We start from the raw sequence: 66,777 nt of genomic DNA, 5'->3' as shown, positions 1-66,777 counted from the left end.
CCCCGACATTCCCGCTCTCGCTCTCTCCCCCACACTCCCGCTCTCTCTCTCCCCCGACATTCCCGCTCTCTCTCTCTCCCCCACACTCCCGCTCTCTCTCTCCCCCACACTCCCGCTCTCTCTCTCTCCCCCACATTCCCGCTCTCTCTCTCTCCCCCACACTCCCGCTCTCTCTCTCCCCCGACATTCCCGCTCTCGCTCTCTCCCCCGACACTCCCGCTCTCTCTCTCTCCCCGACATTCCCGCTCTCTCTCTCCCCCCCACATTCCCGCTCTCTCTCTCCCCCCCACATTCCCGCTCTCTCTCTCTCCCCCGACATTCCCGCTCTCTCTCTCCCCCACATTCCTCTCTCTCTCTCTCTCCCACACTCCCGCTCTCTCTCCCCCACACTCCCGCTCTCTCTCTCCCCCCAACATTCCCGCTCTCTCTCTCTCCCCCACACTCCCGCTCTCTCTCTCCCCCCCCACACTCCCGCTCTCTCTCTCTCCCCCACACTCCCGCTCTCTCTCTCTCTCCCCCACACTCCCGCTCTCTCTCTCTCCCCACATTCCCGCTCTCTCTCTCCCCCCAACATTCCCGCTCTCTCTCTCTCCCCCACATTCCCGCTCTCTCTCTCCCCCCAACATTCCCGCTCTCTCTCTCTCCCCCCACACTCCCGCTCTCTCTCTCTCTCCCCCACACTCCCGCTCTCTCTCTCCCCCACACTCCCGCTCTCTCTCCCCCCCACATTCCTGCTGTCTCTCCCCCACATTCCCGCTCTCTCACTCTCCCCCACATTCCCGCTCTCTCACTCTCCCCCACATTCCCGCTCTCTCACTCTCCCCCACATTCCCGCTCTCTCACTCTCCCCCACATTCCCGCTCTCTCTCTCCCCCCCCACATTCCCGCTCTCTCTCTTTCCCCCACACTCCCGCTCTCTCTCTTTCCCCCACACTCCCGCTCTCTCTCTCTCCCCCACACTCCCGCTCTCTCTCTCCCCCCCACATTCCCGCTCTCTCTCTTTCCCTCACACTCCCGCTCTCTCTCTCTCCCCCACATTCCCGCTCTCTCTCTCTCCCCCACATTCCCGCTCTCTCTCTCTCCCCACATTCCCGCTCTCTCTCTCTCCCCCACATTCCCGCTCTCTCACTCTCCCCCACATTCCCGCTCTCTCTCTCTCCCCCCCACACTCCCGCTCTCTCACACTCCCCCACACTCCCGCTCTCTCTCTCTCCCCCACATTCCCGCTCTCTCTCTCTCCCCCACATTCCCGCTCTCTCTCTCTCCCCCACATTCCCGCTCTCTCTCTCTCCCCCACACTCCCGCTCTCTCACACTCCCCCACACTCCCGCTCTCTCTCTCTCCCCCACATTCCCGCTCTCTCTCTCTCCCCCACATTCCCGCTCTCTCTCTCTCCCCCACATTCCCGCTCTCTCTCTCTCCCCCACACTCCCGCTCTCTCTCTCCCCCGACATTCCCGCTCTCGCTCTCTCCCCCACACTCCCGCTCTCTCTCTCTCCCCCACATTCCCGCTCTCTCTCTCTCCCCCACACTCCCGCTCTCTCTCTCCCCCGACATTCCCGCTCTCGCTCTCTCCCCCGACACTCCCGCTCTCTCTCTCTCCCCGACATTCCCGCTCTCTCTCTCCCCCCCACACTCCCGCTCTCTCTCTCTCCCCCGACATTCCCGCTCTCTCTCTCTCCCCCACACTCCCGCTCTCTCTCTCCCCCACACTCCCGCTCTCTCTCTCTCCCCCACATTCCCGCTCTCTCTCCCCCCCACATTCCCGCTCTCTCTCTCTCCCCCGACATTCCCGCTCTCTCTCTCCCCCACATTCCCTCTCTCTCTCTCTCTCTCTCCCCCCCACACTCCCGCTCTCTCTCCCCCCCACATTCCCGCTCTCTCTCTCCCCCCCACATTCCCGCTCTCTCTCTCTCCCCCGACATTCCCGCTCTCTCTCTCCTCCACATTCCCTCTCTCTCTCTCTCTCCCACACTCCCGCTCTCTCTCCCCCACACTCCCGCTCTCTCTCTCCCCCCAACATTCCCGCTCTCTCTCTCTCCCCCACACTCCCGCTCTCTCTCTCCCCCCCACACTCCCGCTCTCTCTCTCTCCCCCACACTCCCGCTCTCTCTCTCTCTCCCCCACACTCCCGCTCTCTCTCTCTCCCCCACATTCCCGCTCTCTCTCTCCCCCCAACATTCCCGCTCTCTCTCTCTCCCCCCAACATTCCCGCTCTCTCTCTCCCCCCAACATTCCCGCTCTCTCTCTCTCCCCCACACTCCCGCTCTCTCTCTCTCTCCCCCACACTCCCGCTCTCTCTCTCCCCCACACTCCCGCTCTCTCTCTCTCTCCCCCACACTCCCGCTCTCTCTCCCCCCCACATTCCCGCTCTCTCTCCCCCCCACATTCCCGCTCTCTCACTCTCCCCCACACTCCCGCTCTCTCACTCTCCCCCACACTCCCGCTCTCTCACTCTCCCCCACATTCCCGCTCTCTCACTCCCCCCCACATTCCCGCTCTCTCACTCTCCCCCACATTCCCGCTCTCTCTCTCCCCCCCACATCTATTCCCGCTCTCTCTCTTTCCCCCACATTCCCGCTCTCTCACTCTCCCCCACACTCCCGCTCTCTCACTCTCCCCCACACTCCCGCTCTCTCACTCTCCCCCACATTCCCGCTCTCTCACTCTCCCCCACATTCCCGCTCTCTCACTCTCCCCCACATTCCCGCTCTCTCACTCTCCCCCACATTCCCGCTCTCTCACTCTCCCCCACATTCCCGCTCTCTCACTCTCCCCCACATTCCCGCTCTCTCACTCTCCCCCACATTCCCGCTCTCTCTCTCTCCCCCACATTCCCGCTCTCTCTCTCCCCCCACATTCCCACTCTCTCCCCCGACATTCCCGCTCTCTCTCTCCCCCACACTCCCGCTCTCTCTCTCTCTCCCCCACACTCCCGCTCTCTCTCTCCCCACACTCCCGCTCTCTCTCTCTCCCCCACATTCCCGCTCTCTCTCTCCCCCCAACATTCCCGCTCTCTCTCTCTCCCCAACATTCCCGCTCGCTCTCTCTCCCCCACACTCCCGCTCTCTCTCTCCCCCCCCACACTCCCGCTCTCTCTCTCCCCCCCACATTCCCACTCTCTCTCTCCCCCACATTCCCGCTCTTTCTCCCCCACATTCCCGCTCTCTCTCTCTCCCCCACACTCCCGCTCTCTCTCTCTCCCCCACACTCCCGCTCTCTCTCTCCTCCACACTCCCGCTCTCTCTTTCCCCCCCACACTCCCGCTCTCTCTCTCTCCCCCACATTCCCGCTCTCTCTCTCCCCACACTCCCACTCTCTCCCCCACATTCCTGCTCTCTCCCCCCCACATTCCCGCTCTCTCTCTCTCCCACACTCCCGCTCTCTCTCCCCCCCCCACAGTCCCGCTCTCTCTCCCCCCCCCACAGTCCCGCTCTCTCTCTCTCCCCCACACTCCCGCTCTCTCTCTCCCCCACACTCCCGCTCTCTCTCTCCCCCACACTCCCGCTCTCTCTCTCTCCCCCACATTCCCGCACTCTCTCTCTCCCCCACATTCCCACACTCTCTCTCTCCCCCACATTCCCGCTCTCCCCACACTCCCGCTTTCTCTCTCTCCCCCACATTCCCGCTCTCTCTCTCCCCCACACTCCCGCTCTCTCTCTCTCCCCCACATTCCCGCTCTCTCTCTCTCTCCCCCACACTCCCGCTCTCTCACTCTCCCCCACACTCCCGCTCTCTCACTCTCCCCCACATTCCCGCTCTCTCACTCTCCCCCACATTCCCGCTCTCTCACTCTCCCCCACATTCCCGCTCTCTCACTCTCCCCCACATTCCCGCTCTCTCTCTCCCCCCCACATTCCCGCTCTCTCTCTTTCCCCCACACTCCCGCTCTCTCTCTCTCCCCCACACTCCCGCTCTCTCTCTCTCCCCCACATTCCCGCTCTCTCTCTCTCCCCCACATTCCCGCTCTCTCTCTCTCCCCCCACACTCCCGCTCTCTCTCTCCCCCACACTCCCGCTCTCTCTCTCTCTCCCCCACACTCCCGCTCTCTCTCTCTCCCCCACACTCCCGCTCTCTCTCTCCCCCACACTCCCGCTCTCTCTCTCTCCCCCACACTCCCGCTCTCTCACACTCCCCCACACTCCTGCTCTCTCTCTCTCCCCCACACTCCCGCTCTCTCTCTCCCCGACATTCCCGCTCTCTCTCTCCCCCCCACACTCCCGCCCTCTCTCTCTCCCCCGACATTCCCGCTCTCTCTCTCTCCCCCACACTCCCGCTCTCTCTCTCCCCCACACTCCCGCTCTCTCTCTCCCCCCCACACTCCCGCTCTCTCTCTCCCCCCCACACTCCCGCTCTCTCTCTCTCCCCCACATTCCCGCTCTTTCTCTCTCCCCCCACACTCCCGCTCTCTCTCTCCCCCACATTCCTGCTCTCTCTCTCTCCCCCACACTCCCGCTCTCTCTCTCCCCGACATTCCCGCTCTCTCTCTCCCCCCCACACTCCCGCTCTCTCTCTCCCCCCCACACTCCCGCTCTCTCTCTCTCCCCCACACTCCCGCTCTCTCTCTCCCCCACACTCCCGCTCTCTCTCTCCCCCACACTCCCGCTCTCTCTCTCTCCCCCACACCCCCGCTCTCTCTCTCCCCCACACTCCCGCTCTCTCTCTCTCCCCCACACTCCCGCTCTCTCTCTCTCCCCCACACTCCCGCTCTCACTCCCCCCACATTCCCACTCTCTCACTCTCTCCCCCGACATTCCCGCTCTCTCTCTCCCCCACACTCCCGCTCTCTCTCTGTCCCCCACATTCCCGCTCTCTCTCTCCCCCCAACATTCCCGCTCTCTCTCTCTCCCCCACACTCCCGCTCTCTCTCTCTCCCCCACACTCCCGCTCTCTCTCTCTCTCCCCCACACTCCCGCTCTCTCTCTCTCCCCCACATTCCCGCTCTCTCTCTCCCCCCAACATTCCCGCTCTCTCTCTCTCCCCCACACTCCCGCTCTCTCTCTCTCTCCCCCACACTCCCGCTCTCTCTCTCCCCCACACTCCCGCTCTCTCTCTCTCTCCCCCACACTCCCGCTCTCTCTCCCCCCCACATTCCCGCTCTCTCACTCTCTCCCCCGACATTCCCGCTCTCTCTCTCCCCCACATTCCCTCTCTCTCTCTCTCTCCCCCACACTCCCGCTCTCTCTCTCTCCCCCCCACACTCCCGCTCTCTCTCTCCCCCCCACATTCCCACTCTCTCTCTCCCCCACATTCCCGCTCTTTCTCCCCCACATTCCCGCTCTTTCTCCCCCACATTCCCGCTCTCTCTCTCTCTCCCCCACATTCCCGCTCTCTCTCCCCCACACTCCCACTCTCTCTCTCCCCCCCACATTCCCACTCTCTCTCTCCCACATTCCCACTCTCTCTCCCCCCACATTCCCGCTCTCTCTCTCTCCCCCACACTCCCGCTCTCTCTCTCTCCCCCACACTCCCGCTCTCTCTCTCCTCCACACTCCCGCTCTCTCTTTCCCCCCCACACTCCCGCTCTCTCTCTCTCCCCCACATTCCCGCTCTCTCTCTCCCCCACACTCCCACTCTCTCCCCCACATTCCTGCTCTCTCTCCCCCACATTCCCGCTCTCTCTCTCTCTCTCCCACACTCCCGCTCTCTCTCCCCCCCCCACAGTCCCGCTCTCTCTCTCTCCCCCACACTCCCGCTCTCTCTCCCCCACACTCCCGCTCTCTCTCCCCCACACTCCCGCTCTCTCTCTCTCCCCCACATTCCCGCACTCTCTCTCTCCCCCACATTCCCACACTCTCTCTCTCCCCCACATTCCCGCTCTCCCCACATTCCCGCTCTCTCTCTCTCCCCCACATTCCCGCTCTCTCTCTCTCCCCCACATTCCCGCACTCTCTCTCTCCCCCACATTCCCACACTCTCTCTCTCCCCCACATTCCCGCTCTACCCACATTCCCGCACTCTCTCTCTCCCCCACATTCCCGCTCTCTCTCTCTCCCCGACATTCCCGCTCTCTCTCTCCCCCCCCACACTCCCGCTCTCTCTCTCTCTCCCACATTCCCGCTCTCTCTCTCTCTCCCACATTCCCGCTCTCTCTCTCCCCCACACTCCCGCTCTCTCTCTCCCCCCAACATTCCTGCTCTCTCTCTCTCCCCCACATTCCCGCTTTCTCTCTCTCTCCCACATTCCCGCTTTCTCTCTCTCCCCCACATTCCCGCTTTCTCTCTCTCCCCCACATTCCCGCTTTCTCTCTCTCCCCCACATTCCCGCTCTCTCTCTCCCCCACACTCACACTCTCTCTCTTTCTCCCACACTCCTGCTCTCTCTCCCAAGCTCCCGCTCTCTCTCTCTCTCCCACACTCCCGGGGTGAGATACAGCACGAAGCGGGTTGATGGGTTTTTGATAAGAGAAGGGATTAAGGGTTATGGGGAGAGGGCGGGAAAGTGGAACTGAGCCACGACAGATCAGCCATGATCTTATTGAATGGCGGGGCAGGCTCGAAGGGCCAGATGGCCTACTCCTGCTCCTATTTTTTTCTTAGATACAGAGTAAAGCTCCCTCTACACTGTCCCCCATCAAACACTCCCAGGACAGGTACAGCACGGGGTTAGATACAGAGTAAAGCTCCCTCTACACTGTCCCCATCAAACACTCCCAGGACAGGTACAGCACGGGGTTAGATACAGAGTAAAGCTCCCTCTACACTGTCCCCATCAAACACTCCCAGGACAGGTACAGCATGGGGTGCGATTGCTGTGTATTTTACGGGATAAACGTGTGTTTCTCTCTCTCTCCCTCCAGCTGTGACCGTTGCTTCTCTCCTGCCTCTGACACTGGTCGCTCTGGTTGGCGATGACGTCATTCTGCCGTGCTCCTTCACCCCTCAGCCCAACATGTCCCTGCAGCGGCTGGTCATCACGGCAGTTGCTGGGTTCGGACCGGGTGGTACACAGTTACTACTATCAGAACGACCAGCTGGAACGTCAGGATCCTGCCTACCGGCATCGCACCCACCTCATAGCCGACAGGCTGCTGGAGGGAGATGCCTCGCTGGGGCTGCAGGCCGTGCGTCCAGGCGATGAGGCTCAGTACGTCTGCAACGTCAACAATGAATTCGGCAGCGACGTCCAGACGGTCAGCGTGTTGGTCGCAGGTGAGTGATGCCAGTCTGGACTCTGCCACACCGAGCTCTCACACACACACCCCGTCACCCCCCCCCCCCCCCCCCCCCCAAAGAATTCCACACGTAATCCAGCACCCGGACACATAGAGAGATATCGGGAAGAGGCTCCCAGGAGGTCCATCAGCCAGCTCAGCTGGTCAGGGCTGTCTTCAAGGAGGATGCAGAGAGATGGTGTGGAGTGTCGGACTAGGGTTGGGCACAGTAAGAAGTCTCACAACACCAGGTTTAAGTCCAATTTGGGAATGACCAGCTTTCAGAGCACCGCCCCTTCATCCAAAAGCTGGTGATTCCAAATAAACCTGTTGGACTTTAACCTGGTGCTGTGAGATTTCTCACAGAGGGAGGGAGAGAGGGAGAGAGGGACAAAGCGAGGGGGAGGGACGGGGAGCAATGGAGCGGGGGAGCAGGTGGGACAGAGAGAGAGAGGGGAGGAAAAGAAAAAGAGAGAGGGAGGGGGTGTAGGGGCTGGAGGAGGTTACAGAGATAGGGAGGGGGTGTAGGGGCTGGAGGAGGTTACAGAGATAGGGAGGGGTGTAGGGGCTGGAGGAGGTTACAGAGATAGGGAGGGGTGTAGGGGCTGGAGGAGGTTCCAGAGATAGGGAGGGGGTGTAGGGGCTGGAGGAGGTTACAGAGATAGGGAGGGGTGTAGGGGCTGGAGGAGGTTACAGAGATAGGGAGGGGTGTAGGGGCTGGAGGAGGTTCCAGAGATAGGGAGGGGGTGTAGGGGCTGGAGGAGGTTACAGAGATAGGGAGGGGGTGTAGGGGCTGGAGGAGGTTACAGAGATAGGGAGGTGTGTAGGGGCTGGAGGAGGTTACAGAGATAGGGAGGGTGTGTAGGGGCTGGAGGAGGTTACAGAGATAGGGAGGGTGTGTAGGGGCTGGAGGGGGTTACAGAGATAGGGAGGGGTGTAGGGGCTGGAGGAGGTTACAGAGATAGACACAAACACATCTCCATACTTTGACTAACTTTGCACATTCCCTCTTTGGGTCCAAGCTCACTCCGAATCTCTCTCCCCATCCATGGTGCAGACACTGTCGTCTCCATAAATAAATTTGGAACCTTCAGACATCAATCCAACCTAGCCCTAAACACTAACCATTACCTCACCCCTTAGTGACAATCTCTCATCACCAACTGTGTATGAGAGAGAGGGTGTGTGTGTGAGAGAGTATAGAATCGCAGCGAGACCTGGGGGTGCAAGTGCGCAAGTCTTTGAAGGTAGCAGTGCAAGTGGAGAGTGTGGTGAAGAAAGGCTATGGTATGTTAGCCTTTATAGGAAGGGGTATAGAATATAAGAGCTGGCGTCTAATGCTGCAGTTGTACAGAACGTTGGTTAGGCCGCATTTGGAGTACTGCGTCCAGTTCTGATCGCCTTACTACCAGAAGGACGTGGAGACTCTGGAGAGAGTGCAGAGGAGGTTTACCAGGATGTTGCCTGGTATGGAAGGACTGGGGTATGAGGAAAGATTGAAGAAATCGGGGCTCTTTTCCCTTGAAAGATGCTGACTGAGGGGGGGATCTAATAGAGGTATATAAGATTATGAAGGGTATAGATAGAGTAAACAGAGGTAAGCTATTTCCTATAATAGAGACACGTCCTATAATAGAGACAAGGGGCCATGGACTTAAGGTGAGCGGGGAGAGGTACAACACAGATATTAGAGGGAGGTTTTTCACACAGAGGGTAGTGGGGGTATGGAATGCTCTGCCAAGTAAGGTGGTGGAGGCAAACACGCTAGAGTCATTTAGGAGATCCTTTTAAATAAGGGTCATTAGCATTGGGGCGTCCCTGGTAATGTAAATGGGTATTGTATGATAATGTTTTTTCTCTTTTCATTCACGGGTTTTAAGTCGGTCCACCTCGTGTCCAACGAGGGACATACACGCGATGGGTCGTACTGGGGCTGCTCTTGGTTGTTCGAGATTGGCCTAGTGCTTCATATCGTTAGTGTGTGCCTAAACTGGACAAGATACTGGGCCAGACGACAGCTCAGTGACTATCGCTGATTGCTGTGCAGACACATGGATTTGGGCCGGTGTCTGTGGGAGTTTGCGCATTCTCCCCGTGCTTGCGTGGGTTTTCTCCGGGTGCTCCGGTTTCCTCCCACACCCCAAAGATGTGCTGTTAGGCTGATTGGCAGGAATAAATTGTCCCTAAATCAGTTTCCCTCAATCTGGATGGCCATAAAACATTAGACAGGGGTCATGGGTGGAGAGGGGGACTGGTGGTGTTGAGATGGCGGCGCGGGCTCGTTGGGCCGAAGGGCCTGTTTCCCGGGCTGATTTTGTTCTTTGTTCTTTGAGAGAGTTTGTGTGTGAGAGAGAGAGTGCGAGAGAGGATTGCAATCAGAATCTGTTCTTGGTGTTCCAGCTCCGTACAGCGAGCCTCACCTGACCTTTGACCTGCAGAGCTGCACGACCTCTGGCCTAGTCCAGGTCTCTGTGAGTGGTGGGTATCCGAAAGCGGAGGTGGCCTGGACCAACGACTGGGGGGGTAACATGAGCGAGGATACCAACACGGAGTTCCAGACTGATGACAGAGAACTCTACACCATCAGCAGCCAACTCCACAACCCCCACGGGAACAGAACCAATTACACCTTCATCCTGAGGAACAGTGTGATAGAACAGAACATAACCAGATCCTTCACAATCCAGGGTGAGAAATAAATACTGTGTGACATTGTCAGTGCGGCGCTCCCTCAGCACTGACCCTCTGACAGTGCGGCACTCCCTCAGCACTGACCCTCTGACAGTGCGGCACTCCCTCAGCACTGACCCTCTGACAGTGCGGCGCTCCCTCAGCACTGACCCTCTGACAGTGCGGCGCTCCCTCAGCACTGACCCTCTGACAGTGCGGCGCTCCCTCAGCACTGACCCTCTGACAGTGCGGCGCTCCCTCAGCACTGACCCTCTGACAGTGCGGCGCTCCCTCAGCACTGACCCTCTGACAGTGCGGCGCTCCCTCAGCACTGACCCTCTGACAGTGCGGCGCTCCCTCAGTACTGACCCTCTGACAGTGCGGCGCTCCCTCAGCACCGACCCTCTGACAGTGCGGCGCTCCCTCAGCACTGACCCTCTGACAGTGCAGCACTCCCTCAGCACTGACCCTCTGACAGTGCGGCACTCTCTCAGAACATAAGAAATAGGAGCAGGAGTAGGCCAACTAGCCCTTCGAGCCTGCCCCGCCATTCAATAAGATCATGGCTGATCTGTCGTGGCTCAGTTCCACATTCCCGCCCTCTCCCCATAACCCTTAATCCCCTTGCCTATCAAAAACCTATCAACCCGCGTCTTAAAAATATTGAGCGAGGCAGCCTCCACCACTTCAACGGGCAGAGAATTCCAGAGATTCACCACCCTTTGAATGAAGAAGTTCCTCCTCAACTCCGTTCTAAACCGCCCCCCCTTTATCTTAAGGCTGTGCCCCCTAGTCCTACTGTCCTTTCTGAGCGGGAAGAGTCTCTCCACGTCTATCCTATCCATCCCATTCATCATCTTATACGTCTCAGTGAGATCTCCCCTCATTCTTCTAAACTCTAACGAGTACAAGCCTAGTTTATCCAGCTTCTCCTCAGCTCAACCCCCTCAACTCCAGTATCAGCCTAGTAAACCTCCTCTGCACTCCCTCCAAGGCCAAAATATCCTTGCGTAAGTGCGGCGACCAAAACTGCACACAGTACTCCAGCTGCGGCCTCACCAGTGCCCTGTACAGTTGCAGCAAGACCTCCCTACTTTTATATTCAATCCCCCTCGCTATGAAGGCCAGCATCCCATTCACCTTCCTGACCACCTGCTGCACCTGTAGGCTGGGTTTTTGCAACTCATGCACAAGGACCCCGAGGTCCCTCTGCACCGCCGCCTGCTGCAGTTTTTCGCCAAGTAATAATCCTTCCTACCATTATTCCTGCTAAAGTGGACAACCTCACATTTGCCAACATTAAATTCCATTTGCCAGTTCCTGGCCCATTCGCCCAGCCTATCTAGATCCTTCTGCAGACTTTCCACACCCTCCGCACAATTTGCCGTTCCACCAATCTTGGTGTCATCAGCAAATTTCGACACTATACACTCGGTTCCCTCCTCCAGATCATCTATATAAATGGTAAATAGTTGAGGCCCCAGCACCGACCCCTGGGGCACTCCACTAGTCACCAACCGCCAATCCGAATAGCACCCATTAACCCCCACTCTCTGCCTCCTATTTGACAACCAATCCTCTATCCACGCTAACACCCTACCCCCAACTCCATGCCCCCTTACCTTCTGTAACAACCTCTTGTGAGGCACCTTGTCAAACGCCTTCTGAAAATCAAGAAAGACCACATCCACCGGCTCTCCTCTATCCACCGCCCTAGACACATCCTCATAGAACTCCAATAAATTCGTCAGACACGACTTCCCCTTAACGAAACCGTGCTGCGTCTGCTCTATCAAACAATTCTCCTCAAGATGCCTCGCTATTTTCTCCTTGATCACGGATTCTAACATTTTACCTACAACAGACGTTAAACTAACCGGCCTATAATTCCCTGCCTTTTGCCTGCCACCCTTCTTAAACAATGGCGTAATATTAGCCGTTTTCCAATCTTCCGGCACTTCCCCGGAATCCAGCGACGTTTGGAAACTAATCACCAAGGCACTGACCCTCTGACAGTGCGGCGCTCCCTCAGCACTGACCCTCTGACAGTATGGCGCTCCATCAGCACTGACCCTCTGACAGTGCGGCGCTCCCTCAGCACTGACCCTCTGACAGTGCGGCGCTCCCTCAGCACTGACCCTCTGACAGTGCGGCGCTCCCTCAGCACTGACCCTCTGACAGTGCGGCGCTCCCTCAGCACTGACCCTCTGACAGTGCGGCGCTCCCTCAGCACTGACCCTCTGACAGTGCGGCGCTCCCTCAGCACTGACCCTCTGACAGTGCGGCGCTCCCTCAGTGTTGATCCTGAGGGCATTTGCTTGGATTTTGAATTTTAGCAGCTTGGCCCCGACTCAGAGTTGCTGGATGGGAGTGTGTGAGTGTGATTGGAGAGCTGGGTGCAGTTCTGGTCTCCGCATTGTGGATAGCACGGATAGAGAGGTGCTCACACCGCAGGCTCATACTCTGCAGGCAGGAAGGGAATGGGTGACCACCAGACAGAGGAACAGAGATAGGCAGATAGTGCAGGAATCTCCTGTGGCCATTCCCCTGCAGAATAGAGAAACCACTTTGGATACTGTTGAGGGGAATGACCTGTCTGGGGAACGCAGCAGGAGCCAAACTCATTGCACCAAGGTTGGTTCTGCTGCAGAGGGAAGGGGTAAAAAATGTGTCAGTGCAATAGTTTTATTGTAAGGGGAATAGACAGGCGGTTCTGTGGCCACAAGAGAGACTCCAGGATGGTATGTTGTCTCCCTGGTGCTCAGGTCAAGAATGTCTCGGAGTGGCTACAGGACATTCTGGGAGAGGGCAAACAGCCAGTGGTCATAATACACATTGGTACAAGCAATATAGGTTTTAAAAAAAAGGGTTTAGATCCTAAAGGCAGAATACAGGGAGCTGGGAAGAAAGTTAAAAAATCGGACCTCAAAAATAGTGAACTCAGGATTACTACCGGTGCCAGGTGCTGGTCAGAGTAGAAATGAGAGGATATATCGGATAAATATACAGCTGAAGAGTTGGTGTCACGGGGACGGTTTCAGATTCCTAGGGCATTGGGACTGGTTCTGGGGGAGGTGGGACCTGTACAAATTGGACAGGTTATACCAGAGGGAGTGTTTGCTAGACCGGATAGGGAGGGTTTAAACTAATATGTCAGGGGGATGGGAACCGATGTAAGGAGTCCGAGAAGGAGGGAGCAAGGAGAAAATGTGGGGAGAAAGTTCCAACTACATCAAAAAAATCAGGAAAAAAGGTAAAAAGGAGAACTCAGGAGATGTTATTAATGGAAGTGTTAGAATTCATAAAGTAGAAAAACTAGCATAAGGGCACTTTATCTGAATGCTCGGAACATTCGAAACAAGGTAAATGAGTTGACGGCACAAACCATTGCGAATGAGTATGATTTGGTGGTTATTACACAGATATGGTTTCAGGATGGTCAGAACTGGGAGTTAAATATTCGGGGGATATCAGACTGGAGGGAGCGACAGGAAGGTAAGGGAGGCGGTGTAGCTCAGATATTTAAGGATGATATCGGGGTGGGAGTGAGAGATGATATAGGCTCTATGGGAAAACAAGGTTGAATCCATTTGGGTGGAAATTAGAAATAGTAAGGAGAAAAAGTCACTGATAGGTGGAGTCTATAGGCCGCCAAATAATAACATCATGGTGGGGCGAGAAATAAACAAATAACTGATGCGTGTAAAACTGGCACAGCAATTATCACGGGGGATTTGAATCTACACGTCAATTGGTCAAACCAGGTCAGTCAAGGCAGCCTTGAGGAGGAGTTTATAGAATGTATCCGCAATAGCTTCCTTGCACGGTATGTAATGGAACAAACAAGGGAAACAAGCTATCCTAGATCTGGTCCTGTGTAATGAGACGGAAATAATTAATGATTTTACAGTTAGTGATCCTCTCGGAAGAAGCCATCACAGTATGGGTTAAATTTAAAATACAGTAAAAAGTCTGACAACACCAGGTTTTAGTCCAACCGATTTATTTGATAATAGACTCACAAGCTTTCGGGGTTTCTCCCTTTGTCAGGTGAATGGAGAGTTCTGGCCTCAGACAGAGCATATAAAGCACAGACAGTTTAGAGATTACCGATTAGAATGCGAATTGTAAGGATTCGCATTCCAATCAGTAATCTCTAAACTGTCTGTGCTTTATATGCTCTGTCTGAGGCCAGAACTCTCCATTCACCTGACAAAGGGAGAAACCCCGAAAGCTTGTGAGTTTACTATCAAATAAATCGGTTGGACTTAAACCTGGTGTTGTCAGACTTCTTACTGTGTTTACCCCAGTCCAACACCGGCATCTCCACATTGGGACAATTGAGGAACGGTGGAGGACTTTCAAAGCGATCTTTCACAGCAAAAGCATATACCAGTGATAAGAAAGGACTGTAGAACAAGAGATAATCAGCCATGGGTATCTAAGGAAATAAAGGAGGGTATCAAATTGAAAGAAAATGCAGACAAAGTGGCGAAGATTAGTAGGAACCTAGAGGATTGGGAAATCTTTAAAGGTCAACAGAAAGCCACGAATAAAGCTATCAAGAAAAGTAAGATGGATTATGAGAGTAAACTAGCTCAGAATATAAAAACAGATAGCAAAAGTTTCTACAAATATCTAAAATGAAAAACAGTGGCTAAAGTAAACATTGGTCCTTTAGAGGATGAGAAGGGGGATGTAATAACTGGAAATGAGGAAATGGCTGGGGCATTGAACAGGTATTTTGTGTCAGTCTTCACAGTGGAAGACACAAATAACATGGTAAAAATTGATGACAGGAAGGTTATGGCAGGTGAGGACCAAGAAACTATCATTATCACAAAGGAGGTAGCGTTGGGCAAGCTAATGCGGGCTAAAGGTAGACAAGTCTCCTGATCCTGATGGAATGTATCCCAGGGTAATAAAAGAGATGGTGGGAGAAATAGCAAAGTGGTAATTTACTAAAATTCACTGGACTCTGGTGTGGTTCCCACAAATTGGAAAACCGCAAATGTCACACCACTGTTTAAAAAAGGAGGTAGACAAAAGGCAGGTTAGCTTAACTTCTGTAGTAGGGAAAATGCTTGATTCTATCACCAAGGAAGAAATAGTGAGACATCTGGATATAAATTGTCCCATTGGTAAGATGTAGCATGGGCTCATGAAGGGAAGGTCATGTTTAACTAATTTGGTGAAATTCTTTGAGAACATTACATGTGCAGTGGAGAATGGGGAACCTGTGGATGTGGCGTACCTGGATTTCCAGAAGGCATTTGACAAGTGTCGCATAAGATAAAAGTGCACAGTGTTACGGGTAATGGATAGAGGATTGGTTAACGAACAGAAAGTAAAGAGTGGGGGTAAATGGGTGTTTTTCTGGTTGGCGATCAGTGGCTAGTGGTGTGCCTCAGGGATCAGTGTCAGTACTGCAATTGTTTACGATTTACACAGATGATTTGGAGTTGAGGACCAAGTGTAGTGTGTCAAAATTCACAGATGACAGTAAGATGAGTGGAAGGGCAAAGTGTGCAGAGGACACTGAAAGTCTGCAAAGGGATATGGATAGTCTAAGTGAGTGGGCGAGGGTCTGGCAGATGGAGTACAATGTTGGTAAATGTGAGATTGTCCATTTTGGTTGGAATAACAGCAAAATGGACTATTATTTAAATGGTAAAATATTGCAGCATGCTGCTGTGCAGAGGGACCTGGGTGTCCTTGTGCAGGAATCACAAGGAGTTGGTTTGCAGATATAGCAGGTAATTAAGAAGCAAATGGAATTTTGTCCTTCATTGCCAGAGGGATGGAGTTTAAAAACAGTGAGGTTATGTTGCAGCTGTATAAGGTGCTGGTGAGGCCACACCTGGAGTACTGTGTACAGTTTTGGTCTCCTTACTTGAGAAAGGATATACTGGCACTGGAGGGGGTGCAGAGGAGGTTCACTGGGTTGATTCCGGAGTTGAGAGGGTTGGCTTATGAGGAGAGACTGAGTAGACTGGGGCTATACTCATTGGAATTCAGAAGAATGAGGGGAGATCTGATAGAAACATATAAGATTATGAAGGGAATCGATAAGATAGAAGCAGGGAAGTTGTTTCCACTGGCGAGTGAAACTAGAACATAAGAACATAAGAAATAGGAGCAGGAGTAGGCCATCTAGCCCTTCGAGCCTGCCCCGCCATTCAATAAGATCATGGCTGATCTGTCGCTGCTCAGTTCCACATTCCCGCCCTCTCCCCATAATCCTTAATCCCCTCTCTTATCAAAAACCCATCAACCCGCGTCTTAAAAATATTTAGCGAGGCAGCCTCCACCACTTCAACGGGCAGAGAATTCCAGAGATTCACCACCCTTTGAGTGAAGAAGTTCCTCCTCAACTCCGTTCTAAACCGCCCCCCGTTTATCTTGAGGCTGTGCCCCCTAGTCCTACTGTCTTTTTTGAGCGGGAAGAGTCTCTCCACCTCTATCCTATCCATCCCATTCATCATCTTATACGTCTCAATGAGATCTCCCCTCATTCTTCTAAACTCTAACGAGTACAAGCCTAGTTTATTCAGCCTCTCCTCATAGCTCAACCCCCTCAACTCTGGTATCAGCCTAGTAAACCTCCTCTGCACTCCCTCCAAGGCCAAAATATCTTTGCGCAGGTGCGGCGCCCAAAACTGCACACAGTACTCCAGCTGCGGCCTCACCAATGCCCTATACAGCTGCAGCAAGACCTCCCTACTTTTATATTCAATCCCCCTCGCTATGAAGGCCAGCATCCCATTCGCCTTCCTGACCACCTGCTGCACCTGCAAGCTGGGTTTTTGCGACTCATGCACAAGGACCCCGAGGTCCCTCTGCACCGTTGCCTGCTGCTGTTTTTCGCCCCGTAAGTAATAGTCCTTCCTACCATTCTTCCTACCAAAGTGGACCACCTCACACTTGCCAACATTAAATTCCATTTGCCATTTCCTGGCCCATTCGCCTAGCCTATCTAGATCCTTCTGCAGACTCTCCACACCCTCCGCACAATTTGCCGTTCCCCCAATCTTGGTGTCATCAGCAAATTTCGACACCATACACTCGGTTCCCTCCTCCAGATCATCTATATAAATGGTAAATAGCTGAGGCCCCAACACCGACCCCTGGGGCACTCCACTAGTCACCATCCGCCAATCCGAATAGCACCCGTTGACCCCCACTCTCTGCCTCCTATTTGACAACCAATCCTCTATCCACGCTAACACCCTACCCCCAACTCCATGTCCCTCGACCTTCTGCAATAACCTCTTGTGAGGTACTTTGTCAAACGCCTTCTGAAAATCAAGAAACACCACATCCACCGGCTCTCCTCTATCCACCGCCCTAGACACATTCTCATAGAACTCCAGTAAATTTGTCAGACACGACTTCCCTTTAATGAAACCGTGCTGCGTCTGCTCTATCAAGCAATTCCCTTCAAGATGCCTCGCAATTTCCTCCTTAGTGACAGATTCTAACATTTTACCTACAACAGACGTTAAACTAACCGGCCTATAATTCCCCGCCTTTTGCCTGGGGGGCATGGCCTCAAAATAAGAGGGAGCAGATTTAGGACTGAGTTGAGGAGCAACGTCTTCACACAAAGGGTTGTGAATCTGTGGAATTCCCTGTCCAGTTGAGGCTCCCTCATTGAATGTTTTTAAGACAAGGATAGATAGATTTTTGAACAGTAAAGGAATTAAGGGTTATGGTGAGCAGGTGAGTAAGTGGAACTGAGTCCATGAAAAGATCAACCATGATCTTATTGAATGGCAGAGCAGGCTCGAGGGGCCGAATGGCCTTCTCCTGCTCCGAGTTCCTATGTTATTATTGGAAGGATGTGATTGCATTGGAGGGGGTGCAGAGGAAATTCACCAGGGTGCTGCCTGGGATGAAGGGTTTAAGTTATGCTGGGTAGGCTCGGGTTCGTTGGAGCAGAGAAGCCTGAGGGGTGACCTGATCAAAGTGTACAAGATTACAGGGGACAGAGTGGGATGGGGGGGGACACAGGTTCAAGGTGAGGGGTGGGAGGTTTAGGGGAGATGTGAGGAAAAGCTTTTTTCCCCAGAGGGTGGGGGGGGCTCTGGAATGTGCTGTCTGGGAGGGTGGGGGTCTGGAATGTGCTGTCTGGGAGGGTGGGGGTCTGGAATGTGCTGTCTCGGAGGGTGGGGGGAGGGTCTGGAATGTGCTGTCTGGGAGGGTGGGGGTCTGGAATGTGCTGTCTGGGAGAGTGGGGGTGGGGGTCTGGAATGTGCTGTCTGGGAGGGTGGGGGTGAGGGTCTGGAATGTGCTGTCTGGGAGGGTGGGGGTGGGGGTCTGGAATGTGCTGTCTGGGAGGGTGGGGGGGTGGGATGCCTCACATCCTTTAAGAAGTATCTGGATGAACACTTGGCACGGTGTAACAAAAGAACAAAGAACAGTACAGCACAGGAACAGGCCCTTCGGCCCCTCCAAGCCTGTGCTGACCATGATGTCTGCCTAAACTAAAACCGTACGCACTTACAGAGTCCGTATCCTTCCTTTCCCATCTGATTTATGTCTGATTGTCCCTTAAATGCTGCTATCGTATCCGCTCCCACCCCCTCCCCAGGCAGAGCCTTCCAGACATTCACCACCCTCTGTGTAAAAAACTTGCCTTGCACATCTCCTCGAAACGTTCCCCCACGCACCTTAAACCTATGTCCCCAGCACTTGACTTTCCTACCCTAGGAAAGAGCAGCTGACTATCTGCTCTGTCCCTCATAATCTTGTAAACCTCCATCAGGTCACCCCCTCTATCTCAGTTGATGAGTTTAGTTTAACATTCAGGGCTATGGGCCAAGTGCTGGCAGATAGGATTAGATGAGATACCACTTGTTGTTGCAGACTCGATGGGCCGAAGGGCCTTTTCTGCACTCTACGATTCTATGCCGTGCTAACCCCTTTGCTCTGTTGCCACAGGTTCCTGCCATGTCGAGGTGAGGGCACAGATGTCGAGGGTCCACACCTGTTTCGGAATCATCGCCCTCCTGCTCCTGGTCATCGTGTGTCTGGGATACCTTCTCCACCGGAAAAGCCGGGCAGCCAGCAATGTCCTGTGAGCCGGAAGCAACGTCCATCCTGAAGCAGACAGAGCTCAGGGGTTGCCCAAGGCAACCCCGCCAATAGCCCCCGGTCTGGCTCCGGGTGGGGTGGGGGGTCACCAGCCTTGCGGGCAGTGGCAGCGACACACAATGGTGTCCCAGTGCAGCTGACGTTCACCCTGACACCACCCCCCCACCCCCACCCCACCGACAGCTGCACACCCTCACAAACAAAAACTGCCACCAACTCTTATCCGCCTCGTTCCTCCTCAGGGTGCTGTCTCATATAATACAGGCCATTCAGCCCATCGAGTCCGCTCTGCCATTTGATCATGGCTGATACGCTCCTCATCCCCATTTTCCTGCCTTCTCCCCATAACCCTTCATCCCCATTCCCAATTAAAAATGTGTCTAACTCCTCCTTAAATGTACTCACTGTCCCAGCACCCACCACTTTGAGGCAGCAAATTCCACAGATTCACAACCCTTTGGGAGAAGTAGTTTCTCCACCAACTCTGTTTTAAATTTGCTACCCCTTATCCCGAGACCTCTCGTCATAGAATGTCCCACAAGAGGGACCATCGGCTCCACATCTACTTTATCCACACCTTTTATCATCTTGTCCACCTCAATTTGAACTCCCCCAATTCTTCTTAATTCCAGAGTGTATTAGCCTAAACTGTTCAATCTCTCAGTGACACAGTGGGTTAGCACTGCTGTCTCACAGCGCCAGGGACCCGGGTTCGATTCCCGGGGGGGGCACGGTGACACAGTGGGTTAGCACTGCTGCCTCACAGCGCCAGGGACCCGGGTTCGATTCCCGGGGGTACGGTGACACAGTGGGTTAGCGCTGCTGTCTCACAGCGCCAGGGACCCGGGTTCGATTCCCGGGGGCACGGTGACACAGTGGGTTAGCACTGCTGTCTCACAGCGCCAGGGACCCGGGTTCGATTCCCGGGGGCACGGTGACACAGTGGGTTAGCACTGCTGCCTCGCAGCGCCAGGGACCTGGGTTCGATTCCCGGGGGCACGGTGACACAGTGGGTTAGCACTGCTGTCTCACAGCGCCAGGGACCCGGGTTCGATTCCCGGGGACACGGTGACACAGTGGGTTAGCACTGCTGTCTCACAGCGCCAGGGACCCGGGTTCGATTCCCAGCTTGGGTTGGAGTCTGCACATTCTCCCTGTGTCTGTGTGGGTTTCCTCCACGGGCTCTGGTTTCCTCCCACAGTCTGAAAGACGTGCAGGTTAGGGGGCATTGGCCGTGCTAAATTCTCCTTCAGTGTGACCTGAACAGGTGCTGAAGTGTGGTGACTGGGGGAATTTCACAGTAACTTCATTGCGCTGTTAACGTAAGCCGACTTGTGACAGTAATAAATAAACTTTAAACTTTTGCTCACCCCTCATGCTTCTAAATTCCAGAGAGTATCGGTCTAAACCTCTCTTCATACGACAGAACCCTCATCTCTGGAATCAATCTAATGAACCTCCTCCGAACCAAAGCCACTACATCTTTCCTCAAATACAGAGACCAAAACTGTGCACAATACTCCAGGGGCGGCCTCACCAACGCCCTGTTTCGTTGCAGCAATACTTCCTTACCTTTATATTCTATTCCGTTAGCTATAAATGCCAACATTCCATTCGCTTTCTTTATTACCTGCTGTACCTGCTGCTAGTTTTCTGTGACTCATGAACAAGGACACCCAGATCCCTCTGTGCCAACTCCCCAGCCCTGGTTAATCTGTCCCTGAGGTTCGACAGATCAGAGATCGAGGGGTGATTCGGGTTGAAATACCTGAGGTAAAGAATTGGAGTGTTGCTGCTCATCGTTCATTAACCCCGCAGCTGCATTTCTGTTCAGAGAAATGACCGGCTTTCTGCGTGAAAACACATTAAACACCGACATCAATGGCATGCCCCCCCTGCTCGCTATAGCAAGCTGCCATTCAGCCCATCAATCGTTACCATCATCAGACCGATAACGAAAAGGCAGCTGTTTAGATTCCCCACTGACTGGCCAATCCACCTAACCAGCACATCTTTGGACACTAAGGGGCAATTTAGCACAGCCAATCCACCCTAACCTACACAAGTTTGGACACTAAGAGGCAATTTAGCACGGCCAATCCCTCTAACCTGCACATCTTTGGACAATAAGAGACAATTTAGCATGGCCAATCCACCTAACCCGCACATCTTTGGACAATAAGAGACAATTTAGCATGGCCAATCCACCTAACCTGCACATCTTTGGACAATAAGAGGCAATTTAGCATGGCCAATCCACCTAACCTGCACATCTTTGGACAATAAGAGACAATTTAGCATGGCCAATCCACCTAACCTGCACATCTTTGGACACTAAGGGACAATTTAGCATGGCCAATCCACCCTAACCTACACATCTTTGGACTGTGGGAGGAAACCGGAGCATCCGGAGGAAACCCATGCAGACATGGGGAGAAGGTGCAGACTCCACACAGACAGTGACCCAAGGCCGGAGTTGAACCAGAGTCCCTGGTGCTGTGAGGCAGCAGCACTGACCACTGTTGGCACCTTATAAATGTTTGGGAAACTTCCTCAGCTTAACTTCTGTGATTTTCTTGTATTTTTTATTCCTGGGACATGGGTGTCACTGGCTGGGCCAGCATTTATTGCCCATCCCTAGTTGCCCTTGGAGGGCAGTTGAGAGTCAACCATATTGCTGTGGCTCTGGAGTCACATGTAGGCCAGACCGGGTAAGGACGGTAGATTTCCTTCCCTAAAGGGAAACAGATGGGTTTTTCCTGACAATTGACAATGATTTCATGGTCATCAGCAGATTTTAATTCCAGGATTTTTTTTATTAAATTCAAATTCTACCATCCGCCGTGGTGGGATTCGAACCCCGGTCCCCAGAGGATTGCATGGGTCACTGGGTTACTAGTCCAGCAACAATACCACAACACCACTACAAGTTTAAAGGAAATGTTTACAATTTCAGATTTATTCTGCTGCTATGTCTGGAAAACATTCTGCTCCAGAGTTTAAAACAAGTTTGTTACTCATTGTAGCTAGCAGTGTGTTACTAACAAAGGCTGATAGGCTTTTGTTGATATCAAAAGATGCGGGAGGTGGATTGACAGGGTCATGTGATAATGCAAAGAACAGGGTCTGTACAGAGAGAAAGGACGTTTTGCTGTTTTGAGCGTGCAGTTTTGCGTAAGTCAAGAGACATGGGCAGGCAGTTCCAGAGAACTCTCTCTCTTTCTCGAGACTCTTAACACACTTTATACCAAATATATTCATGATTGCTAACTGTATTTAAAGTGCCTTTTACACCTATAAGAGGCATGTTGCTTATTTGGAACTGGAACATAAGTTGGAAAGTAAACTTGCTTCCTTTCAATATTACTTGTTGCTCAATTGTTAATAATTAAGCAATGTTACTAAGATTTATACTGTGTTACTAATTAAAGTTTGTTTTACTATAAAAGATCCCTATTTTGTCAATGACATCATTCCTGGATGGAACTATCCTTTCCTTATTAACAAACTACGAATGTGTTCTCTTATCTGCTTCATGTTTCACCAATTTAAGTGGTCCCCGGATCTCAAAACCAAAAATCAATTCAAATAGACTGACTTTGGTTCATTCCTAATTGCAAAGAGTCCAAATGGAATTCCTTTATGCCATGATGCCATTGTTCTAACGCTCCTTATGATTCTGGATGGTTTGTAGTTGATTTAAATTGTTTTATTCTTAAGCCATCCATAACTTCCTGGAATAACTTAGATGTAACATGTTTGATCTGATTGTATTTCAGTAAGTAGTCCATATCCAGTAAAAATTGAAGTAATTCCTCTACAATCCTTTTTGTTGTACTATTGTGTAATGGAATGGCCTCTGAAAACCAAGCAGTCACTTTCATTATAGTCAATATCGATTCTCACTTTTTATTCTAGGGAGGGGATCCCACACAACCAGTTAAAGCTGTGGTAAGCAGTTCCTCAAATGTTAGAATGGGTGCTGGTTTTATCATCGCTTCAGATTACCTGACCCGTGTGAACGTGACCAACAAAATTTAACTACATCTTTATGCAGTCCAGGCCAATAAAAATGCTTCCGTATTTTAGCTTGAGTTTTTGTTACTTCCTAATGACCTCCTACTAGGGCCTCGTGTGCTCCACACAACACTACCCTCTATACCCTATTGGCAATACCTCTTGATGAACTTCTGCCCACTTTTCATCAGCCCAAGTAAGTGAAGCTCTCCATTTCTTCATTAAGAACATAAGAAATAGGAGCAGGAGTAGACCATTCGGTCCCTCGAGCCTGCCCCGCCATTCAACAAGATCATGGCTGATCTGAAGTGGATCAGTTCCACTTTCCCGCTTTCTCCCCATAACCCTTAATTCTCCTGTCTATCAGAAACCTATCTATCCGTGACTTAAATATATTCAGCAAGGTAGCCTCCACCACTTCAACGGGCAGAGAATTCCAGAGATTCACCACCCTTTGAGTGAAGAAGTTCCTCCTCAACTCTGATCTAAACTGCCTCCCCCCTTATATTGAGGCTGTGCCCTCCAGTTCTGGTCTCCTTTCTAAGTGGAAAGAATCTCTCTACCTCTACCCTATCCATCCCCTTCATTATCTTGTAACTCTATAAGATCCCCCCCTCAGCCTTCTAAACTCTAACGAGTACAGACCCAGTCTATTCAATCTCTCTTCACAGTCCAACCCCTTCATCTCCAGTATCAGCCTAGTGAACCTCCTCTGTACTCCCTCCAAGGCCAATATATCCTTTCGCAAAAGGCATCACTTCTAATAATGCTCCGTTATACACTCAGATTCCTCTTCCCTGTATGCTTTCCCATACAACCACTTCATCCCTGCTTTTTTCTGATGTAACTCTGCCAACTTTCCTGGATGGAAGATATCCGCTTCACCCTCCACCTGTTTGTGTTCTTTATTAACCATCCGGTCAAAGATTGTTTGGTAGCTGAACCCCAGTCTCCTTATCTTTACTTCCCGATCTCTCCTCTTCCTGTCTCAACCTGTCACTTGGCGATCTTGATTCCACAGTTGGGAATCATCCCAGGATACTGTTTCCTGAAACACCTCAGTTTCATTACCCACTGGCTTTTCAACCACAGTAGGCATCACACCCACCTGTGATCCAACTGCATGGTTACCCTGGATAAACTGTATTCCTGGACAATTTCTCTGTTACTCCGTCACTATCACTTCACCACTCTTCACTGGACTCTCCAACCTCACTTTATATAACCGAACACTCGTACTTTCACCCTGAATTCCACAGATATGGTATATTTACCCTATTAAACAGTTTAAGCCTATACTCTCTGGAATTCAGAAGAACGAGGGGAGATCACACTGAAGTATATGAGATGATAAAAGGTCTGGATAAAGTAGACGTGGAACAGATGCTTGATGTTGTGGGACATTCTAGGACGAGAGGATGATGAGGGGCAATTTAAGTTTAAAAGTATTTCTCCCAAAGGGTTGTGAATCTGTGGAATTCGCTGCCCCCAAAGTGCAGTGGGTGCTGGGACAGTGAGTACATTTAAGGAGGAGTTAGAGCATGATCGAATGGCTGAGCAGACTCGATGGGCCAAATGGCCTAATTCTGCTCCTGTATCTTATGAACTTATGAGTAGGTAGGGGAGTGTAAAACTAGAGGGCATCGGTTTAAGGTGAGAGGGGAGAGATACAAAAGGGTCCAGAGGGACAATTTTTTCACCCAGAGGGTGGTGAGTGTCTGGAACAAGCTGCCAGAGGCGGTAGTAGAGGTGGGTACAATTTTATCCTTTAATAAGTGTTTAGACAGTTACATGGGTACGATGGGTATAGAGGGATATGGGCCAAAGGTGGGCAATTGGGATTAGCTTAGTGTTTAAAACTGGGCAGCTTGGACAAGTTGGGCCGAAGGGTCTATTTCCATGTTGTAAACCTCTATGGTTCACTATAGTTCTATCTTTTCTGGCAATACTTTCAAACAATATTTCTCCTCATCTCTCATCAATAAAGATCGACTTGCTCCTGTATCCCTCAAGATCTTAACTTCCTTACCCCCTTCCCCTTGTATACAAGTAAACCTCACCCACACAAATAAAATCTTTAACAAGATCTGGCACTTGTTCATTGACCAACTGACCAGGAAACATCCTCTGACCAGGCTGTACATTCTTCTGAACCTTTCCAGCCTCAACTACTGTTTCCTTGGACAAATTAACAAATCCCATTGGCTTTTCCTGTTTCATCGCATCTGTCTTTCCAGTGCTTTTCTTAAGCCACCGATACTGTCACTTTGTGTCCAACCTTATTACTATCAAAACTGTTAAGGTTGCTTAACTCTCTTCCATCCTCATGTTTCCTTTTTAACTTGAGGCACACTGTCCTTACTATCTCCATCGAGATCCCCTTTGCCTCGACAACCTGCAGATTTCTCTTTTCCCAGTTTCTATCCCTCGTACACAGACATTGATGCCAGAATCCAAACATTGGTTTATAAAACAGTTCAAAATCATCTGCCATTTCCGCTGCCAGTTTTGAACCCAGGGAGAAGCTCTTCATCCCTGGAATGAAGAGCTTGTCGGATGAGGAATGGGTTGAGGACTCTGGGTCTGTACTCATTGGAGTTTAGAAGGATGAGGGGGATCTTCTTGAAACTTACAGGATACTGCGAGGCCCTGGATAGAGTGGACGTGGAGAGGATGTTTCCACTAGTAGGAAAAACTAGAACCAGAGGGCACAACCTCAGGGTAAAGGGACGATCCTTTAAAACAGAGATGGGGAGGGATTTCTTCACCCAGAGAGTGGGGAATGTGTGGGAACTCTTTGCCGCAGAGGAGGCCAGGTCACTGAGTGTCTTTAAGACAGAGATAGATCGGTTCCTGATTAATAAGGAGAACGGGGATGAGAAAAAAAATCAGCCATGATTGAATGGTGGAGCAGACCCAATGGGCCGAGTGGCCTCATTCTGCTCCTATGTCTTACGGTCAGCATTTTCTCTGTTGTTTCCACTCCGCTTTCCTGTTCTCGCCTCACCTCCCCCACACCACAACCCTTGACTATCAAAAGTCTACCCAACTCCGTCTTGGATACATTCAATAACACAGCCCCTTCCTGGCAAACCCGTACCCCATTGCCGCAGACTGACAAGAGAGGAGAACCTTCACCCAGAGTCAGACAGCAGTGTATAATGGACTATTCTCCTATCAAGGCCAATCTCCATGGCAATGTGAAACACAGGGGCCTTGCATTAAAGCAAAAATGCTAAAGCGATATCCCCTCCTGAATTGCTTCCCCTTGGAATTAAACAGTTTAATGTATACCCATTTACAAAATGCCATTTCTCATCTCTCCCTGATATTTGCATACTAACAATTTACCTACCATCTGTGTGAAAATCTAATACCTCCTTCCCCAATAAAGATATGAGAGAGTGAGTGTGTGTGGGACCCGTACCCCAGTGAGAGTCAGTGTGTGTGCGACCCGTACCCCAGTGAGAGTCAGTGTGTGTGGGACCCGTACCCCAGTGAGAGTCAGTGTGTGTGGGACCCGTACCCCAGTGAGAGTCAGAGTGTGTGGGACCCGTACCCCAGTGAGAGTCAGTGTGTGTGGGACCCGTACCCCAGTGAGAGTCAGAGTGTGTGGGACCAGTACCCCAGTGAGAGTCAGTGTGTGTGGGACCCGTACCCCAGTGAGAGTCAGCGTGTGTGGGAGCTGTACCCCAGTGAGAGTCAGCGTGTGTGGGACCCGTACCCCAGTGAGAGTCAGCGTGTGTGGGACCCGTACCCCAGTGAGAGTCAGTGTGTGTGGGACCCGTACCCCAGTGAGAGTCAGTGTGTGTGGGACCCGTACCCCAGTGAGAGTCAGTGTGTGTGGGACCCGTACCCCAGTGAGAGTCAGTGTGTGTGGGACCCGTACCCCAGTGAGAGTCAGTGTGTGTGGGACCCGTACCCCAGTGAGAGTCAGTGTGTGTGGGACCCGTACCCCAGTGAGAGTCAGTGTGTGTGGGAGCCGTACCCCAGTGAGAGTCAGTGTGTGTGGGACCCGTACCCCAGTGAGAGTCAGTGTGTGTGGGACCCGTACCCCAGTGAGAGTCAGTGTGTGTGGGAGCCGTACCCCTGGGAGGGATTGTGGAGTACAAGCTGTGGTGGAGATGAGAAGATATCAAGAATGAGTTTGTTTGTTCTTAAGTAGGTGCGGTGTCTGCTTTGGGTAAACTCTCTGGGTTAGCTGTGGAAAATCTATCGGTGTAGCTGAGTTTGGGGAACAATAGGTGCTCTTGTGTGTGCCTGCGTGTGAGGAGCTCACAATGAGTGCCTGTTTCCTCTACTGTGTACAAAGGCATGTTTGCTCACCTTGTACAAAGCTGAGTGCTGCAGTGTGAGCAATCATTCCATTGCCCGCCTGGCAGAGACAGGCTCCTATCTGCTCCAGCCAGGCGTCACCCAGGTGCCCGGTGGGGAGGGGGAACAGGCAGGTTATAGCTAGCGAGACCCCCCATCTCACTCTGGAGTGTACGGAGCCCCCTGGGGCATGAGCGAGATGGAGAATGGTTTGGCCCAGGCTGTGGTGGCCATCCCCCTCGGGGTCCTGTGGGATCAGACGGACAGCCCACTGCCAGGGAAAGGGGAGTCGGGCAGACACTGCCCCGGCTCCCCAGGGCACCCCGAGTTCTCAACGATTCGGATCCACGGTCTGTCCACCCCTTCACCAGCCCCCCCAAAGGTTCCCGATTATCTGGGCTGCTCCATCTTTGCAGCCATGTTCTGCTTCCTCCCCCTCGGGGTCGCTGCTCTGGTCTACTCCATGAAGGTGAGGGGTCTTCCTTTACTTTTGTTGTTGTCAAAGCGACTGTGGAGGGGGAGGGGGAGGGGGAAGGGGGGAGACATCCCCAGAGGCAAGAGCAGAGAACTGTCACCAGAGGGTGGGATTGGCGCAGGGCAGTGAGGAGGTCAGCGCTGGGCAGCGAGGGGGTCAGCGCTGGGCAGCGAGGGGGGGTCAGCGCTGGGCAGCGAGGGGGGGTCAGCGCTGGGCAGCGAGGGGGGGTCAGCGCTGGGCAGCGAGGGGGGGTCAGCGCTGGGCAGCGAGGGGGGGTCAGCGCTGGGCAGCGAGGGGGGGTCAGCGCTGGGCAGCGAGGGGGGGTCAGCGCTGGGCAGCGAGGGGGGGTCAGCGCTGGGCAGTGAGGAGGTCAGCGCTGGGCAGCGAGGGGGGGTCAGCGCTGGGCAGCGAGGGGGGGTCAGCGCTGGGCAGCGAGGGGGGGTCAGCGCTGGGCAGCGAGGGGGGGTCAGCGCTGGGCAGTGAGGAGGTCAGCACTGGGCAGAGGAGGTCAGTACTGGGCAGTGAGGAGGTCAGCACTGGGCAGTGAGGGGGGGTCAGCACTGGGCAGTGAGGGGGGTCAGTGCTGGGCAGTGAGGAGGTCAACGCTGGGCAGTGAGGAGGTCAATGCTGGGCAGTGAGGGAGGTCAGTGCTGGGCAGTGAGGGGGGGTCAGCGCTGGGCAGCGAGGGGGGTCAGTGCTGGGCAGTGAGGGGGGGTCAGCGCTGGGCAGTGAGGAGGGTCAGCGCTGGGCAGTGAGGAGGTCAGCGCTGGGCAGCGAGGGGGGTCAGCGCTGGGCAGTGAGGAGGTCAGCGCTGGGCAGTGAGGAGGTCAGCGCTGGGCAGTGAGGAGGTCAGCACTGGGCAGTGAGGGGGGTCAGCGCTGGGCAGTGAGGGGGTCAGCACTGGGCAGTGAGGAGGTCAGCGCTGGGCAGTGAGGGAGGGGTCAGCACTGGGCAGTGAGGGGGTCAGCGCTGGGCAGTGAGGAGGTCAGCACTGGGCAGTGAGGGGGTCAGCGCTGGGCAGAGAGGAGGTCAGCGCTGGGCAGTGAGGAGGTCAGCGCTTGCTGTGGGCAATGGGCAGAGTGAGGAGGGTCTCTCTCTGGAATGCGATCAAGTGAGATTCCCACTGCAATTGAGAGATTCTGGAATGGGATTGTGTGAGATTTCCGTGGGATTGAGTGATATTATAAGTGCGAGGTGATTCATTTTGGTAGGACAAATTTGAATGCAGATTACAGGGTCAACGGCAGGGTTCTGAGGAATGTGGAGGAACAGAGACCTTGGGGATCGTATCCACAGATCTCTGAAGGTTGTCACTCAAGTGGATAGAGCCGTGAAGAAGGCTTATAGTGTGTTAGTGTTTATTAACAGGGGGTTTGAGTTTAAGAGCCGTGGGGTTATGCTGCAACTAAACCGGAGAGACCACATTAGGAATATTGTGTTCAGTTCTGGTCACCTCACTATAAGAAGGATGTGGAAGCATTGGAGAGAGTGCAGAGGAGATTTACCAGGATGCTGCCTGGTTTGGAGGGTAGGTCTTATGAGGAAAGGTTGAGGGAGCTGGGGCTTTTCTCTTTGGAGCGGAGGAGGATGAGAGGTGACTTGATAGAAATTTATAAGATGATGAGGGGAATAGATAGAGTAGACGTGCAGAGACTATTTCCTTGGGTGGGTGTAGCTGTTACTAGGGGGCATAACTATAAGGTCCATGGTGGGAGATATAGGAGGGATGTCCGAGGTAGATTCTTCACTCAGAGAGTGGTTGGGGTGTGAAATGCACTGCCTGCTGTGATAGTGGAGTCAGACACTTTAGGAACTTTTAAGCGGTTATTGGATAGGCACATGGAGCACACCAGAATGATAGGGAGTGGGATAGCTTGATCTTGGGATTGGACATAGCTCGGCACAACATTGAGGGCCGAAGGGCCTGTACTGTGATGTAATGTTCTATGTTACTTTGTTCTATTCCCATTGGGATTGAGGTTCCGGAATGGGATTGAGTGAAATTCCCATTGGGATTGTACATATGTGAACATAGGATTACATGCAGAGAATGATTTGGATGAGAATATAGGACGCAAGGTTAGTAAGTTTGCAGATGACACCGAGATTGGTGGTATAGTGGACAGTGAAGAAAGTTATCTAGGATTGTAACGGGATCTTGATCAATTGGGCCAGTGGGCTGACAAATGGCAGATGGAGTTTAATTTAGACAAATTTGAGGTGATGCATTTTGGTAGATTGAACCAGGGCAGGACTTACTCAGTTAATGGTAGGGCGCTGGGGAGAGTTACAGAACAAAGAGATCTTGGGACACAGGTTCATAGCTCCTTGAAAGTGGAGTCACAGGTGGACAGAGTGGTGAAGAAGGCATTCGGCATGCTTGGTTTCATCAGTCAGAACACTGAATACAGGAGTTGGAATGTCTTGTTGAAGTTGTATAAGACATTGGTAAAGCCACACTTGGAATACTGTGTACAGTTCTGGTCACCCTATTATAGAAAGGATATTATTAAACTAGAAAGAGTGCAGAAAAGATTTACTGGGATGCTACCGGGACTTGATGGATTGAGTTATAAGGAGAGGCTGGATAGACTGGGACTTTTTTCTCTGGAGTGTAGGAGGCTGAGGGGTGATCTTATAGAGGTCTACAAAATAATGAGGGGCACAGATCAGCTAGACAGTCAATATCTTTTCCCAAAGGTAGGGGAGTCTAAAACTAGAGGGCAGAGGTTTAAGGTGAGAGGGGAGAGATACAAAAGGGTCCAGCGGGGCAATTTTTTCACACAGAGGGTGGTGAGTGTCTGGAACAAGCTGCCAGAGGCAGTAGTAGAAGCGGGTACAATTTTATCTTTTAAAAAGCATTTAGACAGTTACATAGTTAAAATGGTATAGAGGGATATGGGCCAAATGTGGGCAATTGGAACTAACTTAGGGGTTTAAAAAAGCTGGGCAGCATGGATAAGTGGGGCCGGAGGGCCTGTTTCCATGCTGTAAACATGTAAGACTCAAATTACATCAGAACATGGGCACACGTACACATGCTCATAGGCCAAGATACCGAATCCCAGTGATCTTTACACTCATCCACACAGCCGACACTCTGAACCCTAATCCCATGCACTCCCAATCTCCCTGCTGAGGTTTTCAGGAGTTAGGTTGGTGGCAGTTCCTATTCTGCAGCCCCTCTCCCTTCTCCCATCCCCTGGTATTCCTCCACTACCATCTTTGCACTTTCTCCAGCAAGAGAGAGGTGACATTGAAGTATTGATTTATTATTGTCACATGTATTAGCATACAATGAAATTGTTTCTTGCATGCTATACAGACAAAGCATACCGTTCATAGAGAAGGAAAGGAGAGAGAGTGCAGAATGTAGTCTCACAGTCATAGTTAGGGTGTAGAGAAAGATCAACCTAATGCAAGGTAGGTCCATTCAAAAGTCTGACAGCAGCAGGGAAGAAGCTGTTCTTGAGTCGGTTGGTACGTGACCTCAGACTTTTGTAACTTTTTCCCGACGGAAGAAGGTGGAAGAGAGAATGTCCAGGGTGCATAGGGTCCTAATTACGCTGGCTGCTTTTCCCGAGGCAGCGGGAAGTGTAGACAGAGTCAGTGGATGGGAGGCTGGTTTGTGTGACGTGTTGGGCTACATTCACCACCCTTTTGTAGTTCCTTGCAGTCTTGGGTAGAGCAGGAGCCCATACCAAGCTGTGATACAACCAGAAAGAATGCTTTCTATGGGGCATCTGTAAAAGTTGGTGAGAGTTGTAGCTGACATGACAAATTTCCTTAGTCTTCTGAGAAAGTAGAGGCGTTGGTGGGACTTTCTTAACTATAGTGTTGGCATGGGGGGAACCAGGACAGGTTATTGGTGATCTGGACACCTAAAAACTTGAAGCTCTCGACCCTTTCTACTTTGTCCCTGTTGATGTAGACAGGGGCATGTTCCCCTTTACACTTCCTGAAGTCGATGACAATCTCCTTTGTTTTGTTGACATTGAGGGAGGGATTATTGTTGCCACACCAATTCACCAGATTCTCTATCTCATTCCTGTACTCTGTCCCATCATTGTTTGAGATCTGACCCACTACGGTGGTGTTATCAGCAAACTGGAAAATGGAGTTAGAGGGAATTTGGCCGCACAGTGACAGGTGTATAAGGAGTATAGTGAGGGGGCTGAGAACACAGCCTTGTGGGGCACTGGTGTTGAAGATGATTGTGGAGGAGGTGTTGTTGCCGATCCTTACTGATTGTGGTCTGTGGGTTAGGAAGTTCAGGATCGCGTCGCAGAGGAAGGAGCCGAGGCCCAGGCCACAGAGTTTGGAGATGAATTTTATAGGAACAATGGTGAGGGGACAGGAGGCGATGGGAGGGGAGGGAGGCTTGTGTCACCGTCACGCCGACTCTCCCTTTCCCGTTTCAGACCTGGTCAGCGAATCAAGCGGGAACGACCGCAGCCGCTCGGAGAAACCTGATGATTTCGCGCCAACTCAACATTGGTGCCGTCCTGATTGGACTCATCGTGCATTTTGTCTGGATTGCCCGACTCATCATTACGATCATCGAACGGACCTAAAGAGGCCCCCGCAGCCTGCTAGCCCGGGGGGGAAGCGGGATTCAAAAAGTAACATGGTATCAGCGGTAAAAGATCAGACGCACCATCCATCGGTGAAAATCTTCAGATTGGGTAGACAGAGACAGACCCCCAATCCTCCTGCACCTCTTACTCACCACCTGGGCGTCCCATTTACCCAGCCAATGGAGTACTTTGTTTGAAGAGGGCCCACTGCTGTCAAGTAGGAAATTAGGCCGCTGCTTTACGCACAGCAAGATCCCACAAGCAGCAATCTGACAATGACCCAGATTGACTGTGTCACGTCAGAATCGAAGGTTCATCGCAACATTCGTGCTTTTCCCACTCCCCCACCCCATCCGATATCCACTGCTCCTGTCCAATAGCCCCATCTGACACCCCCCTCTCCCACAACCTGCTCTCCTCCACTCTCCTGTCCCGCTAGGCGTCCAGATCACCAACAACCTGTCATGGTCCCCCCATGCCAACACTATAGATAAGAAAGCCCACCAACACTTCCATTTTCTCAGAAGACTAAGGAAATTTGGTGTGTTAGTTACGACTCTCACCAACTTTTCCAGATGCACCATCTCTCTGGTTGTATCACAGCTTGGTATGGGCTCCTCTGCCCAAGACCGCAAGGAACTACAAAAGGTCGTGAACGTAGCCCAGTCTATCACGCAAACCAGCCTCCCATCCATTGACTCTGTCTACATTTCCTGGACATTCTCTCCTCCACCTTCTTCCTTCGGGAAAAAGATACAAAAGTCTGAGGTCACGTACCCACCATCTAGTTCCCTTTAGCGAAGGAAATCTGTCGTCCTTCCCTGGTCTGGCCTACATGTGACTCCAGAGCCACAGTAATGTGGCTGACTCTCAACTGCCCTTCAAGGGTAACTAGGAATGGGCAATAAATACTGGCCCAGCCAGCCATACCCGTGTCCTACTAATGAATTTAAAAAAATAATAAAAGCAAACTCTGTTTAAATCACTTTGCCTTTTCACAAAATCACGAAAAATTCCACCCTGATAACAGGAAGTACACAGAACCTGGGTACAAAACACAAGAATAAGGGATCTGACTCTCACTGGGGTACGGGTCCCACACACACTGACTCTCACTGGGGGACGGGTCCCACACACACTGACTCTCACTGGGGTACGGGTCCCACACACACTGACTCTCACTGGGGGACGGGTCCCACACACACTGACTCTCACTGGGGTACGGGTCCCACACACACTGACTCTCACTGGGGTACGGGTCCCACACACACTGACTCTCACTGGGGTACAGGTCCCACACACACTGACTCTCACTGGGGTACGGGTCCCACACACACTGACTCTCACTGGGGTACGGGTCCCACACACACTGACTCTCACTGGGGTACGGGTCCCACACACTGACTCTCACTGGGGTACGGGTCCCACACACACTGACTTTCACTGGGGGACGGCTCCCACACACACTGACTCTCACTGGGGTACGGGTCCCACACACACTGACTCTCACTGGGGTACGGGTCCCACACACGCTGACTCTCACTGGGGTACGGGTCCCACACACACTGACTCTCACTGGGGTACGGGTCCCACACGCACTGACTCTCACTGGGGTACGGGTTCCACACACACTGACTCTCACTGGGGTACGGGTCCCACACACACTGACTCTCACTGGGGTACGGGTCCCACACACACTGACTCTCACTGGGGTACGGGTCCCACACACACTGACTCTCACTGGGGTACGGGTCCCACACATACTGACTCTCACTGGGGTACGGGTCCCACACGCGCTGACTCTCACTGGGGTACGGGTCCCACACACGCTGACTCTCACTGGGGTACGGGTCCCACACACACTGACTCTCACTGGGGTACGGGTCCCACACACGCTAGGGGACACAGAGAGAGCGGGGAATGTGGGACTCGTTCCCACGGGAAGTGGTTGAGGTGAATAGTATCGATGTGTTTACAGGGGGGGAAGCTGGATGAACACGAGAGGGAGAGGAACAGGGGATGGAGAGTTGGGGGGGTGTTGGGGGATGGAGGCTGATCTGAGGTAGGAATACTGGCAAGCTGCAGAGGGGCCGAACGGCCTGTTTCTGAGCTGAGGAAAGTTTCGATAACTGTGGCAGGTCGGGGGAGATTTAGAGCGTTGTTGCGCTGAGAGCAGTTTCTGGGAGTTTGGGGCATGCAAGGGGATTGCCGCAGTAATCGCTAGGAGCTGGACCGTTGCTCCCAGTGCGTGTCCCCGTTTCCCACTCACTGGCGTGCAATACAGAATCCCTCGGGATTCAGGAGCTAGCCCAGTAACACTGCAGGGAGACGAAGGTTTTGAATGGGTTGGGGATGGCGATCGGAGCGGTGAGGTACGTCCTCCTTATCACCATCATTGTGCGCCAGTACTCGCACAGATAACGGAGACGCTCGCCCCCTGGATAAGGAACAGCAGCAGAAGGGAGCCAACTCTGCAGAGCTCACATCGGAGACACAGAACTGGAAACCCCCCCACAGCCACCTCAAACCCATCCGTAAAGAGTTAATTCCTTCTCCAGAATTAAAATTTGAATGAGAATTGTCCGAGGCGGGTGGTTTACTGATGTGTAACGGGGGCAGCTATTGCCATATGAATAACCTATCACAGCGGTCAGTAGATTCTGCACATTCCTCAATTCCCCCAAACTGAAGAATCCTTTCAAGAACCTGTCTCCCCAAAGACAAGCTGGAGTTCAAATTAACCACACCCAGGGGGCTCTGCACTGGTAGAAAGGTGATCGAGGCCCCATCTCTGTCCCGTTAGGTCTTTATATCTAACCCTGTACCTGTCCTGGGAGTGTTTGATGGGGGACAGTGTAGAGGGAGCTTTACTCTGTATCTAACCCCGTGCTATACCTGTCCTGGGAGTGTTTGATGGGGACAGTGTAGAGGGAGCTTTACTCTGTATCTAACCCTGTGCTGTACCTGTCCTGGGAGTGTTTGATGGGGGGACAGTGTAGAGGGAGCTTTACTCTGTATCTAACCCCGTGCTGTACCTGTCCTGGGAGTGTTTGATGGAGGGACAGTGTAGACGGAGCTTTACTCTGTATCTAACCCTGTGCTGTACCTGTCCTGGGAGTGTTTGATGGGAGTCATGATGTGGATATGCCGGCGTTGGACTGGGGTAAACACAGTAAAAAGTCTGACAACACCAGGTTTAAGTCCAACTGATTTGTTTGATGGTAAATTCACAAGCTTTCGGGTTAGCCTCTTCGTCAGGTGAATGGAGAGTTCTGGCCTCAGACAGAGCATATAACAGCACAGACAGTTTACAGATTACTGATTAGAATGCGAATCTTTACACCTAACCTGCTGTTCAAGTCCTAAAGTGGCTGACAATGTGAGTGGAAGGAGCGCTGATCACAGGTTAAACAGATGTGTATTATCTCCAGACAGCACAGTAAGTGAGGTTTTGCAAACCAGGCAAGTCACGGGGGTTACAGATAGTGCGACATGATAGTGGTTCATTGCTCCTTGGGAGCAAATCAGAGAGGGAGAGACTGGTGAGAGGTGAGCTGGGGAGTAAGCTACTGTGTTTCTTTTTTAAAACTAACGTCTCTAGCTTTTTTTAAAAATTTAACTCGGGTACAGGAAGTGGTAATAGGGAGGTCTAGGAAGTAGCTTTTTTTCCCCTCCCTCTGGACCCCCATAAATTGGGAAGGTGAAGTAATCCGATACTCTACACTTGTAGAGAATCCCATCCTACCCCCTCCTCTAACCTTAAAAAAGAGAGAGTGACTTGGAGTGAGAGCAGGTAAGTTTAAGTTTATTTTTGTTTCTTGGTAAGGGAAGTAATAGGGATGGCAGTGCAGGCAGTGCGATGCTCCTCCTGTGGGATGTTTGAGGTGAGGGACACTGGTAGTGTCCCAGCTGATTACACCTGCAGGAGGTGCGTCCATTTGCAGCTCCTTGAGGACCGTATTAGGGACCTGGAGCTGGAACTGGAGGAACTAAGAATCATTCGGGAAGCAGAGGCAGCTATCGACAAAAGTTACAGGGAGATAGTTACTCCTAAAAGTGATGCATGGGTGACTGCTAGAAGGGGTAAGAAGCAGTCAGAGCAGCGAACCCCTGAGGCTGTTCCTCTCCAAAATAAATACTCTGTTTTGGATGTTGTTGGGGAGGAAGACTCAACTGGGGTAAGCCATGGAGTACAGGTCTCAGGAGTAGAGCCTGTCCCTGACGCTCAGGTGGGAAGGGGGAAGAAAAGAACAGGATTAGTGATTGGGGATCCATAGCTAAGGGGATAGATAGGAGAGTTTGTGGGAAAGAGAGAGACTCGCGGTTGGTATGTTGCCTCCCAGGTGCCAGGATCCATGATATCTCTGAGCGAGTGTTTGAGATCCTTAAGGGGGAGGGGAACCAGCCCCAAGTTGTGGTTCATGTAGGCACCCATGACATGGGTAGGAAAAGGGATGGGGATATAAAACAGAAATTCAGAGAGTTAGGGTGGAAGCTTAGGGCTAAAACAAAGAGTGGTTATCTCTGGTTTGTACCTGTGCCACGGGATAGCATGGAGAAGAATAGGGAGAGAGAACATTTGAACTCGTGGCTAAAGGGATGGTGCAGGAGGGAAGGGTTCAGATACTTGGACAATTGGGGCTCATTCTGGGGTAGGTGGGACCTCTACAAGAGGGATGGTCTGCACCTGAACCAGAGGGGTATTAATATCTTGGGGGGAAAATTTGCCAATGCTATTCGGGGGGGGGGGCGGTTTAAACTGATTCAGAGGGGGGATGGGAACCTGAACTGTAGCTTCAATGTACAGGAGGATGAGAACAGGGAGGTCATGGATAAGGTTTCTAGGTCACAGCAGAGTATTGGCAGGCGGGAGGGTGGTTTGAAGTGCGGATACTTTAATGCGAGGAGCATACACAATAGGGTGGATGAACTTGCAGCCTGGATTGGTGCCTGGGACTTCGATGTTGTGGCCATTACGGAGACATGGATAGAGCAGGGACAGGAATGGTTGTTGCAGGTTCCAGGGTTCAGATGTTTCAGTCAGAGCAGAGAAGGTGGTAGAAGAGGGGGAGGCGTAGCATTGTTAGTCAAGGACAGTATTACGGTGACAGAAAGGATGTTTGATGTGGACCTGTCTATTGGGGTAGTATGGGCTGAGATTAGAAACAGGAAAGGAGAGATCACACTGTTGGGAGTTTTTTTTATAGGCCTCCAAAAAGTTCCAGAGATGTAGAGGAAAGGATTGCAAAGATAATCCTGGATAGGTGCGAAAGTAACAGGGTAGTTGTTATGGGGGACTTTAACTTTACAAATATCGATTGGAAAAGCTATAGTTCAAGCACGTTAGAGGGGTCAGTTTTTGTCCAATGTGTGCAGGAAGGTTTCCTGACACAGTATGTAGATAGGCCAACAAGAGGTGAGGCTACATTGGATTTGGTACTGGGTAATGAACCAGACCAGGTGTTAGACTTGAAGGTAGGTGAGCACTTTGGTGATAGTGACCACAATTCGGTTACATTTACCTTAGTGATGGAAAGGGATAGGCATCTCCTGAAGGGCAGAAGTTATAGCTGGGGGAAAGGTAATTATGAGGCTATTAGGCAAGATTTAGGATACATAGGGTGGAGTAGGAAATTGCAGGGGCTGGGAACATCTGAAATGTGGAGCTTATTCAAGGAGCAGCTACTGCGAGTCCTTGATAAACACGTACCTGTCAGTCAGAGAGGAAGTGGTAGAGTGAGGGAACCGTGGTGTACTAAGGAAGTTGTATCTCTGGTGAAGAGGAAGAAGGAGGCTTATGTAAAGGTGAGACGTGAAGGCTCAGTTAGGGCACTGGAGAGTTATAAATTAGCCAGGAAGGAGCTAAAGAGAGAGTTAAGAAGAGCCAGAAGAGGACATGAGAGGACTTTGGCAGATAGGATCAAGGAAAATCCTAAAGCTTTCTACAGGTATGTTAAGAATAAAAGATTGGTTAGGGCAAGATTAGGGCCAGTCAGAGACAGCAGTGGGAAGTTGTGCGTGGAACCTGAAGGGATAGGAGAGGCACTGAATGAGTATTTTTTGACAATATTCACGCAGGAGAAAGTCAGAGCAGTCGCGGAGAATACTGCGATACCAGGTAGTAGACTAAATGAGATTGAGGTACATAAGGAGGAGGTGTTGGCAATTCTTGAGAGTGTGAATATAGATAAGTCCCCTGGGCCAGATGGGATTTACCCTAGGATTCTCTGGGAAGCTAGGGAGGAGATTGCAGAGCCTTTGGCTTTGATCTTCGTGTCGTCATTGGCTTCAGGTATAGTGCCGGAAGACTGGAGGATAGCAAATGTTGTCCCCTTGTTCAAGAAGGGGAGTTGAGACATAAGAACATAAGAAATAGGAGCAGGAGTAGGCCATCTAGCCCTTCGAGCTTGCCCCGCCATTCAATAAGATCATGGCTGATCTGTCGTGGCTCAGTTCCACATTCCCGTCCTCTCCCCATAACCCTTAATCCCCTCGCTTATCAAAAACCCATCAACCCGCATCTTAAAAATATTTAGCAAGGCAGCCTCCACCACTTCAACGGGCAGAGAATTCCAGAGATTCACCACCCTTTGAGTGAAGAAGTTCTTCCTCAACTCCGTTCTAAGCCGCCCCCCCCTTTATCTTGAGGCTGTGCCCCCTCATCCTACTGACCTTTTTGAGCGGGAAGAGTCTCTCCACCTCTATCCTATCCATCCCATTCATCAGCTTATACGTCTCAATGAGATCTCCCCTCATTCTTCTTAACTCTAACGAGTACAAGCCTAGTTTATTCAGCCTCTCCTCATAGCTCAACCCCCTCAACTCCGGCATCAGCCTAGTAAACCTCTGGGAATTATAGACCGGTGCGCCTTACTTCTGTTGTGGGCAAAGTTTTGGAAAGAATTATAAGGGATAGGATTTATAATCATCTAGAGGGAAATAAATTGATTAGAGATAGTCAACACGGTTTTGTGAAGGGTAGGTCGTGCCTCACAAACCTTATTGAGTTTTTTGAAAAGGTGACCAAAGAGGTGGATAAGGGTAAGGCAGTTGACGTGGTGTATATGGATTTTAGCAAAGCGTTTGATAAGGTTCCCCATGGTAGGCTATTGCAGAAAATGCAGATGCATGGGATTGAGGGTGATTTAGCAGTTTGGATCAGGAATTGGCTAGCTGATAGAAGACAGAGGGTGGTGGCTGATGGAAAACATTCAACCTGGAGTTCAGTTACAAGAGGTGTACCTCAGGGATCTGTTTTGGGGCCACTGCTGTGTGTCATTTTTCTAAATGACCTAGATGAGGGTGTAGAAGGATGGGTTAGTGAATTTGCTGACAACACCAAGGTCAGTGGAGTTGTGGACAGTGAGGATGGATGTTACAGTTTGCAGAGGGACATAGATAAGCTGCAGAGCTGGGCTGAGAGCTGGCAGATGGAGCTCAATACAGAAAAGTGTGAGGTGATTCACTTTGGTAAGAATAACAGGAGTACAGAATATAGGGCTAATAGAAGGACTCAGTAGTGTGGACGAGCAGAGGGACCTTGGGGTACATGTGCATAGCTCCCTGAAAGTTGGCACCCAGGTTGATAAGGTTGTTAAGAAGGCATACGGTGTGTTAGCTTTTATTGGTAGAGGGATTGAATTTCGGAGCCGTGAGGTCATGTTACAACTGTACTGGTGCGGCCGCACTTGGAGTATTGCGTACAGTTCTGGTCGCCACATTATAAGAAAGATGTGGAGGCATTGGAAAGGGTGCAGAGGAGGTTTACCAGGATGTTGCCTGGTATGGTGGGAAGGTCTCATGAGGAAAGGCTGAGGGACTTGAGGTTATTTTCATTGAAGAGAAAAAGGTTACGAGGTGACCTGATTGAGGCATACAAGATGATCAATGGATTGGATAGGGTGGACAGTGAGAGCCTTTTACCTCGGATGGAGATGGCTAACACAAGGGGACATAGCTTTAAATTAAGGGGTGGTAGTTATAGGACGGATGTCAGAGGTAGGTTCTTTACTCAGAGGGTAGTAAGGGCATGGAATGCCCTGCCTGCAGCAGTTGTGAACTCGCCAACTTTAAGGGTGTTCAAATGGTCAGTGGATAGGCATATGGATAACATTGGAATAGTTTAGGTTAGAGGGTCATTAGATTGGTTCCACTGGTCGGCGCAACATCGAGGGCCGAAGGGCCTGTACTGTTCTATGTTCTATCTGTAAAGATTCGCATTCTAATCAGTAATCTGTAAACTGTCTGTGCTTTATATGCTGTGTCTGAGGCCAGAACTCTCCATTCATCTGACGAAGGAACTAACCCAAAAGCTTGTGACTTTACTATCAAATAAATCTTTTTACAGTGTTTGATGGGGGACAGTGTAGAGGGAGGTTGATATTGGAGTGTATTTGATGAATAAAGACATCAGCGTGTTTATTTGTGTTTGTGTGCGGTCCTGAGTCATGTTACCACTCTCATGCGCTGCACACAAATACACAGCCTGTCTGTGTTTACTATGACGTATATGACCAGCACAGAGGATAAACACTCAGGGTAGAGTGTTCTAAACACACTCATTAACTCATTAAAGGTTGTGAATATAGCCCAATCTATCACACAAACCAGCCTCCCATCCATTGACTCTGTCTACACTTCCCGCTGCCTCGGGAAAAGCAGCCAGCATAATTAAGGAGCCCCACACATCCCGGACATTCTCTCTTCCACCTTCTTCCATCGGGAAAAAGATACAAAAGTCTGAGGTCCCGTACCGACTGACTCAAGAACAGCTTCTTCCCTGCTGCTGTCAGACTTTTGAGTGAACCTACCTCGCATTAAGTTGATCTTTCTCTACACCCTCGCTGTGACTGTAACACTACATTCTGCAATCTCTCCTTTCCTTCTCTATGAACGGTATGCTTTGTCTGTATAGCGCGCAAGAAACAATACTTTTCACTGTATGATAATATATGTGACAATAATAAATCAAACCAAACCAAACTTCAGTGATCACTGAACAGGGAGATAATGAATCGGAAGGATTATTCCCCATTACAGAGTGCACGGGGACCAATCTGGGTATGTCTCAGCTCCTCGCTCTCAGAAACAGGCCCTTCATGCCCTCCCAAACTGGTTTCAACTAGTAAATTGTACAGGTTAGCCAAGACCAAATTAAGTGGCAGATTAGGTTTGAGGGGCTGAATGGCCTCCTCCTGTTCCTGTGTAACAGGCTCGAGGGGCTGAATGGCCTCCTCCTGTTCCTGTGTAACAGGCTCAAGGGGCTGAATGGCCTCCTCCTGTTCCTGTGTAACAGGCTCGAGGGGCTGAATGATCGGAGGGAGTGACTGACACTTAGCTGATCTCTCACTGGGAGACACAGAGACAGAACGAAGCTGAGAGTGAGCGAGCGAGGGGGGAGACAGGGCAAAGGAGGGAGAGGGGATGGGAGTGAAGAGAAACAAACAAATGTGAAAGATTCTCCTGTCACAGAATCCCTACAGTTCAGGAGGCCATTCAGCCCATTGAGTCTGCACTGACCAGAATTCCACCCCAGCCCTATCTCTGTAACCTCACGTATTCACCTTCATTATCCTCCTGATACAAGGGCCAGTCAACCTAACCTTCAAATCCTTGGACTGTGGGAGGAAATTGGAACAGCCGGGGGGAAACCCACGCAGACACGGGGAGAACATGCAAACTCCACACAGTGACCCAAGCCAGGAATTGAACCTGGGTCCCTGGCACTGTGAGGCAGCAGTGATAACCACAATGCCACCATGCCCCCTGGGAATTGAACTTGGATCCCTGGCGCTGTGAGACAGCAGTGCTAACCCACTGTGTCACCGTGCCCCCGGGAATTGAACCCGGGTCCCTGACGCTGTGAGGCAGCAGTGCTAACCCACTGTGTCACCGTGCCCCCGGGAATCGAACCCGGTTCCCTGGCGCTGTGAGGCAGCAGTGCTAACCCACTGTGTCACTGTGCCCCCGGGAATCGAACCCGGGTCCCTGGCGCTGTGAGGCAGCAGTGCTAACCACTGTGTTCACCCTTGATGTGACTGAAGGGACATTGAGTGGTCACTTCTTGCCATTTCACGCTGTGTCACCTCTGTGAGAGATGCAGATGAACCCAGGCCAGTGGCAGCCAAACGCAACAAAAAGGAGGCAAGATTAGTAGTTCTCAAAAAAACATATATTGCCATTAAACAAGCGAGACTCACAAATCAAAATGAGTGTGGCTAATGGTGTGTGCATTTGTCTGAGTATGTGTGTGAGTGTGTGTGTATGTGAGTGACTGAGTGAGTGACTGAGTGTGTGTGTGTGTGTGTGTGTGAGTGAGTGAGAGAGAGGGAGAGAGTGTGAGTGTGTGAGTGTGAGTGTGTGTGTGTGTGTGCCTGCGTGCGCGAGAGAGTGTGCGTGTGTATGAGAGAGTGTATGTATACAGAGATGATCACACAACATCTGGAGGCGCTTGCTGACTCAAACACCCCTTTCCTCAGCCCAGCACCGTGTCCACAGCCAATCTGTACAATGCTGCAACTCATCACCAGTCCAAAAACACAGCGCCAAATATTTTAACACAGACAGAGGGAGGGAGCGAGGAGGGGGGAGGGGGAAGTGGGGAGAAGGGAACGGGGAAGGGGGGAGGAGGGAACGGGGAAGGGGGGAGGAGGGAACGGGGAAGGGGGGAGGAGGGAACGGGGAAGGGGGGAGGAGGGAACGGGGAAGGGGGGAGGAGGGAACGGGGAAGGGGGGAGGAGGGAACGGGGAAGGGGGGAGGAGGGAACGGGGAAGGGGGGAGGAGGGAACGGGGAAGGGGGGAGGAGGGAACGGGGAAGGGGGGAGGAGGGAACGGGGAAGGGGGGAGGAGGGAACGGGGAAGGGGGGAGGAGGGAACGGGGAAGGGGGGAGGAGGGAACGGGGAAGGGGGGAGGAGGGAACGGGGAAGGGGGGAGGAGGGAACGGGGAAGGGGGGAGGAGGGAACGGGGAAGGGGGGAGGAGGGAACGGGGAAGGGGGGAGGAGGGAGCGGGGAGGGGGGGAGAAGGGAGCGGGGAGGGGGGGAGAAGGGAACAGGGAAGGGGGGAGAAGGGAACGGGGAGGGGGGGAGAAGGGAACGGGGAAGGGGGGAGAAGGGAACGGGGAAGGGGGACAGAAGGGAGTGGGGAGGGGGAGGACAGAAGGGAGCAGGGAGGGGGGAGAAGAGAGCGGGGAGGGGGGGACAGGAGGGAGCGGGGAGGGGGAGAAGGGAGCGGGGAAGGGGAGACATGAGGGAGGGAGCGAAGAGGGTGGAGAGGGGGTGAGGGGGAAAGAGAGATGGAGAGAGAGACAGAGAGGGAAGGAGTGAGGCGGGGGAGGGAGGATGGGAATCATGTGTGATCTCCAGGCTCAAGCCGGCCCCGTGCCCCCAGTGGGCCGGCAGGTCGGGGTGAAGGGAGGGGGCGTGAAGATTTTGCGATGCCCCCCACAGTCGCTCACCGCAGCCCCAGCTTCTTCTTCTCCTTCTGTTTCTTCCTCACCACATCCAGATTGCGGTCCCTCCACATGCTCTTCCGTAACTTGATTGGCCGACTGCCCACGTATTTCCCTGCGGAAAAACACGGAGAGGACGGGGTTCAAGCAGCTCTGTACATAATCCACCCTGACCCCCTCGATTAGATTCCAGTCTGTGACTCACTCCCGGGTATCTGTTATTCTATATATAAACCACCCCGAACCCCTCGATTAGATTCCAGTCTGTAACTCACTCCCGGGTATCTGTTATTCTATATATAAACCACCCCGAACCCCTCGATTAGATTCCAGTCTGTAACTCACTCCCGGGTATCTGTTATTCTATATATAAACCACCCTGAACCCCTCGATTAGATTCCAGTCTGTAACTCACTCCCATATGGCCAAATAGGCCAGCTAAAATGGAGATTTAGAAAGCACTCTCTGATAATTCTGCATGGACTAAAACAGCAGGCTGCATTCTAAAGGACAGAGATAATAGGCTGTGGCTTAAATGATTAAATACACAGGATAGAGGCCATTTCCTGGACAAAAGGGACTTTCCGGTCAAACAGACTTGTTTACCAGACACAGGGAAGCCTTAACGTCTGTTGTGGGTAAAATGTTAGAATCCGTCATCAAGGAGAAAATAGCGAGGCATCTTGAGGAGAATTATTTGATAGAGCAGACGCAGCATGGTTTCGTTAAGGGGAAGTCGTGTCTGACAAATTTATTGGAGTTTTATGAGGATGTGTCTAGGGCGGTGGATAGAGGAGAGCCGGTGGATGTGGTCTTTCTTGATTTTCAGACGGCGTTTGATAAGGTGCCTCACAAGAGGTTATTGCAGAAGGTAAGGGGACATGGAGTTGGGGGTAGGGTGTTAGCGTGGATAGAGGATTGGTTGTCAAATAGGAGGCAGAGAGTGGGGGTCAATGGGTGCTATTCGGATTGGCGGTTGGTGACTAGTGGAGTGCCCCAGGGGTCGGTGCATGAGTCACAAAAACTCAGCCTGCAGGTGCAGCAGGTGGTCAGGAAGGCGAATGGGATGCTGGCCTTCATAGCGAGGGGGATTGAATATAAAAGTAGGGAGGTCTTGCTGCAGCTGTATAGGGCACTGGTGAGGCTGCAGCTGGAGTACTGTGTGCAGTTTTGGTCGCCGCACTTACGCAAGGATATTTTGGCCTTGGAGGGAGTGCAGAGGAGGTTTACTAGGCTGATACCGGAGTTGAGGGGGTTGAACTATGAGGAGAGGCTGAATAAACTAGGCTTGTACTCGTTAGAGTTTAGAAGAATGAGGGGAGATCTCACTGAGACATGTAAGATGATGAATGGGATGGTTAGGATAGAGGTGGAGAGACTCTTCCCGCTCAGAAAGGACAGTAGGACTAGGGGGCACAGCCTCAAGATAAAGGGGGGGGGGGGGGAGCGGTTTAGAACGGAGTTGAGGAAGAACTTCTTCACTCAAATGGTGGTGAATCTCTGGAATTCTCTGCCCATTGAAGTGGTGGAGGCTGCCTCGCTAAATATTTTTAAGAAGCGGGTTGATGGGTTTTTGATAAGAGAGGGGATTAAGGGTTATGGGGAGAGGGCGGGAAAGTGGAACTGAGTCGCGACAGATCAGCCATGATCTTATTGAATGGCGGGGCAGGCTCGAGGGGCTAGATGGCCTACTCCTGCTCCTATTTCTTATGTTCTTAACCCCTTATTGGGAGGGGGGTGTGTGACCTACGTGCCTCCAGCATCTACAAACATGGCCGTTGGGGTTACATGATGTGGAGATGCCGGCGTTGGACTGGGGTGGGCACAGTAAGAAGTCTCAACACCGGGATAAAGTCCAACAGGTTTATTTGATAGCACTAGCTTTCAGAACGCTGCTCCTTCATCAGGTGAGTGCAAATTCTGTTCACAAACAGGGCAGATAAAGACACAAACTCAATTTACAAAATAATGATTAGAATGTGAGTCTTTACAGCTAATCAAGTCTTAAAGGCGCAGACAATGTGAGTGGAGAGAGGGTTAAGCTCAGGTTAAAGAGATGTGTATCGTCTCCAGACAGGACAGTTAGTGAGATTTTGCAAGCCCAGGCAAGTCGTGGGGGTTACAGATAGTGCAACAGGCACCCAAGATCTCGGTTGAGGCTGTCCTCATGTGTGCAGAACTTGGCTATCAGTCTCTGCTCAGTGACTGTGCTGTCGTGTGTTGTGAAGGAGAAAGCTTACCTGATGATCAGTGGCTGAATGCCTGTGACCGCTGAGGTGTTCCCCAACAGTTAGAGAACATTCTTGCCTGGTGATTGTCAAGTTCATTCATCCGTTGTTGTAGTGTCTGCATGGTCTCCCCAATGTACCAGGCCTCGGGACATCCTTTCCTGCAGCATATCAGGTAGACAACATTGGCCGAGTTGACCTGGTGGATGGTGTTCTCACATGAGATGATGGCATCCATGTCGATGATCCGGCATGTCTTGCAGAGGTTGCTGTGGCAGTGTTGTGTGGTGTCGTGGTCACTGTTCTCCTGAAGGCTGGGTAGTTTGCTGTGAACAATGGTCTGTTTGAGGTTGTGCAGTTGTTTGAAGGCAAGAAGTGGGGGTGTGGGGATGGCCTTAGTGAGATGTTCGTCTTCATCAATGATATGTTGAAGACACTGGAGAAGATGTTGCAGCTTCTCCGCGCCGGGGAAGTACTGGACAACCAAGGGTACTCTGTCCGCCTTGTCCCGTGTTTGTCTTCTGAGGAGGTTGGTTTTTAGCTGCGGCGCATCGGAACTGTCGATCAGTGAGTTGAGGACCATATCCTGTTCTGATGAGGGCACCTTTCAGTGTCTGGAGGTGTCTGTTGTGATCCTCCTCATCTGAGCAGATCCTGTGTATATGGAGGGCTTGTCCATAGGGGATGGCTTCTTTAACATGTTTAGGGTGGAAGCTGGAGAAGTGGAGCATTGTGAGGTTACCTGTGGGCTTGCGGTACAGTGAGGTGCTGAGGTGACCGTCCTTGATGGAGATGTGTGTGTCCAAGAATGTAACCGATTCCGGAGAGTAGCCCATGGTGAGTCTGATGGTGGGATGGAACTTGATGATGTCATCATATAGTTGTTTCAGTGATTATTCACCATGAGTCTAAAGAAAGAAAATATCATTGATGTATCTAGTGTATAGCATTGGTTGAAGGTCCTGTGTGGTGAAGAAGTCTTGTTCGAACCTGTGCATGAAGACGTTGGCATATTGAGGTGTGAATTTGGTCCCCATGGCTGTTCCGTGTGTCTGGATGAAGAACTGATTGTTGAAGGTGAAGACATTGTGGCCCAGGATAAAGTGGATGAGTTGTAAAATTGCATCTGGAAACTGGCAGTTGTCGGTGTTGAGTACTGAGGCTGTTGCAGCAATGCCATCGTTGTGGGGGATGTTGGTGTAGAGCGCTGAGACATCCATTGTGATGAGGAGTGTCCCTGGTTCAACTGCTCCACGTGTGCTGAGTTTCTGTAGGAAGTCCGTAGTGTTGCGACAAAAGCTGGGGGTTCTTTATACAATGGGTTTCAGGATGTCCTCGACGTAGCCGGAGAGGTTCTCGCGCAGGGTCCCATTGCCAATACGATGGGACGGCCGGGTGTGTTTGCCTTGTGTATCTTCGGGAGGTTTATCTTGAAACTGCCAATCTCCAGATGTAATTTTACAACTCATCAGCTTCATCCTGGACCACAACATCTTCATCTTCAACAACCAGTTCTTCATCCAGACACACGGAACAGCCATGGGGACCAAATTCGCACCTCAATATGGCAACACCTTCATGCACAGGTTTGAACAAGACTTTTTCACCACACAGGACCTTCAACTGATACATCAGATACTGGACTCATGGTGAACAATCACTGAAACAACTATATGATGATATCAACAAGTTCCATCCCACCATCAAACTCACCGTGGACTATTCTCCGGAATTGGTTACATTCTTGGACACATGCATCTCCATCAAGGATGGTCACCTCACAGTACTGCAAGCCCACAGAGAACCTCACAATGCTCCACTTCTCCAGCTTCCACCCTAAACATGTTAAAGAAGCCATCCCCTATTAGTAGGCCCCCCCTGTATACACAAGATCTGCTCAAGTGAGGAGGATCGCAACAGACACCTCCAGATGCTAAAAGATGCCCTCATGAGAAGAGGATATGGCGCTCAACTCATCGATTGACTGTTCTAATGGACCACAGCGAAAAACTGCACTGACCTCCTCAGGAGAGGAACATGGGACACGGTGGACGGAGTACCCTTTGTCGTCCAGTACTTCTCCGGAGCAGAGAAGCTACGACATCTTCTCCGGAGCCTTCTACACATCTTCAATGAAGACGAACATCTTGCCAGGGCCAACCCCATACCCCCCACTTCTTGCCTTCAAACAACCGCACAACGTCAAACGGACCGCTGTCTGCAGTAAACTACCCAACCTTCAGGAGAACAGTGACCACGACACCACACAACCCTGCCGCAGCAACCTCTGCAAGACATGCCGGATCATCGACATGGATGCCACAATCTCACGTGAGAACACCATCCACCAGGTACACGGTACATACTCTTGCAACTCAGCCAACGTTGTCTATCTGATACACTGCTGGAAAGGATGTCCCGAGGCCTGGTACATTGGGGAGATCATGCAGACACTACGACAACGCATAAATGAACACCACTCGACAGTCACCTGGCAGGAAGATCGTCTTCCAGTTGGGGAACATTTCAACGGTCATGGGCATTCAGCCTCTGATCTTCGGGTAAACTTTCTCCAAGGCGGCCTTCATGACACACGACAGCACAGAGTCGCTGAGCAGAGACTGATAGCCAAGTTCCGCACACATGAGGACGGCCTCAACCGGGATCTTGGGTTCATGTCACACTATCTGTAACCCCCATGACTTGCCTGGGCTTGTAAAATCTCACTAACTGTCCTGTCTGGAGACAATACACATCACGTTAACCTGTGCTTAACCCTCTCTCCACTCACATTGTCTGTACCTTTAAGACTTGATTACCTGTAAAGACTCACATTCCAACCATTATCTTGTAATTGAGTTTGTGTCTTTATATGCCCTGTTTGTGAACAGAATTTGCACTCACCTGACAAAGGGGCAGCGCTCCGAAAGCTTGTGGCTTGTTCTACCAAATAAACCTGTTGGACTTTAACCTGGTGTGGGGAACACTGCCAGAGACTGGTGTGGCAGCACCTTATTGGAACTTTATCGATCAGGGTGATCAAGTCCTGATCAACTGATTGGCAATAGCCAAAAAGGGACGTGAAAACCAACTGGGTGTAAAGGGTGTCATGCAAAAGAAGAATCCCTCTCTCTGACCCCATGAACAAGCTACAACAACAGTGACCATCACCATCATCGACCAGCACGAAGAGAGACACCACACCCGAGAGGGAAGGAAGACCAGAGCCAGAGTATCAGACCTGACCAAAGGACCAGATTACGCAGAGGGCAACAGAGATCAGCACAGATGAAGGCCAATATCTGCCTGGGTACTTGCCAGTCACGCAAAGTTAAATCAAGGTCTGGTAATGGACTCGAACTTTAGTATTTCTGTAAGATAACTCAATGTTGATTGGATGGGTGATGAGTAATTGTGTAAATAAATATTGTTGTATGAACAAGAACTCTACTCGCAATTCTTTGTCCGCCACATAAGGGTTAAAACAGACTGTGTGGCAGGCACAATAGCGGGTATCTGTTATTCTATATATAAACCACCCCGAACCCCTCGATTAGATTCCAGTCTGTAACTCACTCCCGGCTATCTGTTATTCTATATATAAACCACCCCGAACCCCTCGATTAGATTCCAGTCTGTAACTCACTCCCGGCTATCTGTTATTCTATATATAAACCACCCCGAACCCCTCGATTAGATTCCAGTCTGTAACTCACTCCCGGCTATCTGTTATTCTATATATAAACCACCCCGAACCCCTCGATTAGATTCCAGTCTGTAACTCACTCCCGGCTATCTGTTATTCTATATATAAACCACCCCGAACCCCTCGATTAGATTCCAGTCTGTAACTCACTCCTGGGTATCTGTTATTCTATATATAAACCACCCCGAACCCCTCGATTAGATTCCAGTCTGTAACTCACTCCCAGCTATCTGTTATTCTATATATAAACCACCCAGAGCTCCTGGTCAGATTGCGGTGTGTCGCTCTCTCGCAGAGATTCTGTGCGGTATGTTACTGTGCCCAGACTCACCGTTCATCTCCCTCATCGCCCGAACGTAATCGTTGGGGTCTTTGAAGCTGACAAAACCATAGCCCTTGGTCTTTCCGGTGCGTTTGTCTCGGATCACCTTGGCTTTGAGGAAGGACTGATACTTGCTGAAGGCCCGGGCCAAGATGTCGTCATTCACCTCATTCCCCAGGTCACCACAGAAGATCCGGAAATCGTCTGCAAAGGGGAAAGAAACAGCTCATTACATCTGTCCGTCCCAACAGAGGCGATAGGTGGTTGCTGCCTCGTGGGATCTTGCTGTACATGAAGAAGTCTCTGCGGTTACACTGCTGTGGGATCTTGCTGTGCCTGGAGGCGTCTCTGTGGTTATGCTGCTGGGGGATCGTGCTGTGGCTGGAGGGGTTGCTATCTCTGCTACACTGTGGTGGGATCTTGCTGTGCCTGGAGGGGTTGCTATCTCTGCTACACTGCTGTGGGATCTTGTTGGGCCTAAAGGGCTCTCTGTGGTGACATTGCTGTGGGATCTTGCTGTGGCTGGAGGGGTTGCTATCTCTGCTACACTGCGGTGGGATCTTGCTGTGCCTGGAGGGGTTGCTATCTCTGCTACACTGCAGTGGGATCTTGCTGTGCCTGGAGGGGGTGCTGTCCCTGCTACACTGCTGTGGGATCTTGCTGTGCCTGGAGGGGGTGCTGTCTCTGCTGCACTGCCGTGGGATCTTGCTGTGCCTGGAGGGGGTGCTGTCTCTGCTGCACTGCAGTGTGGGATCTTGTTGTGCCTGGAGGGGGTGCTGTCTCTGCTGCACTGCCGTGGGATCTTGCTGTGCCTGGAGGGGGTGCTGTCTCTGCTGCACTGCAGTGTGGGATCTTGCTGTGCCTGGAGGGGGTGCTGTCTCTGCTGCACTGCGGTGTGGGAGGCAGTGCAGGGGGAGGGAGGTTCAGTTGGGTTCGTATGGGGAGTTCCCTACCCGCTGGGGGTGAGGGGACAGCCTCGATGGCTGGACTCTGCGTCTAACACAATCACCAGCTCATCAGCCAATCTGCCAAACCCACAGCCCTCAACCTACTGAAACATCCAGTTCGTGTGAGCTTCCCAACGTCAACACGTTTCCCCCCACCTTCTCCCCCAGGATTTACTCACCGTGTTCCCATTCCAGCAGGCTGGGATCCTCCCAGGATATTCCAGCCGCGGTCCGGATACACCGCTTTGTCCTCTCCTGCTTACTCTTCTTTTTGTCTTCGGTCACCACCTCCCCGACCTGGAGGGATATATCAGGAAATTTAGAGGCTGGATCCCAGAGGAAACTGGACAGTGATCAGGAACAGGAACCCTGGCTGATTTCCCCTCTCTCTCTCTAACTCAGGGGTCACTGGACAGGGATCAGGAGCAGGAACCCTGGCTGATTTCCCCCCTCTCTCTCTCTCTAACCCAGGGATCACTGGACAGTGATCAGGAGCAGGAACCCTGGCTGATTTCCCCTCTCTCTCTCTAACCCAGGCATGACAAGAAGCAGGGAGAGCAAAAGTTGGTACTGGGAAAGTTGCTGGAGTCCATTATCAAAGATTTCAAATCTCGGTACTTGGAAGGCAGTGGGATAATCAGACAAAATCAGCATGGATTTACAGAAGGGATATTATGCTTGACGAATCCATTAGAATTCTTTGAGGATGTAACGAGTAGAGTTGCCCGAGGAGAACCAGTGGATGGGGTTTATTTACACTTTCAGAAGGCTTTCGACAAGGTCTCATGTAACAGACTACTGTGTAAAGTTAAAGCACATGGGATTGCGGGTAATGTCTCGAGATGGACAGAAAGCTGGTTAGCAGATAGGAAGCAAAGAGTTGGCATAAATGGGTCTTTTTCTGATTGGCAGTCAGTGAGTAGTGGGATTCCGCAGGGATCTGTGCTGGGACTCCCAACTGTTCACAGTATAAATGATTTGGAAGAGGAAACTGAAGGTGTTATCTTCAAATTGGAGATGATACAAAGTTGGGTGGGAGGGTGAGCTGTGAGGAGGATGCAGAGATGCTTCAGTGTGATTTGGACAGGCTGAGTGTGTGGGTATCTGCATGGCAGATGCAGTATAATGTGGATAAACATGAGGTTATCCACTTTGGGAACAATAATAGGAAGACAGATTATTACTGGAATGGGTGTAAATTGAGAGAGGCGGATACTCAGCGAGACCTTGGCGTCCTCGTGCATCAGTCACTGAAAGTAAGCGTGCAGGTACAGCAGGCAGTAAAGAAGGGAAATGGTATGTTAGCCTTCACAGCGAGAGGATTTGAGAGATAGGGATAGGGATGTTTTGCTGCAATTGTACAGGGTGTTGGTGAGGCCACACCTGGAGTATTGTGTGTGGTTTTGGTCTCCTTATCTGAGGAAGGATGTCCTTGCTATAGAGGGAGCACAGCGAAGGTTTTCCAGGCTGATTCCTGGGATGGCAGGTCTGTCTTATGTGGAGAGACTAAGTGGGTTAGGATTATATTCACTGGAGTTTGGAAGAGTGAGAGGGGATCTGATAGAAACTTATAAAATTCACATAGGGTTAGACAGGGTCGATTCAGAAAGAATGTTCCCGATGGTGGGGAGAGTCCAGAACTAGGGGTCAGAGTTTGAGGATAAGGGGTAAACCTTTTAGAACTGAGATGAGGAGAAACTTCTTCACCCAGAGGGTGGGGAATGTGTGGAATTCACTCCCACAGGAAGGAGCTGAGGAGAAAACGCTGTGAGATTTCAGGAAGAAATTAGATTTCACTCTTGGGGCGAAAGGGATTGAGGGATATGGGGGGGAGGGGGGGGATCAGGATATCGAATTTGATGATTAGACATGATCGTAATGAATGGTGCAGCAGGCTTGAAGGGTCAAATGGCCTCCTCCTGCTTCTTGTCTAACAGTCAGAGAGTGAGGAGAATGAGAGCGATTCCAGCCTGCACCATGGCCTGTGATGAGGAGAGCAGAGTGTTCACATGAAAGAATATATGTGTGGATATACAGTTCAGTTTGTTTATAAGGGTCATAAGTAGGCTTACATTAAGACTTCAGTGAAGTTAGTGAAAATCCTGTAGTACACCGAGGAAGAATTTAACATAGCCAATACCTCCTAACTCACACATCTTTGGACACAAAGGGGCAATTTATCATGGCCAATCCACCCTAACCTGCACATCTTTGGACTGTGGGAGGAAACCGAAGGAAACCCATGCAGACACGGGGAGAATGTGCACACAGACAGTGACCCAAGCCGGGAATTGAACCCGGGTCCCTGGCACTGTGAGACAGCAGTGCTAACCCACTGTGTCACCGTGCCCCTGGGAATCGAACCCGGGTCCTTGGCGCTGTGAGACAGCAGTGCTAACCCACTGTGTCACCGTGCCCCCAGGAATCGAACCCGGGTCCCTGGCGCTGTGAGGCAGCAGTGCTAACCCACTGTGTCACCGTGCCCCCGGGAATCGAACCCGGGTCCCTGGCGCTGTGAGACAGCAGTGCTAACCCGCTGTGTCATCGTGCCCCCGGGAATCGAACCCGGGTCCCTGGTGCTGTGAGGCAGCAGTGCTAACCCACTGTGTCACCGTGCCCCCTGGGAATCGAACCCGGGTCTCTGGCGCTGTGAGACAGCAGTGCTAACCCACTGTGCCACCATGCTGCCCTTGTACAATGGGGCAATGTTTCAGAGCCTCACAAAGAAGGCTGAAATATATTCACCAGGGACTGCGGAGGAGGTTATTTGAGGAAGCGTTCCAAATCGTACAGCTCCCACCTGTCAAAGCACAGTGAGGAATTCCGTTCAGCATCAATGCTGACATTGTTAATACCAAAAGGTCAGGGTTGTGAAAAACAGCAACTCAAAAGCAGAAAATCCAGCACATGGGAATTTCCAGAGAGGTCCGACCCACCCCCTCCCCCCCGAGACATCCCGAACCATTCAATCCTCAGTGAAGGGTTTTGTTTAAAGGGAGGTCAGTGTTGTAACGTCGGGAAGACAGTGAACAATCCACGCACAGCAAGATCCCACAGACAGCACAGTGATAACTGGCCGTGCCACAGGATGGACTGTGGGGAGAGATTACGCGTGTGCGACGCTCCTCAGAGGCTCAGTCTTAGTAGCTCATGGGTGTTATGAGGGGCGGTCCCTCCAGCCATTCTCCTCTCCCTCCTTACCTCGACATGTGGAGGCTCTGCCTCGGGCAGGGTGGGTCCAATCAGACTGTCGTCCGTGCTCATCGGGTCCTTCTCCTCTAACAACGGCGGCAAGTGAGGCTCAGGGATCTCCACCTGCGGGGACGGGGGGGGGGACATCAGTGCGAGACATGCACGCGCACGCAGAGAGAGGCGCTCGCGCACGCAGAGGCAGACACACACACACACACACACACAGAGGCGCTCTTACACACACACACACACACACACACACACACACACATACACACACACATACACACACACACACCCCCACACACACAGAGGCACTCTTACACACACATACACATGGATGCACACAGGACTGGCCAGTGAAGAGCAGTGACTCACCTCTTTAGGTTTGACTACAGGGGGTCTGTAGACGGTGGGTGCAGCCTGGATAATGGTCAGGTTTACCTTGGGAACGGGCTGCATTACAGGCGGGTGAACAGGCATCAGGGGAGGGAGCTGGTTCACCTGTGGGAGGAGGGAAATAACATGCATCAGTGCACAGCACCAGGCCACTCAGCCCATCTGCCCCATGCTGTTGTTCCAGTTCCACATGAGCCGTCTCCCACCTGCCTGTTCAACCCCCCACTCCCATCTCCTTCCATTTGTTTCTCCCTCAATGCTTATCCAGCCTCTTCCCTTAGAAACACATCAATACTATTCACCATCCCCCCCCCACTCCCCATGGGAGTGAGTCCCACACTCTCCCCACTCCCCTTGGGAGCCAGTCCAACATTCTCCCCACTCCCTCGGGAAAGATGTTTCTCCTGAATTCCCCAATGGATTTATTACAGCGTCCAAGTCAGACCGCAAGTCTAACCCGAAAACTGACCTCATTGATACTGGAACAGTGCACAGTGCTCCGAGTGTGGGTCTAACTGAGGGATATGGAGACCGGAACTGTGCACAGTGCTCCGAGTGTGGGTCTAACTGAGGGATATGGAGACTGGAACTGTGCACAGTGCTCCGAGTGTGGGTCTAACCGAGGGATATGGAGACTGGAACTATGCACAGTGCCCCGAGTGTGGGTCTAACTGAGGGATATGGAGACCGGAACTGTGCACAGTGCTCCGAGTGTGGGTCTAACCGAGGGATGTGGAGACTGGAACTGTGCACAGTGCCCCGAGTGTGGGTCTAACCGAGGGATATGGAGACCGGAACTGTGCACAGTGCTCCGAGTGTGGGTCTAACCGAGGGATATGGAGACTGGAACTGTGCACAGTGCTCCGAGTGTGGGTCTAACCGAGGGATATGGAGACCGGAACTGTGCACAGTGCTCCGAGTGTGGTCTATCCTGGGTTTGAAATGATCTTTTTTACAATAATTTCCCATCGGAAATGAATCCCGAAGCTAGCTGTGTGCTTACTGGTTAATGTAATTGACAATTCATGGTGAGATCTGAGTTCATAGAGTTACAGAGGTTTACAGCAGGGAAACAGTCCCTTCGGCCCAACTTGTCCAAGCTGCCCTCTTTTTTTACACCCAAAAGATTGTCCCAGTTGCCCACATTTTGCCCATATCCCTCTATACTCATCTTACCCATGAAACTATCTAAATGCTTTTTAAAAGACAAAATTGTACCCACCTCTACTACTGCCTCTGGCAGCTTGTTCCAGACAGTCACCACCCTCTGTGTGAAAAAATTGCCCCCTGGACCCTTTTGTGTCTCTCCCCTCTCACCTTAAACCTCTGCCCTCTAGTTTTAGACTCCCCTACCTTTGGGAAAAGATATTGACTGTCTAGCTGATCTGTGCCCCTCATTATTTTACAGACCTCTATAAGATCACCCCTCAGCCTCCTACGCTCCAGAGAAAAAAGTCCCAGTCTATCCAGCCTCTCCTTATAACTCAATCCATCAAGTCCCGGTAACATCCTAGTAAATCTTTTCTGCACTCTTTCTAGTTTAATAATATCCTTTCTATAATAAGGTGACCAGAACTGTACACAGTATTCCAAGTGTGGCCTTACCAATGTCTTGTACAACTTCAACAAGACGTCCCAACTCCTGTATTCAATGTTCTGACCGATGAAACCAAGCATGCCGAATGCCTTCTTCACCACTCTGTCCACCTGTGACTCCACTTTCAAGGAGCTATGAACCTGTACCCCTAGATCTCTTTGTTCTGTAACTCTCCCCAATGCCCTACCATTAACTGAGTAAGTCCTGCCCTGTTTCAATCGACCAAAATACATCACCTCACATTTATCTAAATTAAACTCCATCTGCCATTCGTCAGCCCACTGGCCCAACTGATCAAGATCCCGTTGCAATTGGAGATAACTTTCTTCACTGTCCACTATGCCACCAATCTTGGTGTCATCTACAAACTTACTAACCCTGCCTCCTATATTCTCATCCAAAACATTAATATAAATGGCAAATAACAGTTGTCCCAGCACTGATCCCTGAGTTGCTGCAAGGTCTCGCTTCTCTGGGGTGGGGGGATTTGTGGGAGGGGCGGTGGGCAGGATTACACTCACGTTGGAATATCGGACAGGATGCATCGGTCCCATTGGTGGAGGGGGAGCCATCGGATGGCCCATCATGAGAGGGGGAGGGGTCCGCATCGGAGGTCCCATCAGCGGAGGAGGGGGTGGGGGTCTCATCGGAGGGATCCTGGGAACAGCTGCAAAGGGAACAAGAATGAGAATCGTTAACCATCCAGGGCAAGATTCAATAAATACAAACATCTATCAGAGCATGGGCAATGGACATAACAAATAACAGATACCCGGGAGTAAGTTACAGGCTGGAATCTAATCGAGGGGTTCGGGGTGGTTTATATATAGAATAACAGATACCCGGGAGTGAGTTACAGACTGGAATCTAATCGAGGGGTTCGGGGTGGTTTATATATAGAATAACAGATACCCGGGAGTGAGTTACAGACTGGAATCTAATCGAGGGGTTCGGGGTGGTTTATATATAGAATAACAGATACCCGGGAGTGAGTTACAGACTGGAATCTAATCGAGGGGTTCGGGGTGGTTTATATATAGAATAACAGATACCCGGGAGTGAGTTACAGACTGGAATCTAATCGAGGGGTTCGGGGTGGTTTATATATAGAATAACAGATACCCGGGAGTGAGTTACAGACTGGGATCTAATTGAGGGGTTTTGCGTGTTATGTATATAACACTGGGATACAGTACGGGGGGGGGGGGGGACGGGTCTGTCACTGTATAACACTGGGGTACAGTGCTGGTGGGGGTGAGTCTGTGTCTGTATTACACTAGGGGACAGTATAACACTGGGGCTGCTGCTGTGTGATGTGTATCTGTACCTGGTCTCTGTAATACATGAGGAACGAAGACGGGTCTGACAATGGGAGCCTGTCTCGGAGGTGGCATTGCTGTAGAGAGAGGAAAGAACGTGCATCAGGAGCTGGTCAAACATATTTCAGTCTCAATGTTAGCCACAGCACTTCCATTACCGGGCAGAGTCACAGGCTGGCAGATAATCCGGGTTCACAATTCTGAGAATGGTACCTCTCCATGGGAACCATACATACCCCCATCCAACCCAAAAACAGCAGCTCATTTGATCTGATATTGTCACATGTATTAACAAACAGTGAAAAGTATTGTTTCTTGCACGCTATACAGAGAAAGCATTCCGTTCATAGAGAAGGAAGGGAGAGGGTGCAGAATGTGGTGTTACAGTCACAGCGAGGGTGTAGAGAAAGATCAACTTAATGCGAGGTAGGTCCATTCAATGAGGGAGCGCCGCACTGTCAGAGGGTCAGTGCTGAGGGAGTGCCGCACTGTCAGGGGGTCAGTGCTGAGGGAGTGCCGCACTGTCAGAGGGTCAGTGCTGAGGGAGTGCCACACTGTCAGAGGGTCAGCGCTGAGGGAGCGCCGCACTGTCAGAGGGTCAGCGCTGAGGGAGCGCCGCACTGTCAGAGGGTCAGTGCTGAGGGAGCGCTGCACTGTCAGAGGGTCAGTGCTGAGGGAGCGCCGCACTGTCAGAGGGTCAGTGCTGAGGGAGTGCCGCACTGTCAGAGGGTCAGTGCTGAGGGAGTGCCGCACTGTCAGAGGGTCAGTGCTGAGGGAGCGCCGCACTGTCAGAGGGTCAGTGCTGAGGGAGTGCCGCACTGTCAGAGGGTCAGTGCTGAGGGAGCGCCGCACTGTCAGAGGGTCAGTGCTGAGGGAGTGCCGCACTGTCAGAGGGTCAGTGCTGAGGGAGTGCCGCACTGTCAGAGGGTCAGTGCTGAGGGAGTGCCGCACTGTCAGAGGGTCAGTACTGAGGGAGTGCCGCACTGTCAGAGGGTCAGTGCTGAGGGAGTGCCGCACTGTCAGAGGGTCAGTGCTGAGGGAGTGTCGCACTGTCAGAGGGTCAGTGCTGAGGGAGTGCCGCACTGTCAGAGGGTCAGTGCTGAGGGAGTGCCGCACTGTCACAATCTTTGTTGTGCCAGTTCAGGGTAAGTTATCATCATCTGTCCCCACCTCCAGCTTTTGTTTCATTGAAACATTCAGTGTAACGCTGGCACAGTGGGTTAGCGCTGCTGCCTCACAGCGCCAGGGATCTGGGTTTGATTCCTGGCTTGGGTTGCTGTCTGTGCGGAGTCTGCACCTTCTCCCGTGTCTGCGTGGGTTTCCTCCGGATGCTCCGGTTTCCTCCCACAGTTCAAAGCTATATAGGGTTAGGATGGATTGGCCGTTCTAAAGTTATCCCTTAGCATCCTGGGATGTGTGAAATTTGTTATTCTTTTCTTTGTTATGATGCGTGCGAGAGTTTTGACAGACCGCTTCCTGTATTTGAACCTGGAAGAGGATTTTCTTTGTTCAAATGCCATGTTTCCCGAGGCAGAGAGTAAAAACAGTCTGATTAAAAACTGTAACTGAATCCCACCAAGCAACCCACACCAAGCAGGGAGAGGCTGGAGGCAAACTGAACGCACGCAAGGCTGGGTGTTTTCACTGTGAATGAGCAGGGATCAGGGCCAAACTCAGGCATTCCGAGGATGTGGGACAGAGGGGGGAAGGGGGACAGAGTGGGGAGGGGGAGGGGTGACGGAGGGGGGGAGGGGGGATGGGGGACAGGGATGGGGGACGGAGGGACGGGGGGGGAGGGGGGGAGGGAGGGAGCGAGGGACGGAGGGAGCAAGGGACGGAGGGAGCGAGAGGGAGCGAGCGAGGGACGGAGGGGGGAGGGAGGGAGCGAGGGACGGAGGGGGGAAGTGAGGGACGGAGGGGGGAGGGAGGGAGCGAGGGACGGAGGGGGGAGGGAGGGAGCGAGGGACGGAGGGGGGAGGGAGGGAGCGAGGGACGGAGGGGGGAGGGAGGGAGCGAGGGACGGAGGGGGGAGGGAGGGAGCGAGGGACGGAGGGGGGAGGGAGGGAGCGAGGGATGGAGGGGGGAGGGAGGGAGCGAGGGACGGAGGGGGGAGGGAGGGAGCGAGGGATGGAGGGGGGATGGAGGGAGCGAGGGACGGAGGGGGGAGGGAGGGACGGGGGGAGGGAGGGAGCGAGGGACGGAGGGGGGAGGGAGGGAGCGAGGGACGGAGGGGGGAGGGAGGGAGCGAGGGACGGAGGGGGGAGGGAGGGAGCGAGGGAGGGAGGGAGCGAGGGACGGAGGGGGGAGGGAGGGAGCGAGGGACGGAGGGGGGAGGGAGGGAGCGAGGGACGGAGGGGGGAGGGAGGGAGCGAGGGACGGAGGGGGGAGGGAGGGAGCGAGGGACGGAGGGGGGAGGGAGGGAGCGAGGGACGGAGGGGGGAGGGAGGGAGCGAGGGACGGAGGGGGGAGGGAGGGAGGGAGCGAGGGACGCAGGGGCGGAGGGGGAGGGAGGGAGCGAGGGATGGAGCGAGGGATGGAGCGAGGGGGAGGGAGGGAGCGAGGGACGGAGGGGGGAGGGAGGGAACGAGGGACGGAGGGGGGAGGGACGGAGGGGGGAGGGAGCGAGCGAGGGACGGAGGGGGGAGGGAGCGAGCGAGGGACGGAGGGGGGAGGGAGCGAGCGAGGGACGGAGGGGGGAGGGAGCGAGCGAGGGACGGAGGGGGGAGGGAGCGAGCGAGGGACGGAGGGGGGAGGGAGCGAGGGTTGAGGTTGAGAGCGGGAACACCAGCTCCGAGGCCTCCAGCAGTTGCGGGTCAGCCGGCCATACGGCAGTGATTGTGAACGGAGAGGTTTGTCCCGAGTCGGGACACTGACCTGGTCCCACAAAGGGTGACGGGGGCCCCAGAACTGGTGGCATCACAGTGGCTGCGGCAGCGGCTCGAGCCTCCAGACTCTGCTGCACCTACCGAGGGCGGGATAGAGAGAGACGCGGTTAGAATACTGAACAGCACACATATCAGCTTAAAGCATGGAGCAGCTCGAGGGGCTGAATGGCCTCCTCCTGTTCCTGTGTAACAGGCTCGAGGGGCTGAATGGCCTCCTCCTGTTCCTGTGTAACAGGCTCGAGGGGCTGAATGGCCTCCTCCTGTTCCTGTGTAACAGGCTCGAGGGGCTGAATGGCCTCCTCCTGTTCCTGTGTAACAGGCTCGAGGGGCTGAATGGCCTCCTCCTGTTCCTGTGTAACAGGCTCTTTTTAACAACCACGAACTCCAGCGTGTCGCACCATCACGGGCACAGACACCCCAGGCCAATGCATCGTGTCTTACCTGCCGATACGTGTTGGTTCCAATGATGGGGCGGGCCACTGGCACTGGAATGAGTGCCACGGGCACGGTGTCGGGCGCTGCTGTGACAGCTGGGGTGGAGACTGGCGCCCCTAACACCTCCTGCTCGAAGCTGTGGACAGAGAAAGGGATCAATGAGAGATGCTCACTGCTGGCGCACAATTCCACACACCGTACACTCCAAAAAGGACATCAAGGTTTGGGAGAGCGCGCGGGGGGAGAATTACTAGAACGTTCCGGGGGATGAGGGGGGGGTTCAGTTCAGATGGGGAGAAGCTGGGATTGTTCACCTCGGAGCAGAGAAGGTTCAGGGGGAGATTGAATCGAGGTGTTCAGAATCACGAGGGGGAGGGAGGGGGGGTTTGGATGGAGTGAATGAGGAGAAAGTGTTTCCAGTGACAGGAGGCTCGGTAACCAGAGGGGACACAGATTGAAGAGAATCGGGATTTGATTGAGGAGGTCGAAGCTTGAGGGGGTCCGGAACAGAGTGGAGAGGGGAATCCCTGCTGCAGTTGTAAATGCGCCTAGTTTGGTGGCGTTTAAGAGATCCATGGATGTAATGTTCTATAGATACACAGAGAGATCTGGGAGTATCCTTCAAAGTGGCAGCCCAGGTGGAAAAGCACACGGCATCGCATGCCTTCATCGGCTGGGGTGTGAAGCAGTGGCATGATGGGAAAATTGGTCAAGTATTTGGTACAAAATAAGGAAGCTATTCCAAAATGCCAGACCCCTGTAAGACTGACTCCGCATAACTTAAGACATGAATAAGACCAGAGGAAGTCAAGCTGTGTCTAATCTCTGTAAGACCTGATAAGGCTGACTCCACATGACCTCGAGCTGTACGAGTGAGACAAGATATGGTCAGGGATGAAGGAGTCACCGACCACCTTCTGTTCTATCAAAGGACAAGATAAAGGTACAACTAATGAGACAAAGAGTTCTAGAAGGTCTGCAGATTGTACCATGATTTATGACATTGCTTATGACGCTATTACTGATTGAACTCCTGAATAAGCTCTGGTCACACAAACTGATAAGGATTATGTATAAATACTCAATGGATTCTTTATATAAAGGCGGATTCGAGAAAGAATTAGCAAGTTGTAACAACTGCTCTCCAAACTCAAGTTAGTGCCAATACTGCACGCAGTGTTTTGTAAATAAAGATTAATTACTTCATTGGAATTACTTGTTGAATCTTACTGTCACAGTCAAGAAGCAGGGAAATTTCCACTTCAATAGGAGCATCGAGTATAAAAATTGGCAAATTATGTTACAGTTATATAAAACGTTGGTTTGGCCACATTTGGAATACTGTGTCCAATTCTGGTCACCGCGCTACCAGAAGGATGTGGAGGCTTTGGAAAGGGCACAGAAAAGGTTTACCAGGATAGTGCTCTGGTACGGAGGGTATTAGCTATGAGGAGAGGTTGCATACACTGGGATTGTTCTCCCTGGAAAGACGGAGGCTGAGGGGGGAGGGCGACCTGATAGAAGTTTATAAAATTATGAGGTGTATGTATAGGGTAAACAGTTGGAAGCTTTTTCCCCAGGGCAGATATGACAATTACAAGGGGGCACAAGCTCAAGTTAAGGGGGGAAAGGTTCCATGGAGATGTGCGGGGTGGAGGGGGGAGGTTTTTACACAGAGGGTGGTGGGGGCCTGGAATGCACTGCCAAGTGAGGTGGTTGAGGCAGTTATGTTAGCCATACTTAAAACTTATCTGGATAGGCATATGAACAGACGGGGAATAGAGATACAGGTCTGGGTAGGACAATGTAATCAGCGTGGGTCTGGTGAATCAAAGGGCTGTACTGTTCTTTGTTCACTCAAGAAAGGATCAAGAACAAGAGAGCTCAGTCTTGAAACAACAATAGAAAAGAGACAAAGGAAGTTTTTTGTTGTACAGCGAGTGGTTCATGTTTGGAATACACTGGCTGAGATTGTGGTGGAGGCAGATTTAACTGCACCATTCAAAATGGAAATAGACCCTTAGCTCAAAGAAAGGTGGTCTAGAGGAAAAAAGATAATGTTGGGGACCAATCTGCAAAGAGCTAGAAGATGGTTAATGAACTGAATGGCCAACTATCACGCTGTATTTCTGTGTTGAATGTTTCCATAGCAGATTTTTATTAGTGAACTGTATTATGGAGTATGAGACAAAACTGGATTGTCTGCCAGCCTCCAGCTGGTTGACTGGCAAGGTGGGTTTGAGGGGCTGAACGGCCTGTGCTTGTTCCCATCAATGGAGATCAAGTCTCTGAGCTGCTATCCTTCGGCCACAAGGGGGCGACAACCACCCACGTGCGACAGCGCCCTGGACGTCTCTGCGGCCGGCGGCAGTGCGCCTGCGCTGTTAGCCCGCCACAAACAGCGCCCAGGAGCTGTGTGGTCGGTGGCGGGACTGCAAGATAAATCACTGCGCCTGAGCACCCTCCGCAAACAGCGCCCAGGAGCTGTGTGGTCCGTGGCGGCACTGCAGCGCCGACTCATCTGGGAGGGAGCCGCCGCTCTCGACGCGCGTAGCAGGCCGTCCCCACGGGGCTGAGTGGTTTCCGCACTTACAGCGCCATCTCCGCCTCCATCTCCTTCATCTTCTCTTCGCCGGTTTTCAGCCCCGCTCCCGCCCCAGCCGGTGGCGGAGGGGGCGGCGGTCCCGGTGGTGGCGGTGCCGCCATCATCTTCTCCCGGCCTGTGTGTGTCCGCGGCCTCCCAGGCCTCACTTTCCCCCCGCCAAGGAGGCTGCCGAGCCTGGAAAGAGCGGCCCCGCTACCGAGCGCCACCGCCGCCTAGAGGACTCAGCGCCACCCTGGCCTGGAGGACTTAGTGCGTTGCCGCGAGGACTCAGCGCCATCATTGGTCGGGAGGACTCACTGCGCCGCATGGGGGACATGATGTAGAGATGCCGGCGTTAAACACAGTAAGGAGCCTGGTGTTGTGCGAGTTCTTACTGTATTTACCGCCTGGGGGACTCAGCGCCACCACTGGCCTGGAGGAGTCACTGGGCCTCAGCGCCATCACTGGCCTGGAGGACTCACTGCTCCCCCTGCTGCTGCCCTGGAGGACTCGCTGCTCCCCCTGCTGCCCTGAAGGACGCGCTGCTCCCCCTGCTGCCCTGGAGGACGCGCTGCTCCCCCTGCTGCCCTGGAGGACGCGCTGCTCCCCCTGCTGCCCTGGAGGACGGGCTGCTCCCCCTGCTGCCCTGGAGGACTCGCTGCTCCCCCTGCTGCCCTGGAGGACTCACTGCTCCCCCTGCTGCCCTGGAGGACTCGCTGCTCCCCCTGCTGCCCTGGAGGACTCACTGCTCCCCCTGCTGCTGCCCTGGTAATTTGACTGCAGAGGGCATCACAGACCATTCAGACCAGGAGAGCCAGGAAAAAGGAGGAAGAGGTGGATTGGTATCTCCCCAGCCTCACCTCACCTTGGGCCCAGGGTCACAAAGAACAGAACAAAGAACAACCCAGCACGGGAAACAGGCCCTTCGGCCCAACGAGCCCGCGCCGCCGCATCGCCCTACACCTATTCTACCCTGCATGTCTACGAATGGGACCCTACTCAGTCAGATTCAGGGAAGAAATAGTGTCAATTTGGTGGAAACCAATTAGCCTAAGAGCACATCTTTGGGGTGTGGGAGGAAACCGGAGCGCCCGGAGGAAACCCACGCAACCACAGGGAGAATGCACAAACTCCCACAGACACAGGCCCAAATCCATGTATCTGCACAGCTAGCAGTGCTAGTCACATTGTAGGACAGAGTTCCCTTCCATGGTCCTGGCTGATATCAGTGATCCTGACCCAGCTGGGAATGGGCACCCTGCTCCGTACAGCTGTAAAAAGTCTGACAACACCAGGTTTTAGTTGGACTAAAACCTGGTGTTGTCAGACTTCTTACTGTGTTTACGCCAGTCCAACGCCGGCATACCCACATCCGTATAGCTGTCCCAGGCGGTATGAGGAAAGGCTCCTCCAGGCAGAGAGGCTGGAAAGGAAACTTTTCCTCCAGTTACAATCAGCTGCATTAAGAAGATGCCTTCAGCACCCTCAGCACTGACCCTCTGACAGTGCAGCACTCCCTCAGTACTGACCCTCTGACAGTGCAGCGCTCCCTCAGCACTGACCCTCTGACAGTGCGGCACTCCCTCAGCACTGACCCTCTGACAGTGCGGCACTCCCTCAGCGCTGACCCTCTGACAGTGCGGCGCTCCCTCAGCGCTGACCCTCTGACAGTGCGGCGCTCCCTCAGCACTGACCCTCTGACAGTGCGGCGCTCCCTCAGCACTGACCCTCTGACAGTGCGGCGCTCCCTCAGCACTGACCCTCTGACAGTGCGGCACTCCCTCAGCACTGACCCTCTGACAGTGCGGCACTCCCTCAGCACTGACCCTCTGACAGTGCGGCACTCCCTCAGCACTGACCCTCTGACAGTGCGGCACTCCCTCAGCACTGACCCTCTGACAGTGCGGCACTCCCTCAGCACTGACCCTCTGACAGTGCGGCACTCCCTCAGCACTGACCCTCTGACAGTGCGGCACTCCCTCAGCACTGACCCTCTGACAGTAATTTGGTTTCCATTCTGTCACAGCAGGGAACATGGTGGTGATGTTAATGTTCTGGTAATCCAGAGGCCCCAGGGAATGCTCTGGAGACATAGGTTGAAACCCCACCCTGGGCTAGTGGTGGAATCTAAATTCCATTCTCAAAATCTGGAATTGAAATCTTGTCCTGGTAACAGTGACCAATTGTTATCAGAAACACAGCCCGCGTTCGAATCATAGAATCCCTACCGAGCAAAAGGAGGCCATTCCGTCTGCATTGACTTTCTGACCCAGCATCTTTCCCAGGACATCTCCCCCACTCTATCCAGGACCACAAGGAACTACAAAAGGTGGTGAATGAAGCCCAATCCATCACACAAACCAGCCTCCCATCCATTGACTCTGTCTACACTTCCCACTGCCTCGGGAAAAGCAGCCAGTATAATTAAAGACCCCACACACCCCGGACATTCTCTCTTCCACCTTCCACGAAGGAACTGAGGGCATTGTGGCTAAGTTTGCAGAGGATTTGATTTGGTTTATTATTGGGACACAGTGAAAAGTACTGTTTCTTGCGCGCTGTACAGACGAAGCATACCGTTCATAGAGAAGGAAAGGAGAGGGTGCAGAATGTAGTGTTACAGTCACAGCGAGGGTGTAGAGAAAGATCAACTTAATGCGAGGTAGGTTCATTCAAAAGTCTGACAGCAGCAGGGAAGAAGCTGTTCTTGAGTCGGTCGGTACGGGACCTCAGACTTTTGTATCTTTTTCCTGAAGGAAGAAGGTGGAAGAGAGAATGTCCGGGGTGTGGGGGGTCCTTGATTATGCCGGCTGCTTTCCCGAGGCAGCAGAAAGTGTAGACAGAGTCAGTGGATGGGAGGCTGGTTTGTGTGATGGATTGGGCTACATTCACGGCCTTTTGTAGTTCCTTGCGGTCTTGGGCAGAGCAGGAGCCCAGACCGAGCTGTGATACAACCAGAAAGAATGCTTTCTGTGGGGCATCTGTAAAAGTTGGTGAGAGTCGTAGCGGACATGCCAAATTTCCTTGGTCTGAGAAAGTAGAGGCGTTAATGGGGCTTTCTTAACTATAGTGTCGGCATGGGGGGGATCAGGACAGGTTGTTGGCGATCTGGACACCTAAACATTCTCTCGAACCTTTCTCCTTTGTCCCCGTTGATGTAGACAGGGACATGTTCTTCTTTACACTTCCTGAAGTCGATGACAATCTCCTTCGTTTTGTCGACATTGAGAGAGAGATTATTGTTGTTGGACCAGTTCACCAGATTCTCTATCTCATTCCTGTACTCTGTCTCATCATTGTTTGAGATGGTACAAAGATAGGTGTCGGGACAGGTAGTATTGAGGAAGTAGGGGGGCGGCAGAAGGACTTGGACAGGTTAGGAGAGTGGGCAAGAAAGTGGCAGATGGAATA

At 52.3% G+C, this 66,777-nt stretch overlaps 2 protein-coding genes across 3 annotated transcripts; one reads left to right on the top strand and one right to left on the bottom strand.

Moving 5' to 3' along the window:
* Positions 1-6,643: 6,643 nt before the first annotated feature.
* Positions 6,644-32,953, top strand: LOC145339791 (CD276 antigen-like). Of its 2 annotated transcripts, none has more exons than XM_080184320.1 (3): positions 6,644-7,151; positions 9,554-9,841; positions 32,147-32,953. In XM_080184320.1, exons 1-3 carry the CDS (start codon positions 6,851-6,853, stop codon positions 32,497-32,499), a joined length of 942 nt encoding a protein of 313 aa, XP_080040446.1. In that variant the 5' UTR covers positions 6,644-6,850; the 3' UTR covers positions 32,500-32,953. The 2 variants fall into 2 exon arrangements, with proteins under 2 accessions (XP_080040446.1, XP_080040447.1); XM_080184321.1 differs by lacking the exon at positions 32,147-32,953 and adding an exon at positions 18,767-19,089.
* A 10,550-nt stretch (positions 32,954-43,503) lies between these two features.
* rbm42 (RNA binding motif protein 42) lies at positions 43,504-63,709 on the bottom strand. The gene is made up of 10 exons (XM_080184318.1): positions 63,376-63,709; positions 60,789-60,918; positions 60,337-60,424; positions 57,471-57,539; positions 56,665-56,810; positions 54,526-54,651; positions 54,157-54,270; positions 51,135-51,252; positions 50,018-50,212; positions 43,504-43,867 (listed from the first exon to the last, which is right to left on the bottom strand). Exons 1-10 carry the CDS (start codon positions 63,489-63,491, stop codon positions 43,755-43,757), a joined length of 1,215 nt encoding a protein of 404 aa, XP_080040444.1. The 5' UTR covers positions 63,492-63,709; the 3' UTR covers positions 43,504-43,754.
* Between the last annotated feature and the right edge of the window lie 3,068 nt (positions 63,710-66,777).

The sequence above is a fragment of the Carcharhinus amblyrhynchos genome, unplaced genomic scaffold (genome assembly GCF_965287045.1).
Source record: "Carcharhinus amblyrhynchos unplaced genomic scaffold, sCarAmb.v2.hapA scaffold_672, whole genome shotgun sequence".
Taxonomy (NCBI): Eukaryota; Metazoa; Chordata; class Chondrichthyes; order Carcharhiniformes; family Carcharhinidae; genus Carcharhinus; species Carcharhinus amblyrhynchos.
Note: the sequence above shows the minus strand (reverse complement) of the source record. Positions and strands in the feature narration are given on the sequence as shown.

Excerpts from the sequence above, each read along its gene's own strand:
- rbm42 (XM_080184318.1), bottom strand. The coding sequence starts at position 63,491 with ATGATGGCGGCACCGCCACCACCGGGACCGCCGCCCCCTCCGCCACCG. Across the intron at positions 50,213-51,134 it reads CCTGCTGGAATGGGAACACG|ACGATTTCCGGATCTTCTGT; the intron begins GTGAGTAAATCC and ends TCCCCTTTGCAG. Across the intron at positions 43,868-50,017 it reads GGCGATGAGGGAGATGAACG|GGAAATACGTGGGCAGTCGG; the intron begins GTGAGTCTGGGC and ends GTTTTTCCGCAG.
- LOC145339791 (XM_080184320.1), top strand. The coding sequence starts at position 6,851 with ATGACGTCATTCTGCCGTGCTCCTTCACCCCTCAGCCCAACATGTCCC. Across the intron at positions 7,152-9,553 it reads GGTCAGCGTGTTGGTCGCAG|CTCCGTACAGCGAGCCTCAC; the intron begins GTGAGTGATGCC and ends TTGGTGTTCCAG. Across the intron at positions 9,842-32,146 it reads CAGATCCTTCACAATCCAGG|ACCTGGTCAGCGAATCAAGC; the intron begins GTGAGAAATAAA and ends TTCCCGTTTCAG.